This window comes from Lepisma saccharinum, chromosome 30, assembly GCF_977018435.1.
Source record: "Lepisma saccharinum chromosome 30, izLepSacc3.1, whole genome shotgun sequence".
NCBI lineage: Eukaryota > Metazoa > Arthropoda > Insecta > Zygentoma > Lepismatidae > Lepisma > Lepisma saccharinum.
In genome coordinates this window covers 37,033,229-37,091,147 of record NC_139258.1, presented here as the reverse complement: position 1 = coordinate 37,091,147, position 57,919 = coordinate 37,033,229, and the positions used below count along the sequence as shown (strand labels likewise).

Below are 57,919 nucleotides of genomic sequence, written 5' to 3'. Positions count from 1 at the left end.
AAGTTTATCAAATGCCATGGCATACGGTATTTCATGCCATTTTTCAAGGATAGGATCGGTCCTATTTTTAACCAATCAGAAGCAACCTCTAGGTCACGAGTGATGATGTAATGGCGGCCGAGTGAGGTGTAAACAATGTACCACTTCACATTTTTAAAAGCCAATAACTGTTCAACTTAGAGGAATAACGTTTCATATTAAATGGTTTTAGGTACAAAAGAATGGCGTTGCTTAAATACATACTTTATAGCGTTTACAGCACACGTATGGTTGCTTCAATTTTAAACATCGTGCACTCACCAGAGATGATGTAACTCGATGAACCTTTCGTGCTGTAATCGCAAAGCTAACCAAAATGTTCATGAAATGCTTTCGTGTAAAGTACTATCTACTATAAGATTTTGAGAAGCATTTACTACATAGCATTTATGCTAGTAAAAATGTTAAAGGAATTGCTTTCGTCTAAAACCGGCTTAAGACAGCGTGATCAATGGTCGCACTAAGCATTTTCCGGGATATTGTTCACTGTGCACCAGATTTCAGAGCCAGATTTTCACTTAGTGGTGTAAATTGGAACATTTTGCTCGTAAGCGTTCGCTTCCCATTGGTTTCCATAGCCACTACACTAAGTTTCACTGCAATCCGTTGTTTTGAAGGGGCTACAGAGAGCTCTGACCAGGGCAGGGCAGGGCAGGGCAGGGCCACCCAGTAGTTAGTGATGGAATTTGAGAATTATTATTATTTTTTGAAATTCGTGCTTCTCGTTTTGAAGAAAGTACTTATTCATTTCTACAATTTTATCTGAATAGCATATTATTTTTTCCAGAAATGCCGGCCCCTGTGGCGGAGTGGTTAGCACGATACCAGGGATCCCGGGTTGGAATCCCGGCCTGGGTATGTATGTTTGTGAGTGTCCATTCATCAATTTCATCATATCATCACTCACCCCCATCTTCCGCAAATTAGCCCAAAGTGGCACAAACGAGCGAAGTAAAATAAAGCAAATCAAATTATTTTTTTCTCCAGAAATATTTCAATTATTTTCTTTTTAATGAATGAGTTATTTGAAATTTATTGGGTGCTTCACTCCTTGGGCTATTTGCACAAATCATAACATACGTGGAAACACCCTTCATCTGAGAGTTAAAATGGGATTTAACCGACCCGTTAGTTCAATTAAAAGTGACAACTTCTAAAGAAATGAACACAACATATGAAAATTGTAGTGAAATGCTAAAACATATTTCGGTATCCAGTGTAATAACTTCAGCCTTTGCGAAAAACGAAAAAATAAGGTTAAATACTGCCATCATAATTTACTTTACAAGTTCCATGCAATCAAGCATATCTGGCCAACGCATCGTACATGTGTATGGACGCTCTCGTATGCACGTGTGAGCGTGCAGAGTGAGCATTATTATTGTTATTGTAGCGTTGGAATAGGGTCTTTGTATCGTCTAATCATCTATTCTCTAAAGGTTAAAGTGACAGTGGCTAATTTAGTAAAGGGATCTCTGGTAGGTCCAGTCCCGTTTAGCTTATTTGTGCATAAAGTGGACTTAACAATAAACTTCCCAATGACAATGTGTGATTACAATTTACATTGTTACAATTTTTTTTTTTAGAAATTCCGCTAACAACATTCTAGAGTTTGTGGTTACGGAGATAGTTAAGTCTGGGATATTTAAGTTTCCTTAACATACAAATCATGGGATATTGGCTTTACAGCAGTTCGTGCAAACCTTTAAGACTGATAGCTTCAATACATGTCACATCTAATAACTAAACTTAGGTTCGATGTGAGCTGAAAAATATTAGATTAATCAATTTGGAACCAGATATGTTATTCTTTTTATTATATTATTGTTTCACAAATTTGTATTTTATGGCAAAAAAAATTGTGTATGTTGCTGTTACTAATTTCTTGTTTACTAAAGAAAAGAAAGAGGCGTTGTTGGGTATGAAATAATGCTATTTCGTTTCCTTATTCCTTGAGACTGTTATAATTTCTTCCTTTGAATGTGCTCATGGCTAAGTCTGCTCCAAACACACTGTTTACTAATGTCACATTAGTTTTTATTGGAAGAAGACTGGAAAGAGAATTACATTATTATTAATTGCAATTGAAATGTGTACTAATTGTGTACTATTTTATAATTGTAATTATATACTACTTGTGACCTAGCCCATATGATGATGCAACTTGTACTTATATAATCAAGTGGATGTCAATCTATCAATCGAAGGAAAAGTACAGATATATTTAAACTCTCCTTTCTGTTTCCATATCAAAAACTTACATCCTCCACAATAAAAATGTATTAAACTGTCGAGGAAACGAGAAACTATTAGACTCAAACAGAATGGAGTACTGATTCAGAGCTCTGCTGGATATTTTAGTTGAATTTGGGGCTAATGTTTTTAGTGAGGATATTGATAAGTTTACAACATACAAAATTTACAGCAAGAACATAGTGACTAAGTTTATTACTCCAGGTTTCAAAGACTTCCCTCAAGTGAAATTGTTGACGTTATAAAAAAATATGATCATTACAAGACATTTCCGTCAAATAAAAGTTTGAAATCTGAAGGAAAAATAAATATGTACAATTGTACCACGAGTAGAGATCTTTCCAATAGCATAATAATCATAATGCTAATTTATTGTTATTGTTATTATTTATCAACCTACCGATTATATAACTTTCTAGAAACGAGCCTTCCACTCCTTCCACAAAAACCTGTTTATTTCCCTGACCCTTCATGCATTTATAGTCACCGGGTCTTCTGGGTTGTGAAAGTCAATGTGGTTGTTATAATCCAGAAGTGTCCGTGACTGTACAGTGGGATGCATGAGTACTACCAAACAAGCTGTCCATCACCATGTTTATTCTCATTATTTAACGCAACGAGAGCTTCAAGAATTGAAACAAAACAAACAAACTGCTCATAGCCTCTGAACTAAACTCCTGGCCATGGAAATAGGCGTCTGGGCATAATTGCGATGGTGCCATAGAAAAGCGAAGAGAGAGCGAGACTAAAGTCGCTGGTTGCCGCGGACTGTGTGGCAACGTCAACCGGGCTCCGTTGCCTAGTTCGAGCGTCAGACCGACCTCTCTCCGGCGCACTTTTGTGTCATCCCTGGCCATTCGAGCAAATACTGTCAGTTTGTATCACGTGGATTACAAAGACCAACTCAACAACGAGATCTTTCATTCTCTTTAACCTCCGAACACACAGGGTTGTGCTCCGACGCGAACTTCTACCGCCCACCTGGGTGTTTAGTATACATAAAAATCCAGTCAAGAGAAAAACCAATGAATATAGTCATGAACAATTTGCCAAGCAACATTTTGCAAGCCACTGTACCTATCTACATTCTATCCCATATGGTCTGCTGCTGATCCGTCATCTTGAAGAGAATGGTGTGTGTGTTTGTATTATTCTTATTGTACGTGTTAAATACCTTACATAACTAATATAGATCTTGTACAGGTGCTCAGTATACGTAGTATAAAATCTGATGTGAGATTTTGCATCGTCTACTGCTGTAGTAAGTCTGCTACTCCAAGGACTCTCCCATAGAGAAGTGACACTGCGAGAGGCAGAAAGCATGGAAATTCCGCAACGTATAATTTAAAACAAACTTTTAAATGCAAATACACAGTTCACACCGGAGTGGCGCGACACGCTTTGTCACCTGTTATTTGGTTCTCGCTAGGACCGGTCCATGACACTGTAGCACTTGAAGTGTCACTTCTGTTTGTCGAGCAGAAGTAAATGCTTAACCCAGATTACAGTCAAAAGAGTTTAATTGCTGTGAAGGGAAGTCATCTTGTAATCAAGAGCTCCTGAATTCGACTTTAAACTACTTTAAACTGTAGAGCCAGTCCCAAGCAAGCTGTGTGCGCAAAAAACATGAATTTAAAACGTTGTAACGAAGAGAAAAAGTCTCCCAAGCCAATTTGGTGGTAAACCTCCCAAATGTTACTTTAACACAGGATTGTTAAAGCTCCACGAACCCATAAATTCCAATGGGTTCTATTGGGTTCCGCTGCAGGACCGGAATCTTTTTTCTCGCACAATTTAAATTCGGTCTAAGTTGCGTATTGTTTAATTGAAAAACAGTTCTTGGATCTTATTTAAATTGATCCCGGAAAAAGGTTCCTGAACCGTATTTAAAATCAGACAGAAAAAAGGTTCCTGTACCGGAATTTAATTGATATGGCAAAAAAATCCTGGACCGAATTGAAATACTTTTCAGATTAAAAGGTTCTTTACGGTCCAGAACCCACTTACGCTTGCCGATTTTCTTTCCTGGACCGGAATTTAATTTATTTAAAATTCCTGGACCTTCAACAACCCTTGCCTCTAAACTTGCCTCTGTCAGCTGTCTCACTAGGAGCGCCAATTTTGGGGAAATTTATTCTGAACACTGAACCTCTTTGTTACAAGGAAAGTTATACACTTAGCTGTAGTAGCTTATGTTCTAAAGTTTTCTAAAACTTTCCCCCGTTTTTCTTATTTTTGCAAACACACTAGAGCCTTGCAGAAAAGAGAAGTAAAATAAACCAAATCAATCAATCAATCAATCACACCACAGCCAAAATGTATACTAATGTCCAAAAGTAAAGCAACAAACGGAAATTCTTTCCCGTGTGTCCATTTGACCACGTAATACGATCAGGTGATAGTAATATTTGTGATGACATAGACAACTGGTTTAAGATAGGAAATAAACTAACTTTAATGTGCTTGGATTCAGAGGTGCCCATCACCACCAAGTCCAATGGCGCATCCCTCCTAAAATCATGTCATGCGTTTCCCCCAAATCATATCATTCGCGCCCTTAAACCATATCGTAATCCCCACAAAATATTTAATTACGACAGCGTGTCTACCGAAAGTAGCTTTTTTCTTAGGTTTACTGAACATTATAATTGATCTGCCTAAACAGGGGTGCGATCACTCAAGACCACCCCTAAAATCGTTCATCATAACCGAGAATATCGTGTGGATTCCATTTTAAACTGTAGGTTCAGTCCCGATTAGCCTTAGAGTGCATAAAGTGGACTTAAAAAACCAAATCAATCAATCGAGAATATCGCTTGTCTTGTAATGCAGCTTTAGTATAAAAACTTCATATTCATCTCATTAAAGCGCCAAACACACATCGTAGCAACAAATTATTGCCAGCGAAGCGAGCAAGAAAATTTTTACATCCATTTCTTTGCAGGCTTTGAAGAATATTAATTTAATGGGGTGTCAATACTTTCTTAAGATCCAGAGATATTTACTCTTTTACTTTTCCACCTTTTCCTTTGCCATATTCGGGGTCGAAAATGTGTGGATGCCTTATTGCTAAATACAGTCTCCAAAATGTAATGTTCGAACTCTCTCTCCATTACAGAAATCCCTTGACAATCTAAGATTTAACAGTTAACTTTATCAAGAGCTTTCTATCTCCCCGTTTAAATTTCATACTCAATCCTACCACCAAAATTTCCATGCCAATTTTACTTACTATTAATATTGAAGAGTAGATATTGCCTTCTCCAAAAAATTAATTCTCAGTCACCACACTAGAATTTCCGCAACAGTCTAAGACAATAGCAATACACAAGAATTGGATATCCCCTTCAATTTAATGCTGAATCCCCCTCTAACTAAAGTACTCGCCATAATCTAAGACCTAGAGTTGGATACTGTCCCTCCCAAAGTTTAATTCAGAACCCACGTGTCAATTAAGGCCTATTATGTACGAGTTCGATATCCCCCCCCCCCCTTTCGATAATGCCCTAAACACTTTCATTTCTTCATCTAATGGATTAAATATGGTGCATTTAAGGTGTAAAATTTTTACATATATTTTGGAAAAGATATACAAGTAAATGTTGAATTTTATATTATTTGAAGGAAAAAATCTCCCCCAAAAATCTCTATGGCGCAACCTGCGCCATAAAATTCCCCTGTGGGTACCCCTGCCAGGATTTATCAACAAAAAAATCACGATAGCAACAGGTTAAACTTGGCCAATTTATCAACAAAGATTAATTTTGGACACTAGTGTAATAGAACACTATTTGTCTGTTGAGATTTGTTTGACATAATACTAAGTTATAACAAATATACATTTTAAGTACTGTATGTAATCCATACTTACAACTTGAAAGGCAGAAGGAACCTAAGATAACGTGGGATGAGTACGTATTTCTCGTTGCAGAGAACAGACGACACAATTGCTTCTGCCACATCATTGGGTTCCATCATTGACAACAGCCTGTGTAATAAAAGCGTCAAAAATTTTATTGCACTTAGCCTACATTTTAGTTAGCTAACTAAGCAGACTAAGCAGACTGGAAATGTTTCATTTAGTACGATATTGATTGTGCAATTACAGCTAAGCTACTACTAATAAATATTCGCCAAAACCAACCGCTGAACTTCAACTTCTTATCCTGCACTGCTTCCTCTCTTTCTATCTCACTCTTCGCTGCGTTCGCATGTTGACTAAACCTCCACCGGCCAAAGAACAAACTTCAGGAAATCCAGAGTTCTCGCCTCCAGTTGTGGGAGTTTCAAGGTAGGAAAAGCGGTGTTGCTACACGCCTGATTTCTGTCCAGTTGTATCATTTGCTGTCAACATGCGCCCTTCGCTATCATTTCAGGGAGAGGCAGGTAATCGGAGACCCATTCGCTTGCTACGCGGCGGCAACCATTAAGCTTCGCCGTGTTTGGCCTTGTTGAGGGTGCCACCTGTTTCGAAAACGAGTCGAAACGAAAAATTTGACAACGCAGAATACCACGAGAATATCCCCTCACCAGGGCAGCTGGACAAAGCCGATTTGTTCAGCGGTTCATGTGTCCCTGCCTGGCTTTCGAAGAAATAGGCAAAAATAGAACTTTGAAGTTTGTTCTTTCGCCGAACAGGCTAGATATTTTGCCGCCCCACTCCACCCAGGATTGTGGTTTGGTGCCCTCCCCTCCTTCCCCCTATCGTACTACCAAGCACCGAAATTTTATGTCCGTCCTTAGATATTTTCTTCTTTTGACATGATTTGTGATATTTACATCTTAGTAATTTCCTAATTTTGAAATTAGGAAACAAAGGAAAATTCACAAAGAAATACAGAAGGTTGTTCGCTTTATATCCGACCACGTTTGACGGGTACTCACCTTAAGAGATACCGCGCCGCCGCCACCGATCATGTTCTATTGGACCCCCAGCATTGTGGACTATCGCGCGGCATCGCAGTTTCCATTGCAGCAAATTCCGGCGCAGGACAGGCATGGGAATTCTGTCCCACTCCTCCCTGCAAGCTTTCCATAGACCATCCAGGGTGCGCGGGCGGCGATGTTGAAGACGTCGTTTCAATGGTCCGAATGCGCAAAAATCCATTGGACTGGCATCTGGGCTTTTCACAGGAATGTCTTCAAACGGAATGACACGAATTCCTAATTCCTCTGCCATTTCCTGATAAAAACGTAGTGATGTTCTGGCGGTATGACTCGAAGCCTTGTCCATATGGATCATCACCTGGTTCGCGTCCATACTATTGTGGGATGTCTCTCGGATAGATAGGTGTCAGAATGGAGTCTTGGAAGTATCTGGCATTCACCTTCACGTTTTTGTCCACCTTGCGTATCATCAACTTGCCCTCATATCCGAATCCCGTCACAACCATAAAGCCACGAGGGAAACTTTCCCTGCACTGACGAACAAAGTTGCTGCACCCCTTGCCGTCAACGTCACGGTATGTGATCGCCCGAATGTGACCACCAGCAGTGAGATGGACATATGATTCATCCATTGTGACAACTTTCTTCCATTTGGAACCCGTCAGGTACCTTTCATACAGGTTCACAATGCGTACGTATGAAAACGTAGCATGGAAAAGGGCAATTACGTAACCCTCCCAATACCGGTTGATTTTCGGCGCCATTTGATAACATTCACTACCAACACTCACGCACCTACAAGGTCAGACACAACACTGCTCCCGCCAGCAGACCCATAGTTCCATCATGATACGCCAGGTGGCAGCACCGAATCGACAATGGTCGGATATAAAGCGAACCTCCTCTGTAGTATGGGATATATTTAATGATTCCTAGTATGCATTTCTGAATTTAAAAAAGTTGAGTATATTTAAGAATATTGCCTCTAAAAGAAACTACACATCACAGTCCTCATGTGATTATATCAGATTGTCTCGTCATGAATGCGGAGTGTAGAAATATTTTTAAAAACGTTGTGGCTTTCTACCCAATATTTTAATGGGTTAATATTACATATTATATATCGTATTGTTATTTCATATATGTAATCAATTTATTGCTGGCTATTCGAATAAATATTGTATAACATTATTGAAACAGAAGATATAACTTTGTATCTACAGAAACGTGAGAGAAAGTTTATTGCAAGGAATTGTCTCATATACTACCGGTATATGCAAGTGTCGAGTGCCAATGTGATAAAATATAGATACCTTAAATCATTGAGTAATACCGATGAATCATATTGCAATTAATCGCAAATCCATTCAACATTCAATTTTATTTATTTTTCTGTTTTAGGAAGTTTATAAACCAGCACACGTATCACATATATGCTTGCAAAGACAATATTATGCAAATTAATTCCGAACTGAATTTATTCACGGTAGTTTACATGATACAAGTTTCAAGAGTCGAGAGAAACGCTACAAATTAAGCAAAGATAATGGTCAAGATCAAACGCGATTCCATTGCTTACTAGCACATGAGACATGAAAGATAAAAAATGAAAATAGCGAAGTAACACTTTACTGTCTCAAAAATAACTGTTTCACGCTATATGAGATATTTTACGAACATAAGTTTTCAAATACGAATCTAAGCAATTATAATAGAATAAAGCGAAAAGTTAACTGCACGTTTAGAAGTAAAAAAAAAGAGATTACTTGAAAAGCAAAATTAGTGAAATTGAAACAAACAGCAAAAACAAAAATATCAGAGGTTTATATAAAGGTGTAAATGAATTTAGAAAGGGGTGGCAACCTAAAGTAAACTTGATAAAAGATAAAAACGGTGATTTTTTTGACTGATCCAAGCGATATTTTAAATAGCTGGAAGAACTACTTTAATGACCTCTTCAATGTCCATGTAGGAGATAAATCAGAAGTAAATGAAGTACACACAGCAGAACCTTTAGTTCCAGAACCTGACTTGACTGAAGTTAAAGATGCTATTAAAAGTCTAAAGAATAACAAAGCACCTGCCATTGATTTAATACCAGCTGAGTTAATTAAATATGGTGGAAATTTGTTAATATGTCAAATTCATAAATTAATATCTTTAATATGGAATAAAGAAGAAATCCCTCAACAGTGGAAAGAATCCATAATGTTCCTGTGTTTAAAAAAGGTGATAAAATGAACTGCAATAATTACCGTGGAATTTCTCTAATCTCAACAACATATAAAATATTATCTAACAGTCTTTTAACAAGACTAACCCCATATGCTATGAAATTATAGTGATTATCAATGTGGATTTAAACGTAACAGATCAACTACAGATCAAATTTTACTCATCAGACAGACACTTGAGAAAAAGTGGGAATATAATAAAAGTGTCCATCAGCTATTCATTGATTTCAAAAAAGCATATGATTCAGTCAAAAGAAATAAATTATATAATATATTAGTAGAGTTTGGAATACCTAAGAATCTTGTTAACATGATAAAAGTATACACCAGGGAAATGTCTGACAAATATATAATTCATGATGGGTTAAAACAAGGGGATGCATTATCTCCATTGCTCTTTAATTTTTGTTAGGAAGGTAAAATAAACTAACGGAGGACAAAAATTAAACGGTCTTATTAACTGTTAGCATATGCAGATGATGTAGACTTATTACGGGATGATATAAATACAATTAAGAATAATGCTAAAATATTTCTCGAAGCAGCTAAAGAGATAGGTTTGGAAGTTAGCAAAGAGAAAACTAAATATATGCTTACAGGTCGAAATCAAGTGTTAGGTAATAATCAAAATCTAATTATTGATAACAACTGGTTTGAACCATTTTCCAAATTCAAGTACTAACAAATGAAAATGATATTAAAGAGGAAATAAAAAGCAGGCTTAATTCAGGAAATGCATGTTACTTTTCCCTTCACAAACTTTTTTCTCCTCGTTTAATATCTAAGAAACTAGTTAAAATATACACTATGTTGCCATTTGTCACCGGACACCCCATACCAGTACGTTAATCCGGTCGCAGCACCACATCAGTATTGTGTAGGGCCACCTTTCGCCGCAATGTCGTCCGCAACTCTTCGAGGAAGACTTTCCACCAATTTGCGATACGTGTCGACGGGAATCTTGCCCCATTCCTCCTGCAAAGCGGCAAACAGCTCATTAGTGTTTTTTGGGTGGCATTGCCTGGCTCTCAATCGGCGCTCCAACTCGTCCCAAAGGTGTTCAATGGGGTTGATATCTGGACTTTGGGCCGGCCAATCAAGTTTTTGCACACCCATGTCCTCGAACCACGTGTTGATAATGCCTACCGTATGACATAGAGCATTGTCGTGCTGAAACAGTTATGGGCCAATACCGAATTGTTCCCATAATGTCAGTAGCGCAGAATTGTCCAGACTTTTTTGGTACGCATCGGCCTTCATGTTTCCCCGAACTAAAACAAGAGGACCAAGACCATACCACGAAAACCAGGATCACACCACGATGCCACCTCCGCCGAATTTCACTGTGGGTACGATACAGTCCTGTAAACAGCGTTCACGGGGCATACGCCACACCCACACACTTCCATCGGACCGCCACATCTGGTAGCGAAATTCATCACTCCATAGCACGGATTTCCATTGTTCGAGAGTCCAATGGCGGCGTTCCTTGCACCACTATAACTGACGGGTCGCATTGCGGGCTGTGATATGCGGCTTGTGAACTGCTGCGCGACCATGAAAACCAAGTGCGACGATCTCCCGACGGACAGTACGATCACTTGCAGCACTATAGCTCGACCACAAGGAAAAAAACCTTCCGTCCAAAGCGTTCGCGCAACTTCCCTGCAGTTATCGGTGTTCGGGGCAGTGTTGCCAGGTCAGATTTGAAAAATTCGGGAGATTGTTCCTTGGAAACCAGAAGTTCTGCTACAAAATCCGATGATCTAATAGAAGAGGATGAACGACGTTCTTGGGGGGGGGGAGGGCGGCATAGTTGTGCGCACTGGGGGGGGCAAGGGGGAGTGGCGCGCATTGTTTACGGTGTAAACGTCACAGATACTTTTGTAACAATGGTGCTAAACCCAGCACGCTGTGTTTGGCGAAAATATACCGAAGATCTCCATTTCAGGAGTGGACATGTTTCAAACAAAAGAAAGTAAACCGCCCGAAGGAACCGACCAACATCTTTCATCTCTTCCGCATTTTCCGGTTAGACGGTGCGTGGAAAACACCCTCAAATTTGCCCTTTCTCAGCATCGACACAAGGGGTTGGGATGCCTCTATTATCGCGAGGAATTTTTATGACAGGAAATGGTAGAAAGTTGTGTTCACAGATGAAGCTAACGTGCCGCCTTTCGTTGTCAGCGATTTTCCACAATCTTTCAAGTCGAATGCTAACAATAACAAATCAATTTGCCTTCTGATGGTGTTCGTGTGCAGCTATCGATAGGGGTGGGCACGCGTCCTGCACCATAATGAAAAAATGCATTACGTATGTGAAATATATTTGGTGAATCAGACAGCATGTCTTCCTCAATAATTCAAGATAGCAACGCTTATGCTAGGGTGCCACCCATCCTCCCCATCTGCTAGAAATACACACACACACCCACAAACACATACATGTATAACATAATTTGCCCACGCTACGAAGTCAGTGTTTCTACCTCGTAAGGCAAGGACGTTTCACTGTGTTTGTGTCACTTCACCCATTTCATCAGTTTTTCATTCATCCATATTGTCGTACTTACCCGTAGAGGCACAAAAGCGACGTAAAATAACTAAAATAGAAATAGAGTTTAGGGTGGGATAAAATACAGCCATCTAAAAATAGTAATGTGGTAAAAGTAAAAAAATAATGTCCTAGCACAATTGAGTAGCGTTTGACATAATTTCACAGTTCAAACAGCACTTTTCACGGCTGAATGGAGTTCCACTCCACATCTCCCCTCCATGTTCAAGTAAACATGAGCAAGAAACGTGTTTTTGAGCTGGCCGTCGGAGGTGCCATAGCAATAGTTTATTATGGAATCCTACCGAAAAATCAATAGGTCTGGCAACACTGACGTTGGCGACTCTGAAGGCTTCTTCCTCCTGTCTTTTTCCCCCACCCGCCAGCGCGATGGGGTCTGCGCAGGTTTCTTTCCTTGTGGTTCCACTATACTGGAAGCCGATCGAAACTCCTGTGCCACCATTTGTAACGACGCCTTCCGGTTTGACTTCACCACACGTTTGAAGTATCGACAGTCACGATCTGTTAATATTTTCGGTTTACTGGGTCTGGGTCGGCATGTCATGACCCCCCTCTCGCTTCCACTTCACAATAACATCACTCACTGTCGACCGGGGTATCTGAAATTTGTTGGAAATCTCACGGGTCGAATGCCCAAATCTGTGGGCTCCAATGATCATCCCTCGTTCCGCCTCACTCAGTTCGCGTCGTCTGTCCATATTGACTGCTGTAGCTGGTATGAGTATATTCTCAACCGGCAACGCCTTTTATAGGTTGTATGACGTGTACAGACGATCCCAAGCACTTTTTGAGAGGTGTCCGGTGACGAATGGCAACATAGTGTACAAAACAGTAATTTTGCCTGTGTTATTGTATGAATGCGAAACTTGGTCCCTTACATTGAAAGAGGAACATAAATTGAGAGTATTTGAAAATAAGATCCTTAGGAAAATATTTGGACCTAAAAGGGATGAGGAGACAGGTGAGTGGAGAAGGTTACATAATTTAGAACTACATAATTTGTATCCATGTCCATATATTATTAGAATGATTAAATCAAGAAGACTTAGGTGGGCAGGAATGGGCACGAATGGGAGAAAATAGAAGAGTTTACAGGATTCTTGTTGGGAAACCTGATGGTAAGAGACCAGTAGGAAGACCACGACGAAGATGGAGGGATAATGTTGAGATGGACCTAAAGGAAATTGATAGGGATGGAAAAGTGTATATAGATCTTGCTCAGGATAAGGACAGATAGAAGGCCTGTGTTGCTGCAGCCATGAACCGTCGGGTTTAAGAAGGCTATAGAGTTAGTTAGTTAATGTTTCCAAATACGAGCAGAAGTATGTAAAGTGTAGTTTATCAATTACAATGTCCATGCTAAACAGAAGAAGTGTGTTCAAAAACCTTGACAAAAGAAATAAGGAATTCAGTATTTTCTTGTTATTTAACCTTGCTTTTCTACCTCTCTGTGATAATAGCAAGGATGAGGTTGAATATTGAATTGGTCAAATGGATGAGAATACAAATGCTTTATAACAAGGAATCGAACATGGAGGCCTGGTATGAGAAATTTAGTAGGCATATACGTATTTGATGTTTTGAAATGTATAATTAATTTATAATGAAAAATTTGCTATTCTTGGTCGTATAAAAACTCATTTCCATATTAGGGTAAGGACGGGGCAAACGGACACCGGGGCAAACGGACAGTCCCTAAGAAAAATACGAATAATTTGGCTTTGAAGTTTGCAACAGTGCATCGGTTGGCGTTGTGATTTGAAGCAGAACGTTGGCGAGAAGGTGTGTTGAACATCGGTTGAAATCTTGAAGAAGAACGCCAATCCAGCCGTAAAACCTGATCAGGTAAGGATATTTGTACTAGCAAAAACCTAAACAGTAAAAATCTGTGTGCGGAACATAAGGATTGCTTGGATTATGATGGTCCCGCCAAAGTTGCGCTTTGTAGTGTCGATATGTCATTGCCTCCTCGACATACACAGCCTTTGGCAACATGCTGCTGCCATCTGGTGGGCTTTTTCGAAAATGTAAAGCCCAAGGCTACAGGCGGGGCGAACGGACAGGCTTGTGGTGGGGCAAACGGACATGCATAACGTGCATATCATTTAAATACTATAAGGTATTATGTAATTCAGCAACTAATCTACATTTAACTCAAAGTCGAAAGGACATGTGTGAATTGTATGTAATACATGTTTTACCCTTCAGATGTATGCCTTTCTAAAATAATGTGTCCTTGTTACAGGATAGTGCGACATCGTGAACGATCCACAGACCGCTGTTCCTGGACAGATGACAATATGCAGAGGGCTGTTTATGCAGTACAAGATGGCATGCCTCTAGCTACAGCCAAAAGAACATTGTCTGTTCCGCGGATCACTTTACAGAGACGGGTGAGTAGCAACGTGCAAATTCCGAAATTTGGCCAGCACACTACGCTTTCAAATGCAGTGGAGGTATACCTTCTGTGTTTACCTTCACACAGCACACACAAACTTCAGCCGCTCGACGTTTCGTTCTTTGGGCCACTTAAAACATTTTACAACGACGGCTGTAGAGTTTACGTGCGAAGAAATCCGGGGAAAGGTATCAATAAAGTGGCCTTTGGTGGCATTTTTGCAGAGGCTTGGAATCGTGCGGCCACAGTGGGGAATGCAGTAAATGGGTTTCATGCGTGTGGGATTCATCCATTTAATCCACAACCCCTGCCTGAGCACGCATTTATTCCTGGAACTGTCCATGAAGTGAATGGTCAAGATCAGCGATCACCAGAACCTTTAGCGACAGACGATGCCTCATCCCAAGGAAGATTTCAGAACTCAACCTCTTGCTATCAACTTCTGGGACCTCGAGCAGGAAACGAAAAACGGGGGAATCGCACTTATTAACGGATCCATCCTTCTTTCATCGCTCGCCTCAAAGAGAAAAACTGACTGCAGCTAATCAAACAACAAGACTGGGAAAGCATGTTAAACGCACCGCAAAAGATGTGTGCCGTGTATGCAACGTTGTGTACAAGCAGGGTCAACACTGGGTGCAGTGCTTAGTGTGTTCTTTCTGGTTCCACGTAAAGTGCGTTGCAAATGGAAATGACCCATACTTTGTGTGTTGTTCTTCTGAGAGACATGACAGCCCATAAATGAGCTAGTGTCCATTTGCCCCTCTCACATGTCCGTTTGCCCCGCTATGGCGGGGCAAACGGACACTGCTACACACACTGATTCATTTAACAATTTGGAGGACAACGTTCATTATTTTGAATTATACATTGTACTATTTGTTAGCTCAATGTTCACACTTTCTATATCGACCATAAATGTAATTTTTCAATAAACAGTTTGATAGTTATTTTGCAATATATCCTTAGGGTGTCCGTTTGCCCCGTCCTTACCCTATTATACTTAATTTTTATTCTCTTTTGTTCATCATTGAATGGTCCTGCCCAAGATAGGGTTGTAAGGAGGCTACGATACCCCTCAATCCACATAAAAGAGAAAAAATATGGATTGTAAAAATGTTTCTCTTAATGGAAATATATTTTATGGAATATCGAATTACCTTATCTCATAGCAAGAATAAATTGTCTTAAACTATTCACGTGATATATTGTTATGAAGAGAAGTACTTTTGTTAACTATCATAAAGAAACTATGTTGTTTACTATCCAGAATAAAGAAATTACAGTATCACTGAAACATAACATGAGTCGCATCAGGAAGCTCCATATTACTGGGGCAAGGCGTACATTACATGTAAATGTACATTAAGCATAATAGGCCACAAATTAAACTGACCCCAAAGCCAACAAATGATTCTACAGGGTGGCCCGTAAGTCCCTACCCATTCATATGTCTTATGTATCTAGTGTATAGAGTTTTCTGTGTGCTGTTGCGCATAATATTATGCGATGCCATGTTCTGTGACACATTTTACGCAACATAGCAGGGTTCCCATTCATATGTTATTGTGTTGTTATTGTATGTTATGTTATTCAATTATGCATGTACGTAAAATTGTGTTTCTTTTATTATCTCAATGACACTTTTGCTAACAAATGGATAGGTCGTGGTTCTGAAATATCCCCGGCGCCTATGAAATGGCCCGCAAGAAGTTCGGACTTGAAAACGTGTGATAACTCTCTTTGGGCATACATAAAGAACATTGTGTCGAAACAACGTTATAATTCCAATGATGTGTTGAGGGCAGCTGTTACAGCGGATTTTGAAACAATAACCCCTGCTATGTTGCGAAAAATGTCTTGCAGAACATGACGTCGCATAATATTATGCAGCGAGAATGAAGGACAGCACACAGATACACTGGACACATAAAATATGTAAATGGGTAGGGACGTACGGGTTCCCCTGTATATATTTGAATGTATTAACCACATTAATGAAGTTTCTTGAATTTGTGTTAAATTACGATAGAAATAATATTCACAATAATTACATTTTTGTGACGATATTTGAAGCGTACAGAAATTGAACAGAAATATTATTTTTCTTAATATAATATTGAGTTTTACTAAAATTTTACCGTTATTGACCAAAATGATGAGAATATTAATGCCAATAGTAGTAGTGGCAGCAGGGTAATTTTAGTAGTAGTTTCCAGTATTCAATTTAAACTTATATAAGTTAAGCGCTTGAAAAATACTTCTGCGCCTGAATTAAGGAGAAGGACCAGTATATAGCACACTGCTAATACATGAGACGATTCTACTGTACTTGATTAATTAACATTGCAAAATGAAGAAAATAATTTTAACTTACAAAAGAGACTTTCAAATATGATAGTAACTATTAAGTATTTTTACAGAAGCAAAGTGACCATTCGTGAAATACAGTGGAAAGACTTTCAATATCAAGATCATGGCTGCTCAGGGTATTCCATTGTACTTACTTAGTTGTGACACCATCAAACATCCCAGTGTTGATTAAGTACGGACAAACTAATGTAGTGAAGATTTCAGTGTTGCCAGTGGCCTGAAAATGATAAGATTAGTTAGAAGATACAGAGATTGTGGTGTTTTAACAATTTGATTTTGAAGTAACACGCCTCTACAAACTAATGTTACGAGTAATTACGTATATGAATCTGAAACGTAAACAAAGAAAATACAGTTTATAGGCTTTGCACTTTCCAGTGTTCATAGTTACATACGGTTACTATTAAATGGCACCATAACGTCTGAATTTTTCATTTCGAAAAATGAAATAGCAGGTGTGTCTTTCTATCCTTGTATTAAACTTAAACTTATAAAACAGCATAAGTGGGAACATCTACTTTTCTCCATCTTTGGAGCTGTTGGATAGTCCTTTGGTTCTAGTATGCAACGGTTTCTCTTTTTAAGTATTCCTTATATTAATACTTTTTAAAAATATATTTTCCTTCGTGTAACAGCTTTTAAATAATTATATGCACTCTTCTATCTTGCATTACACTTACACATAAAAAGCATTGCATTTGAGAATATTTTAAAATTGAAAACAAACAACTTCACCATGGAAAGCAAGACGAAATAAATAACAAAGTCTTCCGCAATTACAGACCATGTTCCTCGGACTGTTGTATTAGGTATAACAAATGCTCTATATGGAATAAATATTGGGCCGAAACCAATTCGAATTTAGGAAGAGTAGTGGAACAATCCATTACATTTTATCTACTAGACTGATAATATATACGGGTAAATACGCATAGATTTTAATATTAATATCCACCGGCTCTTTATTGATTTAAAAAAATGTGGAAAATGATATTGAATTATTTGTACGAATCCTTTACGTTAAAGATAAAGCCCGAATTCCTTGAGGGTTTTCATATTACTTACAATCACAACATTTTCCCCCAAGTAAAGAGAAAACACAATTTTGTAGTGCCTTGGCGGAAACACTGTAAAATTTCATTGACACTTTTATAGCTATTGTGAATAAATATGAATTAACATTATGTTTTATATTTATTTCAAAAGGAATTGAAGACCTTCAAGTTTTGTACTTTACAATTGTATGTCCAATATATGAATAAGACTGCGAATTGTGGGACTAAGAAGCTCAATGTCACATGGAAAAAAATAGTCAAATCAGAAACTATTTGTCATATTACTGTGCATATAAACGAAAAGTTGTTATGTAACACGTGAATGTGAGGTGTGCATGGAATGTCTCAATTCACAAATCCTGTATTTGGGAAGGAGTAAAAAAAAGTTTATTGTACAGAAAATGCTCTGATCCAAGAGTGGTAGTTCTATTTCTTGAGAGCTATTGTTTCCAAGGTTCATAAATATAGGAATTGACAAAGTTCGCTACTCTCAGCAAATTGCAACAATGGAAGTGATTTGATAAAAACAGTATTACATGATTTGAATTATTATGTGTTGCAAACTAATTGTAGAAATAGTTGACGAGGTGCTATATTTGGCCATTTCTGTGCTCACACTAACAACCAATAAACTATGATCGTCTTTTACCTGTAATTCCAAATACAGGGCTTCATCAAATCCAGCAGCAGCAAATTTCGAGGCTGAATAATCCACAACAAAAGGACAGCCCAATAGTCCAGCCAAACTGCTTACCGTTACAATGTGACCACGCTTATCTTCTATCATGTCAGGTAGGAATGCCTTAGTAGTCTGAAAATAAGGAAGTGGTCTCAGGATTAAAATATGAAATCGAATTATTAGTTTTCCACCGCTATCTCTTTTATCTTAAAAGTTAATAAACGATTGAACTGAAGTAAGGAAGATCACTAAGTGAATTCATGCAGATGTTTTCGGTTTTTGAGGTTTTTACTACTTTAGTTTAATATTTTTTTCAGAGTTGTAAAATATTACAACATAATGTACACTTTAAATCATCCAGTCCAGAAGTGGGTTTTCACCTCTTTGACCACTTTACATAGAAAACTATCAAAATGAAAATACTCAAAAGGCTAGGTAAGATGCATTAAATATTCCACAGATTGTAATCAGTGAAATATTCTGAAGAGGAAGAAAGCCAAGCAGTAATAGAGCACGTTCTGTCACAGCACATTTATTATTTCCACATCGTTATGTTTCATGTTTAAATCTAACGGCAGATTACACACAATATGTGTATAATCATGTGCTTATTACCGAATTTTATCTATTTTACGTCGGTTTTGCAATCGTCACGACGAGGATGAATGAAGAACCTGTGAAATGGATGGCGGGAGAAAGCACAATGATTAGGGTTGCGATACTAGTGGTATCGGTATAGGTAGGCATAGGTTTAACATTTCCCACCGATACCATTGTTTTTGAGTTGTTAGAACCAAGGCCAAGAGTAACATTTGTATTTTTTCAAATTTCGCTCGCCCTTCCTTCTGGTATATTGGAAGAAGTTCCTCATGTAATTTTTCCAACAAATGCTGGACTAGCCCGAACTCTCCTTAGAAGAAATTGATTGACAAAATCAAAGGCATGTGCAAAGTGAACTTCTCGAAGGCATGTAACTACCTAGTAAAGGCTGTGTGGAAATAAAATAAACTATTCATTTCCAATTCTTGCTTGCAAACTCGTGAGGTAAGGAAGATGGACATTTTTAAAACCAGAATTACTAGCATGCTGGGCTGTTTCCGGGCCAGATGTACGCAGAGTTCTTGGGAAAGACTGGTAAAGGTTGCTGTGGAATTAGTTTTGTTTAATCTACAAGGTCCACCCATAAAGAAATCGAACTGTCCCGTCAGTGCATGTTTCAACCTGTTACAGGCAGTCGGTATCGGGGCAAGCGTGCGTCAGATGCAGGTCGTGTGCAGGCGGCGTACAAAATACGCGCACCAAGATGGAACAACGTTACAACATAAAGTTTTGTTACAAATTGGGTAAATCGTTTACCGAAACGTTACAGATGATACGGCAGTGTAAGTGAGATGAAACCGGGTGTTTACAATATGACCCCGAAACAGAAAGACAGAGTGCGCAGTAAAAAGGACAGTTCTCGCCCGTAAAGAAAAAAAGCACAGATGTCGAAATCGAAGACAAAGGTGCTGCTGATCGCATTTTTTGATTCCCAAGGACTGATCCACCATGAATTTGTCCCTGAAAACCAAACAATCAATCAGTGGTATTACAAGGAAGTGCTTCGTCAACTCAGAAATAGGATAAAGCGGATTAGCAAGGACCTCTGTGATTCTGGCCAATGGTTTCTGTTGCACGATAATGCTCGGCCTCATACAGCATTGTCTGTACAAGAATACCTTGCTAAGCATTCAATGACAGTGATCAATCACCCTCCATATTCTCCGGACTTATCACCTGCTTGATTTTTTTCCTTTTTCCCAAGCTAAAGATGGCTATGAAAGAGCGAAGGTTTGACGATGTCACGGACATTACATTAAATGTTACGTGTATTTTGCGAACACTTACTGTCAATGACTATCAACAGTGTTTCCAAGACCTGTACAATGCTGGTCAAAGTGTTTTGCCTCCTCTGGTGATTATTTTGAAGGTGATAAAGTGATTTGAAGGTAATTAATTGTTTCTTTTCCCTAAAAAAAAAAAGTTATGTTATTTATGGGCTAACCTTGTATGAGTCAAGCAGGCAGGAAGGGTTGTGGATTTGAGCAATTCTTCTTGTACAATAACCTCAATTAGTACTCCGGCAGTTTGTTTCTTTATACAGCATATTTCCAGAAGATACAATTCAGAATACAAGTGTATCAATATACGCAGTATAAAACACAACTTACTACTAACTTCGTTGACCCTGTACTCTTCCCTTCTGTGTAAGGCTCTTACTTCTAGTGGCCTACACAGCAGCGACTTGCTTTTATTGCAAATGACAGATAATGATAGAGAAAATATAAATAGGCGTTATTTTATAAGTAGACTTCGGATTTTAGTTTTTTAACTTATTATCCCTTTGCAGGTAAATAAGAAATAACAAGTTATATTAGCGCTGCATTAAAAAAACGAAACAACTGAATAAGTTTTATAGTGCCTAAAATAACCTATTTTGCTTGTTAGAACCTATTTTAGGTTTATGTGCCTAAATTAAACCTTTTTATAGGTTTTTATATATATTTTTTAGGTTTTACAGGATTTTTATATCTCAAAGAGGTATTTACTAGTTTGGTGGTGAAATAATTCAATGACTGGCGTGTTTGAAACATGTTTTCTGTCGATTTCCCTCCCTCCAAATATATGATCTTTATCAAAGCATTAAACAAAACAAAAAATGTCTGACGTCACTGTTATCTGCAGCTAACAGTGACGTCAGAGAGAGAACAGTTCCCCCATACTTTTTACCCCTGCACTATAGACTCTTAATTCTAAGCCTTGCCTACTAAGATAAGGTAAACTGTCCCCCCCCCCCCCGTCTTCCCATTCTCAGTTTTGGCACCCAATCGTCTCTACTGCCAGCACAGTCTCAAGTGCAAACTTCTGATCTGTGCGGCCTTGCTCACTCTCGTGTCAGTTTGGTCCTTCTTGGCATTCACGCCTTGCGAAGAAATGTTTCAGCATTCAAATTTGCACTACTGACTATGTTTCTGTTGAAAGATAATTTTCAGCACATCAAATGATCCTCACAGACAAAAGGCGGAGATTGAGTGTAGATGACGCAAAAATATTCATTGTGGTCACTAGTATATTTCCTGGTTTTCAATGCGAACTTTCGCGACGCCAAGGGTTCTGGGTTCGAATCCCGCTCGGGCTTGGTTGTTTGTGAATGTCCATTCATCAATTTCATCATTTCATCACTCATCCCCATCTTCGCAAATTAGCCAAGAGGCACAAAACGCGAAGTAAAATAAACTAAATCAATCAATCAATCAAGGCGAACTTTCCAAAACTTCAAGGTTACAAGCAGATGTTTTTTTCTATCCCAACCTTACATATCACCGACTCTCACCCTCCCTGTCACACACAAAAATATTGACAATGTAAAGGTTTTGTATGATTCCAATGTACCAAAAATTACCTAATCAACTTCAAGATATATTATTTTCTAATAATCTTCCGTCTATCAGATAGATTGTTCTGTAAAAGACACTAACAAAGTAAACAGATTGAGAAAATTTAATTTTATTTTCCATGTAGTTTTCTTTTTCTTCCTAAAAAAAAGCTGAACTGAGAGAAACTTGCCTCAGGGCATTTATAAACATGTATAAATTTAATGGTATTTGGATTAATAAAACTTGCAAGTTTTCACGTCTACGGAGAAAAAATTGGAAAGAGAAAACATCCGCTTGTACCTTATTTCATGTTTTGCCAAAATTCATGAATAATTTCCAGAGCCGATAATTCACGCATAATTTCCGGAGCCAATAATTCACGTGTAATTCCCGGAATTCGAGGAATTCCAAGTGAGTAGTAACCCTGATATTGTGCAGCAAATTATACATACGTAATTCATTTTTCATATCAACAATTAACATTTTCTAACAGCACAACTGCAGTATTATAATAATTTGTAGATAATTTTGAAAATGATATAAAGAAATGAAAATTTGTTTAGAAAATTAATATTTGGTTATTACAGTTCTTGTGAAATTTTGTTTTTAACCATTGTATCTAATCAGTATTTTTCAGAAATTTTGTACCAAATCAAGTCTTTTTGCAACCTATTTCAGGATTTTTGGATCCTACTTAAGGTTATTTATAAGTCATATAAGCACACTTTTTAGAACCTAAAAATCCGAGGTCTATTTATAAGTCATATTCGTATTAACTTTTACGTCGCTTTTCTTTCTCTCCAGGTTAACCCAAACGTCAAAAATGAATAGTGTTTACATGAAACTGAAGAAGAAATGCAATTCACCGATTTTTATTTTTTTGGTGTAACCGTAACACATTAAAAAGTCTTGCAATATTTCAAAAAAACCTTTCTTTGCATCCTCTGGGTCTACAGAAAAAATAACATAATAAAAATCCAAATGTCAGAAGACATTTTAAAGTGTTACAAGGCTACATGAGAATTTGGGAGTTATTTAATGTCATTAAAAGAATGTGACGTGATGAGTTAGTACTTGTTAACTAGCCTTTATTATTTTAGAATGAAAATTTTCAAGTATCGGTAACGGTATCGGTGGGTATTAGTGAGAGTATCGGCATCGGTATCGGTTCAAAGTGATACCGGCTCAGCCCTAACAATGATACAATAAATTGAATAATTTTCGTCATGTGAGTAGAAACCTGTTTACATCACAATTTCAGAGGATCCGCCCAGATAGAGTAGTAATGGCGAGTTTTAAGTTGATGTCATGCTCAGTTTAATCGGGGCTGAGGCTAGTGTTTGAAATGGGATGTGAATCACTCCGCAATGTTCCGTGCGACTACCAAAAATTCAACCTGGGATCCCTCGATTACAAGGTCAACAATATTTTTTATTGGTGAGTTTCAAATTTCTTTGCAACCAGCCCACATTTATCTAATATATTGGTAAAACCAATTGCACTATTGTTAATTGAAGTTTAAAAAGTTATGCACACAAATCTTCTTACCCAGAAGTGCGCAAGAGCGTTAACTTCAAACGTCTTTTGTATCAAGGCATCAGGAGTTTCCAGAAACGACTTTCCCGACACAATTCCAGCATTGTTGATGAGCATAGACACCTAGAAAACAACAAAATCTTGACAAAGCAATCTAAAATTACCATAATAATTAATTTCAATAAATTTGTAATGACGATATTGAGTTTTAACTCTCCTTTCAACACCACAAACGCTCTAAAAACAGCAATTTACCCTGAATGTATGCAATCACGCAGAATGGGTGATTGCACCATCCGACTTCCAGTTGTTCCAGACTTCACAGAACTGTTTGGATGGAAAATTATTCCATGACTCCAACATCACATCTATGACAGAACGTTGCCGTTGCCAGAACGGTGAGCAAGGGACATCGAGAAAAGTGTGCAATACTTTGAGGAATAAATATATTTTTGCAATATCATAATATTTTTTCTTCCTAAATGCTCAGAACTTTCCCAATACATTGGAATGTTTATATATGTTATTAGGGTTGGTGTATGAGCGTGCAAATTCATCGTGCAAATAAATGAATAAAATTAAATTTTGCGTACCTTTCCAATTTCAGTCTTCACAATTTCAGCTTTCTCATAAACTTCAGTTCTGTCAGAAATGTTACAGACATAGCTATATGCTATTCCGCCATTCTTCTTTATAATTCGAACTGTTTCCTGTGCTCCTGAAATTAGAAGTATGTAAATGTATGCATAAATATAAATTTCACAACAATACGAATGCAATGCAATAATAATACTATTCTAAACAGAAGGATTTTTAATGAAATATTCATTGTTCAATATAAGCCCCATCATGAAAATCACTTTGTTTAAAAAAAATTTAAATCCAAGCTAGAAGTGAGAAACTTAACATTGGAGTGTTTTGAATTATTTTGCCTACTTGAATGCCACACAAATTATTTATTGTGATAATTTTATTTATTTTATTTGCAATTAATCTCACACTAAATTATCTCCACGTAAGATAGAAAAGTCATACTAAGACAGTGTGGATTATTTCCTTCCAGAAATGTGGAATTTGTTACCAACACCATTTATTGTGACTCGGTAGCGTTCATAGTCCACTGACATTTTGACCGCCATCAGGTGTTCACTTTCAACGAAGTTCGGAAGAGCCTTTCGATAGTGTTCTTTCTGTATTATTGGGTCTGGGAAACGGACCAAATGCGCAGAACATGTAACTTGATATGGGGCCAAAGTGAAGTGTACATGATTCATGTGCACGAGTCGTCCTTTTCTAAATCTACGAAAAGCCTATCATACTTCATATTTTTCTTACTGAAGCGTGATCTCACTTCAAAACAGGAATACAGAAAAATAGAGAAGGTGATTTGTGATTCTTCGCAACTAGAAGAAAAATATATTCGAATCTTGAAGTAAGGAGTAATTTAGTGAGCCACTGCACTTGACATAAAATGTTCAATGCATGTATTTGTATACAGCATCAGAATGCCATTAAATTAGGTATTTGAATAAATCTGAACTTATTGAGGAGATTAATTTTTTAAATAAATTAACGAAAGGTTTTTAAACTTTAAAATACTGTCACTTCGTATCTAAAACTGTTTCTAGGATACATTTAGAAATCATTGATCACTTGTTTCATTTTGTGATTTGTACAGTGTAGAAATGGAACTTTCTACATGCATTTGCCCCACAATTCTTATTTTTATTTCCACTGTTCTTCCTTGTCGAAAATTAGAAGCCATTAGAACCCCATCCAACATACATGTCTACTTCATTTTGTGTATAGTTGTTGATGTAATGGTTACAGTTCTGTATATTTTTTTATTGGGGGGGGGGCAATGTAAATTTACATCAGTTGGCATGGTTATTTAGGTTCCTGAAATCTCCCCTGTTAGTTTGCACCAAACTTTACCCTCTTTGACATTGTATATGCGATTAACCGAGCATTGGAAACGCTTGAAAGAAGAAAGTATGAGTAATATTTCAAGCATAGGCGTGCGCAGACCCTCTGATTAGGTAGGGGGCAAAAGCTTTGCTGAAAGTTCAGCCGAGAAAGAAAAACCTAATTTTATCTCACTGTTTAGACAAGCAAAAAAATCCGTGGAAAAGAAATCTGCGGACGTGCGCACGCCTATAATTTCAAGCACAGCTTAAACTCAGTTTAAGCTCATGGTTAACAGAACGTTCGCTGAATGTAGAAGTTCTCTGATAGCTTAGTGATTGGGGAATCAACGACTTCCCGATTTTCGTTCCCAGAACATGCATATAATGCTTCTAGAATATGATAAAGACTTTACCTTCCTCGTTGACATCCCAAACTACAATTTTTGCTCCATGTTTGGCGAATTTGAACGCCAGCAGCCTGCCAATGCCACTTCCACCTCCCGTCACGAGAATAATGTCTCCCTCTACGCTCTTGTATCTGTAGCTCCTTGGCACGAAGAACAGCACAATTGCTTCTGCCATGTTATAAATGAGCTGAAACACACATGCCAAAAGATCTAGCAAGGTTTGCATGTTGAGACGCTTTGTCTTGAGTATGTAACGCTTAATGTTCCAAATTCTGTTACACAGGGCACGGAATGAAGTGCCAGGAGCTAGAGATAATTATTTGTGAGTGCCCAACCCATGAAAAACATAATTCGTTATCGACAGCTCATGGGTCAGAAGGGCAGTTTCTTAAGAGATAAATGACAAGTCGTTGTACTAATGCATGAAAACATGAAGAGACTCTGTTGGAAAGAAAGATGCTATTCGTGGAACTGAATTGCATACAACAATAATAGCTATATACTCTGTCTCCGTTGTCTCTGGAGCAAGGACGCGCAAAGCGGCAGAGAAGGGGGCAGAGGAAAATCGATTGGGCAGAGCGAAGCAGTACACGCTGCTGCCAATGCTGGTAACTACAGTCGCTTCCCCCTCCACGCAATCCCGTTCCCTGTAACGTGTTCATTGGCGGAGCCGCCTCGCGTCACTACTTGTGCAGAGACTTGTTTTCGTTCGCTTGCTCTAGAGATAGTTGGGACAGGGTATAGATGCAACGCTTTCTCAATCAGCATGTATCAATTTCCGTATAATCATATAAGATTACTAAAAGGAAGCGCCAACCTCATTTCCTTGCAAACGGGTAAAATCTGGATATGCACTTTGACCATGGCGTCCCGCCATCGTTAGGGCGGCTGAAAGATGCATACATTACACACCCTCACTATGAGAACAGCCCAGTTCAGACCACAACCTCTGACACATTTTTAAATGCTTCTTGCTCAGTGCGTGATATTTGGCATCATCACGCAGTGTACTTTAGGAAGAAATACGCATGAATTAAGAACGCGTGTGAGAATCCTTCTTACAGCGAGAAATTTGCGATATTTTATACGTACACATTACTCATATGATTGTGAGAATCATACCTTGAATCACATCTGCAAAGACCAAATTTAAAATGTATACCCGCTATTTTTTCAACGAAGGATCTGAGAAGATGCCCGGAAAATATGGCGGCGGTCATGATTTCGCCCAATGAATTGATTGATTGAGTTGGTGTTTTAAGTCCACTTTAATCACAGTAAGGCTAATCGGGACTGGACCTACATTTTAAAGTGGGATCCCAACCACTAAGTGCCTCCACCGGCGCAATGAATTGTGGGGTAAGTTGTTCACTGAATATCATCTAATAGCCAGCTTTTGTTTACCAATAAGGAGCGAATTGACAATATAGAAAAAGTCTCCAATTTTGTTAATTTTCGGTATACTAACTAATTTTGGTCTCCTAATCACGAATCTGTTGTAAAAAACCGGGGGTCACGTCTGGAAATTTGAAAAAAAAGCAGATTGAATTTTTTTTTATATATAGGTGTATATCCGTAGTTTTACGAACGAAAATGTAATCTCCTGTCATTGTTTCCACCCACGCCTTTGTTTTACAAGAAAATGATTTATGATGTTCAATTTTAGTACGAATTCTATTTTTTCGATCAATTTAGGGGTGAAATGAATGCTAATGGAACCTAACCTAACAGACCTAACCTAACCTCGTGTGAATGGTTCGTGGGGCTACCCGTGGATGGTTTGTGGGGCTAACGTCAATGATTTGTGGGGCTACCCGTGGATGGTCTTTGGGGCTAACGTCAATGATTTGTGGGGCTACCCGTGGATGGTTTTTGGGGCTAACGTCAATGATTTGTGGGGCTACCCGTGGATGGTTTTGGGGGCTAACGAACAATGTTTCATCAAAATGTACAATTTCCAGACGTGACTTTTTTACAACAGATTCGTGATTAGGACGCCAAAATTAGTTAGTATACCGAAAATGAACAAAATTACAGACTTTCTCTATATTGTCAATTCTTACCATCAATAATATTAAGCTGTTAAGAATCAATCTTGTCCTATAATAATCCCGTGCAACTTTTGTGACAAATTACTTTATTCATTTTCCCGTCATTCACTGGATGTCCATGTATCCATGCATTCATGCATTTCTAGGCAAGCCCCTCATTCGTGTTAACTACCTTTTCATAAAAGTAGATAACATTTTTACAGTTCTACCTAACATATTCAAATGTTTATTTGCTTATTTTTTTCCAATCCTTATGTTTAACAAAAAACAGAAAAGCTTTAATCAAGTCATTGTTGGAATAAGTGTTTATTTCCGTATTCAAACCTTGTAAGTAGCGGCAAGTATTTAGAAGATTCCTCACGTAAAGCATTTTTTCATGAATAATCACAAAAATTCAAAATAAACTGAATTTTCTATTTTCTCTTTAATAAACAAGAAAGTCCAGGAATAAAAACTTTCGACTTGATGGTGATATTTTCTTCTAGTGCAATCAATTAGTTTCTACGTATGGTCAGGCCCGTAGCCAGGCAGAGGCCAGGGGGGCTTAGCCTCCCTGGACCTGCCGTCAGCTCCCCACGGCACTGCCATCAGCCCCCGTTGACATTAGGTAAAACTATTTTGAATAATTTGTTTTCAGTGAAGAGCGAAAATGTAGACAGCTCACATCTTTAAGGATAAATTCACAGAACATGAACAGCAGCTACGTATTGCTATTACAATCACTCATCTTGTTTATGAGCTGAAGTCTAAGTAGCGGCAAGTATTTAGAAGATTCTCTTCTCTAGACTTTAGAAAGTTCCTTCATAGGGGAGCTTCTTTATCTGTACCTTCACTGTCCCTGTTGCGACCTCCCGTTTAGACAGAAATCTGTGACTTTGATGTCATCATACAAATTCCCTTTTCATCTGCATCAAAGGTCAACAGCTCCCAAGTTTTGTGAACGAAGGGGAGTTTCATTGCTTCGGCCGGTGGTGAAATATTGTGCGTTTTTTTGTGTGTGATATACATATCTGTATCAACTATAGTAGATGAAGTGTGTAAGGTATGATTTCAGTGACAGTCAATTAACACTTCAAGAGATGGTTTAAAAGATATAGAAAAATGTGTCTGTATGATATTTATAAATTTTATATAAGTTAATGACCCCCACCACACACACACATCTTCATTCAATACTGTTAATTTTTAGAAAAATGGACTAACCCATCAGCCTATCCTGGAGATCAATTCTAGCTACGGGCCTGCGTTTGGTAATAAAGTATTCAAGCCTCAAAACCATTACGTAATCTTATTGCAGCGTGCCTTTGAACTACGACGTACCAATACGTTCCAAGGGAAGAAAACGAACAATGACGTCAGATACTAAAGATTTTCTATGAACACTTGGACTGTAACTTCATTTAAGTGTCTATTCACTCATGCTTAACAATCGTAATACTCTTTTATTTCGTCTCCTTGCGATTATACACCTATGCTGAGGTATTTGCATCCTTCTGTGTTCCCAAGAGTGCTAGGTACGTTGCAATGAAGCCTCTTTTCTATACGATAGGATATGGTTGTAAGCTTCCTTGTACTCTATATTCACTATGTGAATTAAGCTTTTTGCTTTGGGGGCGATGCCCACTCAGTAGCGTACTTGTGATTTCATTTTGAAAGGTAGGTTTTTTGTGTATGCAAATTTGTATACACAGTTAGTGTATGTTACCAGTTAGTGAACTAAATTATTGCCTTGCCGTTGTAAGTGCCTTAGAACAGTGGTTGTAACCTAGATCATAAAATCTTATAACATTTATGTGTAATTTGGAAACACTTAGTATATTTACATTCTAAGGAAACCCAAATTCTACACAAAAAGAGCTATCGAACTAATAACGCTAAAACTCGACCATATTTCTATTGACAAGTTCAAACTTAACGTCCATCTAGGACTATGCCATGGAAAAGAGCATGCTGTTGTCTCAGCTCGATGAGTCGTTCAGTTGCATATTGCGTATCCTTCATGAAAATAAGGAAGGACTGCGAGAGGCAATTCACTCATTATCATTAGGGATGAAATAGGAGGATGTTCATCCTTGGCAAAAGGAGTGAACAAACGCCTACGAATTTAAGTAGTCGAATTATAAAATACGCATTTATTTTCACATATATAATTACTTGTACAACGACAGACAGATTAGGCAGGCGCGTCGCCTGATAATGTTCTCATGAGCACGTGAGCACTCATGTATATGTCTTAAATTACGTACATATTAAATGCGCACACACACACACACACCATCACCATCACCCCCCCCCCCCCACACACACACACTACACAGCCAGAGAGAGATGGGGAGAAATAAATTAAATAGGAAAATCAATGCAATCACGTACACAGTGATAGATGGAAGAATGCATATACAGAGATTGGCGAGAGGGAGAAAGAAAGAAATAGAGAAGTGAGACAGAGAGAGAGAGAGAGAATGAAAGAAGAGAAATATAGAATGAGAGAGAGAAAGAGGAAGGATACGAAAAATAGACAAACGAGAGAGAAGAGATAAAGAAAGGAAGAAATAGAGATGAGAGGTAGATACATAGATAGAGTAAGAAAGAAATGCAGAAACCAGAGAGAAAAGGTAAATAAATAGAGAAGAAGGAAAAGAAAATACAAAAGAAATAGAGAAAAAAGAGAAGAGATGCGACAGAGACAGAGAATAATAATGAAATAAAGAAGCAAAAGAAAGAGAGAGAAAGAAAAATAAAGAAGCTTAAGAAAGATATAGAGGTGCGAAAGATAGAGAGAAAGACAGAATACGAAATAAATAGAGAAGTGAGAGAATGAGAAGGAAATAGCCAAGTGAGAGACAAGAGAGAAAAAAAGAAAAATAGCAAGTTATACTAGAGAAGAAGGAAAGAAAGAAAGAAAGAGAGAGAGAGAGAGAGAGAGAGAGAGAGAGAAAGAAATAGAGAAGTGCGACAGAGATGGGGAAGAAATAGGGAAGCGAGAGAGAGATAGAGAGAGAAGCAAGGCAGGTGGAAAGAAGCAGAGAAGAAAGAAGAACATCAGATATGAGAGAGAAAGAAGAAAGGGACCGAAAATAAGAGGGAAAACATAAAAAAAGGAAGGCTCAAGAAGACAGTAAGTAAACAAGAACGAAGAAGTACTAAAATAGAAAAGGTAGAGATTAGAAAGATTGATTGATTTGGTGTATTTTACTTTTGCCACTTTTGGCTAATCGCGAAGATGAGGATGAGTGATGATACGATGAAATTGATGACAGGACACATTTCAAGTTTTCTAATGACAGCGTTGCTCAATGTCTTTCGTATACTGATTTCATTGTCTTTAATGTTATTTTTTCAATGTACAACATTGAATCCTGTTCTGAGGCTTTAGTCATACCTACCAAAGGAAAGAGATCTCTATAAATAAGTTGTGTTTGATGTAACGGAATGTTAAATTGGATTACAAAATAAGAGGGTAGGAATGAGATGCCCAGAGGCTGGAATCGAAACGATGACACGGATGCCTCTGAATCTTTACAAGACGAAGAACTGGACCATCCTTGATCAACATTTATTATATTTAAAGCATTCTTGATGATGCATCAGGCATCACTTCTAACAATGAGAGGTGCAAGTAACAATGTTTCCACTGTTGTAACGTTGCGTGAAAGCGCAGAAAGCTTTCGATTGAGATCCAGAACAGTTAGATTTTTAACGATCGCAGTTTTCTAAATGGAAAAACTCCATTCAACGATGCAGTGCCCAGTGACAGCACGCAGGCAGACCCCAGGTGTCTTGCGAGCTATGATGAGAGGACGACTGCTAAGCCCTGTTATGCAGGAAGCTATGAGAACAACCCCTCGATCCCTCGTACGAAGATCAGTGCGTAGGATGATATTCATCGAGGCGTATGAATCTTCGTGCAGCCTTCAGTTGTACAGGATTAAGATTTTGGATATAGAGGAATTAGCAGCAGAGTATTATCTCTCGCATGGTAGTGATATTTTCACCGAGAGCCAGGATCTTACTACGTGGACAGAGCAAGAAGCATGCGATAGACTTCTTCAAATTTCAAGTGATGAGTTTCACCAGCCAATACAAATTGTAGAGTAGCAGTTGGTAGTTACACAGAGAACATTTGGACGAAACAAACTAGTGGTGAAACGTCTAAATCTTAGGGAGTTGGATAAAAGATTTCACAGTCTTAGTTTCTGCAAGTTGACACACTGGTACATGAGAGAGATTTTCCCAGGATACGGTACTTATAAGTTAAAGTATGTTGGAGTACTGGTTATGTACTTTTTCAAGTGTCCCGAGCAAGGTATTAGTAAGAGTACATTGCGTGCAGGATGAAACAACAGGAAAGATTCGTTATTTTCCTGCTAGGCAGACAGCTCAAAAGAACAAACGTCGTTCGTATTCCCAGAAAGCCGACAAAATGCAATATGCGCGAGAGCAGAACTTGAGAGTTTCAACACAAAAACTCAGAGAAACGAGTTGCAATGTAGAACTGTATGCAATGTCGTTGAGCCCAATCGACCATTTCATTGGACAATTTACCTCTGGCTTGAAATATTTTGGAACGAATGCTATCTACTCCAGAGAACGACAGCAGAGGAAGTTGAGTATAAATTCGAGAAAATGCGAGGCAAGCATTAAGAACAAATATCGTAAAAGAAGAGAATTTGAAAGATTGGATACTTTCATGCTAAAAGGCCTTGATAGAGAATCCGAGTACAAATATCAGGCAGACGATGGACTAGAACGTACAGGAATGTGGGATGCAATGACGAAAGAAAGAAAAGCTGATTGCAGAAGTGAAGAAGACATCCCCATTCCAAACTACATAACTACCCAAACGGACTTCACAAAACGAGAGAAATTTTTCTTGGAATGTGACTACCTGAGCACAAACTTTAAAAGCATGAAAAAGACGGCACATAACTTAAATGTTACGGAGGAATTAGGATCGAAGGAAAGGTGGGATCTGGTGCAGAAGTTGGACAGTGAACACCAGAGTAAGGAGCCAAGACTGAAGAAGATAAGGGAAATGGCGGCGGAACTGATCGGGGAGTCTGAAAGCAGCAAAGACACGGTAACAATTTTTGGGAAGATAGTCGAAGATCAGTTTCACATGATTGGGGCAAAGATCGAACAAAGCACCGACGATGTCAGGTGGTCAGATCTTCCAGGCGATGAAGGGCTCAAGTGGAATTTCTCTAGACTCGAACACCACAGAGACATTTCTGAACGCTCGCGAAGCTTTGTAGAGATACGCAAAGATCTGCCATTATTTTACCACCCCAGATCCGAAGGAGAAAAACGAGATATGACAGTACAGGCTGAAGTTATATCGCAGATGACCTTTGGGACTTCTATACCTGGACCATAGGAACGCTCAGAAATATGGAGGACAGCGTAAATAAAGTTGAGGCCCATGAGATAACGCCCGGCGAAAAATTAAGAATAATGTACGACGCACGAGACCAGTACGGCAACGTTATGAAGACTGTTGTGTTGAAATTCAAGAAAGCCGTGTCGGACAAAGTGAAAGAAAAGGAACTTCTTTGTCGAAAAGTCTGTAAGCTTCTTGACGAGGCAGAAGAGGATTATAATGAAATAAGAAGGCAAATAAACATCAGATACGAACAAAAACGGCTAGCAAAGAAGGCTGAGGCTCGGAAACGTTCAAAGGTTAAGAGCGACTCATTTGAGAGGCAGCAAGAAGTAAAGGGTGGAAATTGTCCGAAAGATGACAAGCCTTGCAAGATAAGGGGAAACCCATTATACCGGATTCATGATGACGCTCAGGAAGAAGCGACATTTTCCAATGTGAAGAGAGACTCATTTGAGAGGCAACAAGAAGTTAAGGATGGAAATCGCCCGAAATATAACAAGTCTTGCAAGATAAGGGGAAACCCATTATACCGGAAGCATGATGACGCTCAGGTCGATGAGACATTTTTCATTGAATACAGTTATCTGAGCAAATACTTCCAAAGCATGAAGGAAAATGCGCCCAACTTATATAGTACGGAGGAATTACAATTGGATATGTTGCGGAAGTTCCACACTGACCACCGTAGTAATGAGCCAAGAATGAAGAAGATGAAGGAAGCGGCCGCGAAACTGATCAAGGAGTCTGCCACCATCAGAGACACGGTGTCGGACAAATTGAAAGAAAAGGAACTTCTTTGTCGAAAAGTCAAAAAGCTTCTTGACGAAGCAGAAGAGGATTATAATGAAATAAGAAGGCAAATAAACATCAAATACAAACAAAAATTGCTAGCAAAGAAAAAACTTGAGGCTCAGAAACGTTCAAAGGTTAAGAGAGACTCATTTGAGAGGCAGCAAGAAGTTAAGGATGGAAATTGCCCGAAATATGACAAGTCTTGCAAGATAAGGGGAAACCTATTAGACAGGAAGCATGATGAAGCTCAGGTGGATGAGGCCTTTTCCGATGCGAAGAGGTACTCTTTTGATAGGCAGCAGGAAGTAAAGGAAGGAAAATGCCCGAAAGATCACAAGACATGGAATATAAGGGGAAACCCATTAGACCGGATTCATGATGACGCTCAGGAAGAAGATACATTTTCCGATGCGAAGAGGTACTCTTTTGATAGGCAGCAGGAAGTAAAGGATGGAAAATGCCCAAAAGATCACAAGACATTGAATATAACGATAAATCCATTATACCGGATGCATGATGACGCTCAGGAAGAAGATACATTTTCCGATGCGAAGAGGTACTCTTTTGATAGGCAGCAGGAAATAAAGGATGGAAAATGCCCGAGAGATCACAAGACATGGAATATAAGGAGAAATCCATTAGACCGGAAGCATGACGACTCTCAGGTCGATGAGACATTTTTCATTGAATACAGTTATCTGAGCAAATACTTCCAAAGCATGAAGGAAAATGCGCCGAACTTATATAGTACGGAGGAATTACAATTGGATATTGTGACAGTCAGATTTACCGACGTCATTATTATTATTAGTATTATTGTCCATAGCGGTAAAAAATGTGTTGATTCAAAGCGTTGAGAGTTTTAATTTGTAAGAATACATATTTGATTTTTGCCAAGCCGACGGGAGGAACGAGACGTTCGCGTGTCTTAAGGGTGAGCACCTGAAGGGTCACGTTATACGTCTAAAGCTTAGGAAATTCGACCGTAGTGACAAACATTTAAATATCTCGGTTTCCAGCGGTCAGGTTCATGTGAAACTTATACCAGCGCAGCGGCATGTGTGCAAGGACGGATGTGTGGAGTTTCGTCGCGATCAAGCAACAATTACGGACGCCAGATCAAATCGGTTGTAATTGATCAGTTTGTGGACACCGGTTGCAATTGAGCTATGGGCGACAGCGAGGCTGAGGCTTAATCCGCAGAAACTCAACTTCGAGCACGGCTCGTCCCAGTTGGGAGACAATAGAGCAAAGTGGAATGACCTCTTCGGAAGCGTCACTTCAACGAACGCCTAGCGTCTTTTTTTCAAAATCTAAATAAAACGAAGGACATGGTTTTTCGATACACAGTCTTACCGCGATCCTTGTAGCGAGAGCAGCTCCGTGCTACCTCTCCGTGTACAGTTTTGCCGCGATTCTTGTAACGAGAGCACCTTCGTGCTACCTCTGCGTGTACAGTGGACTTTGTTGTGTTTTACGAACACCGGTGTGTGTGATAGACAGTAAGTCTACACGAGTGCGCCAACCTCAACCGCTGTGAGAAGTTGAAGCGAGACCGTGTTTTCGTGATTACCCTACGCCGTTTATAATTTTTGAGAAACAAGGAACACCGGAAACTATGGCGGGCTAGAGGAAGGAGAGATATGAGGGCGTTACCGTCGATTCGCCCGATGTCAGAAGAGACTACGCCGATGATGCCTATCCGCCGCCCCGGAGAGAGAGAGAAACGACGAGCCACGCCGATGATGCCTATCCGCCGCCCCGGAGAGAGAGAGAAACGACGAGCCACGCCGATGATGCCTATCCGCCGTCACGGAGAGAGAGAGAGACGACCAACGCCGCCCTGTTGATGCTCCGATGATGCCTACCAGCCGCCACGTTGACGTCCCGACGCCCAGACCACGGAGATGTTCACCGATCCCGAGGGGAAGAGAAACCGAGGAACCAGAAGTATGAACACTTTTCGCATCTTCATCGTCGCGACCAAGGAAACCTTTCGCGTGAATACTATGTGTTTTTCAATCGCCCATAACGACGCCACGATGCACCTCGGAAGCTGAGAGTTGGTAATGTATTCATCTGTGTGATTGTCAGCACGTGACGGCCCGATTGATTTAGAGAACGCCCTTGAAATTCGTCAACATTTTGAAAACGCCCGCTCAACTCGAAATTTTATATCAAACTCCCGTCGCGCTTGTCATTTGTAATCTATTCGTCTCAGGTCAATTTTTCTTATTCCTTGTGATATTTTTTAATGATCTTAAATTCATTGTTGTTTGTGCTCCTTTGTATTTGTTTAAAGTGCGTACTATTAGAGTAAAGCGCCGCCCACTTAATTGTTTAATCTACTTGAGGTTTGTTCATTTTTTATGTGTCAGTGCTAGCTATGTCAGGCCGCATGTGTGATTATTTGGTAAAAGTATTTGCCTGGTAATATGAATTGCTCGTCGCGGCGAAGTGTTTAAGTCCCGCCTGCTAGAGAGTATGTGTTTGCGTCACTCAACGGAGGTTATTTGTTATGTTTGGAACCACGTGAGGTCTTGTAAAAGGAAAAACGTCCGCCCACGTGAATGTAATTGCCGTTGAGACGCCTTTGTTTATGCTGATCAAATAATGTATTGTCACCGCGCCGACTAGTTTCTTTTTAAAAAAGGTGAACTTAAGTAAGGGCTGGCTAGGATTTGAGTAGCACTGGAGCAAAATCACAAATGACCCGATTAGCCAAAAGTAAGCTAAAAATTAATTGAGAATGCAATAATTAGGGCTTATCGTCATAAAACCTGTACATGTCATGTATCATTCTTTGTGTCGATGACCCCGTGAGAACTGAATGTGTGAATGAATGTGAGAGCGTGAAAGAGGGGGAGATGTAGTAAACTGATTTGTGTTGGTTATGAATAGAATATACTTTTTATTTTCATGTTAATTTTGGGCTATCATTTTCGTACGCATGTCGCTACCCGTGATTTTCAGGTATGCAGCTAGCCGCTTCCCGGCTACAGGTAAAGAGGTGGTAATTTGAAAGTACATATGTCTTTGTTTTTATTCGATATGGCTTATCACTATGCACTGTTGGTCACCGGTTCCTACACACGAACTTAACCTGGACCGTAACGCTATTTCGCTTGTCCGAGGGAGATTTTGCCGCCTCTATCTAGGTAGTGGTAGCATTTGTTTTCCCGGGCAAGGGAGGGCGTTTCACAATATGTTGCGGAAGTTCCACACTGACCACCGTAGTAATGAGCCAAGAATGAAGAAGATGAAGGAAGCGGCCGCGAAACTGATCAAGGAGTCTGCCACCATCAGAGACACGGTGTCGGACAAATTGAAAGAAAAGGAACTTCTTTGTCGAAAAGTCAAAAAGCTTCTTGGCGAGTCAGAAGAGGATTATAGTGAAATAAAAAGGCAAATAAACATCAGATACAAACAAAAACTGCTAGCAAAGAAAAGGCTTGAGGCTCGGAAGCGTACAAATGTGAAGACAGACTTATTGGAAACACATCAGGACACTTGCCTAAACGCAAAACCTTGCCAAGAAGAAGAATATTTCAAGGAAGACCAAGATCCAGTGAAAGACGACCAACCAAACATTATTAGCAGATTTCTAAGACTGTTTTACATAAGTTAATAAAAACTAGAAGCGTGTATCAATATAGTTAATGTAAAATAAATTACAGTACAAATGCAGTATTAGAATGTTAATTCTATCAGCAATGAGCAGAACTTTTAAATTCAGAAATACCTTTGTTAGCTGATGTGATGTAAGTAGTTAAAAGTGTGTGGGTGGGTTTTTGTTCTTCAGGCAATTTCAGTTACCTTATGGTGATTTTATGCCCCTTGAGTTAATCGCCATAATGATGATGATTGATGAACTGATGTAATAAAGAGTGCAAGTGAGTGGTGCTTTTGCATACTACGAGGGCACAACATTCGCCAGTCACTTGTCATTTATACAAAAGCGAAACGCATTTTCAGAATAGGTTATATTTCCTCACAACTTCGATTCATTTTCGCGACTAATGAGAACATTTAAAAAAGAAAAACAACTTAGTCTCCCAATTGTACCTCAATAAAAAGAAAAATACCTATGTCAGAAAGACATAAACATTACTTTTAAATTTGGTTGGGTTAAATATTCTACAACAATTATATTAAATTCCGTAGCAGTTTGCAAAACACTTCATTTTAAACAAAAGTCGTCTTAAATTCTCCTCTTTTGATTTTTACATAAGATGGACAATGTCATGTCGAAGAATTGAAGAATATATAATATTTTAATGTCTAATTAATTTTGTATAAAAATTAATGGAAAATGAGTTGGAATTTCTAACAAATACTACTCCTTCTGTTTCTGTAAGATCCATAATTGAGCCATTTCACATGTCTTACCATACTTCCCTATCTTACCAATTTCGACCGGTGGGGATACATGGTGCTTTTCATTCCACTTTAAACTGTGCATAAAAGTGTACTCAAAACTCAATTCAAACTCAAAGTCTGTTTTTAAAAGGGGAGACTTATAAAATTTACATAGCGGCAAAACCCAAAAATTCTAGTCATATCTCGTGACTTTCAAAATTGCTACTTTCAATAGTTGGTCCCCCTCTTTCTCCTAAGACGTTCATACTAGATTTGCATAGCACAGTTAAAGCAACAAATAAATACAAATTACAATTTTACACACATAATTAATAAATCCAACAGGTGTCTGCAATTAACAGCACTATTGTACTAATTTACGCAACATTAATATGCAATACACATGTGTTGACAAACACAAAAAAACGACGGTTGATAAAATCACATGAAATGGATACTGCGCCGGCGCGATAACCTTTCGTGGCTGGCGGGAAGGGGAACGGTAGAGAGGAGACCATTTCATACAGTCAGTCGCAATGGAGGATTGGAGATTTCAACAACGTGCTACTTGTGTTTGCAGTTATTACGAAACGAAGTCTGTGACAGGAGAGCAGCAGACGATCGTCCATTGGTCGACATGGACACGGGATTCGAACCCGAGACCTCTGGCGTAGTAGTGTAGTGTGATAACCACTCCGCAACAGAGGCCGGTGAAAACTAGAAAGAAGATACAAGGAAAAGAAGTAGAGAAAAGGGGTTACAGGAAAAATAGAGAGAGAAAGAAGAGTAAAGTAGGTAATCTCTTGTTATTCTAGGGCGGCAAGTGCCCCCCCCCCCCACTTGATTCTCCCTGTGTGCAGCATTTTCATCTTTGAATCTCAGAGATCCATGCAATCCCAGGGTAATTGGTAGATGATTTATTTAATTAATAGATGATTTACATGAAGTTCATTAGAAAATAAATAGAACAGAATAGACTATACCAGAACGTTCATTGCCTTCAGTAAACTACCACATTTAAGATTAAACACGCCGATATCTCTGATCTATTACTCGTTGATTAAATGTTTGAATTAGAGATTACTGCAGCTAAAATCCACGTATTAAGAGCTGCGAGAGTTTATGAAAATTGAACTCGAATATCCTCAAAATGCGTATTAAAGTTTGCATTCTAAAGTACAAAAGGAAGCCAGTCATATGAAAATTTCATGAATTATTAATGATGGAGGTATCGTAAAGTTTTAATTACCACCACGAACTAAATGAAACAGAAATTTTATTTAAAGTTGTAGTCCTACATGTGTGTCGTACATTTAGAATGTTCATAGTTGTAGTAACCGTACGTATGAAAAGATGTTCTTCAGAGCTTAGAAAAATTGTTAAATATGGTATATTTCTATTTTAAATCAGAAATGCAAACTATGAATCTTTAAATATACCTATATTATTTTCTAATGAGTTTTCCTTGGTTTAATCATTTCAAAATTTATAGGATGTAAATATCACCAACCATGGAATGAGAAGAAAATATTAAAGAAAGTACACAAAAGGGTGTTTGGTATTGAGGAGGGAGTAAGGGAATTATATTATCTAGCCACGGGACTTACACACACACACACACACACACACACACACACACACACACACACACACACACACACACACACACACACACACACACACACACACACACACACACACACACACGTATATTTATTCGAAGACATACTATGTTTGATGTACGAGTATATACACACAATTTACTCTGACACGACTTCTTTCACGTCTGATAACTTTTTTAGATAGTTGGTAACACTGACTACCACGGTGTTCCATTGAGGGCGTTGAACACAATTGCTGTGCGTGTTGCATAGAGCTGACAGCTAAAGGGCTGTTGGCCACTATACCCCGAAGATGTTCACTTCGCTGTGCGAACACTGATGCAAGCGACACTACTTCTTACATTCGGCACCAGAGTGCAGCATATACAAGGCATGTCTAGGGGGACTCGAAAAGATCTGTGCTACATAGTTGAAAACTTGAGCGAGAATTCGCTAAACCTGGCGGATTTTAAGGGGGCGAGGGACAATTTCCCCTAGATCCTTCTTGTATTACTTCAAATATAGTGTGATTTTGGGGGAAAATTGTTCAAAATAAATTGAACTGTTAATTCTCACTTTTTCAATTGAAGATGAAGTTACAAGGGAGAGGAGTAAATCTGCATTCAGTACAAAACCATTATTGTGAACACTCGTATGCGAACCGCACGCGACGCCAATGCATTTAGGTGCCAGGTTGGTATAATTTACCTGAGATGATTGAGTGCCGTTGCCGGCTCTATTTCAACTGTCTACTTTCGTCTCTCCTTTTTCCCTCCAAAACTCCCGATCATTCCCCTCTCTCCCTCAACACCCTTCCCACCTTACATTAGCACCACTCCGCATTCCAGCTCATGCTGACGCTTACAGTTCCCTGTTCCTGCTTCTTTTCCTAACATACCACATACCCCTTCTCCGGGAGAAAATTTCCGAATTGAAATTTTAAAAAGTAAAATTAAAATATACCAACATTATCATGTACCAACCTAGACACCAAAAGAAATATTCGCAATACACAACCAAGAAATAAAATATTCATACATAAAATTCGTGTTTGAACGTCTCAAAATTGAAAAAATTTAGACGGTCTGTTTCAGTCACAGAATGTAAGATACTTTATTAACACCCTGTAGTTCTGAGAATTTCAACTCGCTTGTTTAAACACAACTCAGCCACCAAGATGCACACAGCGGATGTAATACTACACCCGGCCAAAGTTTCTGCGAGCGTTGCATCTAACAGCGTGGGAGAGATGACTTTAATCCACAAGGCTGCATATTTTTCGATAGGGATGTCTTTGACCAATCTGGACCATTCATGCACACGAATGACTTTTCAATTGTGTTTGTTTCATGAAAGCATATACTCTATGCTTTGAATTCCAATTTCTTTGAGGGGGATAAGAAAATTCCTGGAAGGGATAACAATAATTTTCTTTAGTCGGGGATTTATTCTTCTGTGGGGGAAATCCCGCCACCCTCCTCCCCGTTAATTTCGTCCACACTTTATATCAAGAGAGTGAAGTCGCATGGAGAAGGATGAAATAAACCTGTGAGAATTTAAGCAGTGGTGCATTAGTATCGTGAAAATGGATATTACTATACTTTTATGACGAAGCGGACCAAAGGTGCTTATGTCTTCCAATACTGCCTCTCCATCCGTTTTATCTTTTGTTAATCACACGAAAAAATTCACTGTAGAGTCGAATTACTTTCGGAACATCTCCAGCGGACTACGCGAGTCTGTCTAGCGAGCCTAGTGGGCGTGTAGAGCCTGAGCAGGGGGCTTATCGATAGATTCTGGGTTGAGATGACGTCAGCGGCTCGCTTCGTTGATTGGCTGCTTAGAGAGTTGCGACTCGTTCCGAAGCTTCAAATGCATAACAGTCAAAGATGTTATGGAAATAATCTCCCTCTAACTAATTATTCATTTTACAATTCTATTTACGTTAAGTGGCACCTTCCACGTAGGAGCCCAAAAGTCAACCTCACTTCAACGTAGTACACCCTGGACTGAATTTTGCAGACAAACGAGGCTCTGGCGAGTGGCCCTATGGCCAGTATAATTCTGTGTGTTGTCCTGTTTGTTGTCCTTATGTGTGCTGAGTGCCCGTTTACAGCCTCAGCTTTTAACAGAAGTCAGAATATTTTAAGATTTTTAGTTATGCAACGTTAGAGTTGTTATTTGTAATGGTAAGGGGCTGGCCCCCGTATAATGTGACGGGTACAAAATAGCCTAAGTGTTGACGCACCCAACATTTTGAATTCAAATTGAAATTTAAGTTAAGCAATTTTCATGACAGAAGGGAATACACACACACACACAAACAAACAACCCTCCACCCACGCACACCTCGCAACACTAGAAAATGTTAACAGCGTGAACAGATCGTTGATAACCCCCCTCCCCCACCCCACACACACACACCACCTCGACATTGCAATATGCCAAGAAGACATGGGGGATGTGGAGGAAAGCCATTCACATTCCAAATCTAGCTCATTTGTGTAGGTGACGTGATTAGCACCAAGCTGCGGGCACCTTAACACCCCATGGTTGCTTCCAGGTGAAACATTCGGAACTTCCTGGTGCGCAAGTGGCTGCACATTGACCTTGGATACTTCAACAACCACGGGCAGTCTCTACAAACGGAATTCATGCATTTATCCAGGCCATATGACATATCGCCCGTTATTAAGTATGTTCTGCTAGGGGAGACTAATTTGTTGTCCCTGGAATTACAGTGAAAAATGCACGCATATAGAGTTCTTTATTTATGATCATTATGTTTCAATAAAGTTTTGAATAAGTATTTTCTTAAGTTGCTGCGATTTTTTTTATTACAGGAAACTGAAATAACCTAAAAGAACAGTAGAAAGTGCATTAAAACTCCGTTTATAGCAACAAAACACTTTGATTATGGTGTATTTGAAGGGCATAGGCCTAATTACACTATACAGTACAGTACAAAGTCTGCGGGAAACAGAATTTCATCAGTGGTTGACTGCCTTTTCTTTGGGAAGTTCTCTTGTTGACTTCTAGCCATATTTAAAACCTTGCATTCTGGTTTTTTTTTTTTTTTTTTTTTTGGCCTTTTGCCTGTCCGGATTAAGCGAAGTCCGGCTTATCGGGGTCTGGATTAACGAGGTTTTACTGTATACCAAGTGTTTCTGAATTATGTGTACTGTTATCATAAGATTAAATGACCTAGGTGAGAAGCAATGTTCTAAGGTACTTACCGCAAGGCAATAATTTAGTTTAGCGACGGACAACATATACAAATTTGCATACCCCCCAAAAGAAAATACCTCCCACAATGAAATCACAAATTCGCCAGTGAGTGGGTACCCCGCCCCCCAAAGCAAAACGCTTAATTCGTACAGTGGCTCCATATATGTTAGGTAGTTTCAAGTCTTCTGTGATGTGACGTTTCTTGTTTTCTCTTCAGGTCTGAGTGTTCACTTAATAACTTCATGCAGCAGTCTCTTTGCGTCATTCCAATGCTGACCTTCTTGCTTCTCTGTGCTGCACTTTCCATTGCAGTTGTGAGAGCTGGGAAACAGGACGATAAGTGGTCCTATGAATACTACAAGACCGAAGCTGAAATGAATGAGAGTAAGTATGATTTGAAGCATTTTTTAAAAGACGAAAACTTCATTTATATTATATTTTATATGATTGACTGAATGAGTTGGTGTTTTAAGTCCACTTTATGCACAGTAAGGGACTGGACCTTCAGCTTACAGTTAATAAAACATTAAAATGTCAAGAAAGTGAATTATTTTGTACATTGAGAAAGACTAATATAGGTATTGTTAAGGAATGTAATAAAAATTCACAAGAGAAAATGAAAACCTATAACAAGCAGTGGAACAGTAGATACTTGCGAGAGATATTTGTGAGGAAATAACTATGTAACACACATTTTTTTTGGTTATTATTACTAACAATTCTTGTGTACGAATATGAAAATAAGGAAATGGATAATAAATACCATCTGCAGTGTTCGAAATTAGCTTAAACAAACTTAAAAGAAAAACAAACTTTGATACATTTTTAACTTCTTTTGCAAATTGATACTTTTAAATACGTGAAAGCAAAATATCTATCTAAAATGTCTCTGGTGTACGACTTCCCAAAAGTGTAATATTTATTATATATTCACACTTAAGTTATATTCTTAATACAATACTTATCAAACACTGAGTGCATGAATTCAACGATTAAAATTCTCCATATTTACCGTATACGCACATTTCTAACCAAGAAAACAACTTTGTATTGCAATTTTTATGAACATTAAAATATAGGAATTTGACACAGTTTTTGTTACAAAGAAGTTGATTAACTACGAGAGATTTAAAATGAAATGAGAATGCTACTAACGTTATTTTTATAACTCTTATCACTATCAAAGTAAAAAATAAATACGACTCTCATGCACTGATATTTTCTTGTTAATTGAGAATTAATTTGGCGATTAAGTTTTCAGTATGACGGACTATATTTAATGCATGAAGCAACAAATAGCACCTATGTGTCAAGGTTCACTTTTGAACACCGATTCAATGGTATTCTCAAGAGCGAAGATCTAATTCAGGCACTGAAATTGTTGTTCCTGACATTGCTTGATTTTACTTCGCTTCGCTTCTTTGGCTAATTGCGAAGACAAGCTGTTGAAGGAACTTCACGAATAACACCCAGGTCCACGACGGTATTCGAACCTGGGACCTGTGCCGTCGCAGCGCGCTGTGCTATCCACTCCGCCACGAAGTTGTTTCTGAGGTTGTTTTCCTCAATGAGGTGGATAGTGTAGAGATTGATTTCTTTTGCTTTGGAGGGGAGGGGATGAGCTTGTTCTGTTTCCAACTGGAATAACATATATTAGTTAATTTTAGTTAGGATAATTCTTTGTCTTTTTCTTTGTTCAGATCTGCGGAAAATTTGCAGCAAAACTCAATGTCCTGCCGATAACTATTGCGTCCCACAGTTCAACCAGGAAGGAGAAAAATTTTATGCTGAAGCTCACTGTGTTCCTAACGGTAAGATACTTTTTAACAAAACAAAATTCCTCGAATATTATGTTTAAGAGAAGTTTATTTTTCATGTGATGTTATTACCTTACTTTGTGATTTAATTTTTGATTTTTGTTATTTAGTTTCTGCAACTTTCTGGTAGTCGGTTAAAATGCCCACTGTGTTAGAAAAGCATTTTATTTTTATTTTATTTCTGAAGACTGCTACCTACACACACATTGCTACAAAAACACAAGTCAAACATTTACATTTTATAATTCAATATGGTGTGGTATTCTTCCAAATACCGAGGTGAGCGCAGACGTGGTTTTCTTATTCTCATGATGCAGAAGAAAATATTTTTGCTTTGCAAACCACAAAATCCTATCTTTCTTTGTTATCTTTTGGGAGAAAGTGTGGAAAGCTGCTGAACCTTTCTTCCTGGTCATGATTCGATTATTATCCTTAAATCTTAACACTTCTTCCTGCTCTCATACATCCTACTAATTGAAGACTAAAATTGGTAAACGCTGTAAGTGCCACAAGAATTCAAACACCATTTTCCACGTTAAACTGTGAAATGTGCCATGCTTTATAATGTGGTAAACGTGAAATGTGACTGGTAGCCCTCTAAGTAGTTCAAAGGGCGTGTAAAGAGGTCACTAGTGTGCACGTTCTTACGGGCTGATGTGCGGAACGATGCGATTTCCCAACACCTTGGCTTTTAGCACTTACAACGTTTACCACTTTTAGTCCTCAATTACTCTATTAATTTATTGCTGTATACCTTCTCTACATGTGCCATACAATAGGGGGGAAACCCCCAAAATAAGCCCGCCTGCTTGTTGTCCTGGTGCCTTTAAATAAACCAGGACGTCACTTGCTATGTGTTACATGTAAGATTACAACATATAATACATGTAATAAATACATATAATCAAAAGAAATATTGCATGTTGAGACACAACGAAGTGTGCAATATATGTACGTACTTATTACATGAGATGAATATTCTGTTTTGGAGGCCAGAACACAGACGTAACTACGTGAGTGACGTTTTGATTTAGTGGCATTTGTAGCATTTGCAGTAATTACTCCAATGTTTACATTACATTTATGAAATTAACAATTACATAACAGTTTGTGAGCGATGACAATACGCGATTAATTATAGACCAATATATATATTTCCCACCAACCTCAAAGCGTCACATTGACATTAGTAATATTTTAGTAACATTAACTTAACAATTTCCCAATTTGACCAGTTACCAAAATATAAATAGATACAGATACTATATTATGAATTGATTGTTATTAGTTAATTGTGCATTCCTTCAATAGAATAGCAATTTCTGAAAAAAACTTAGCAAGCCATTATTTATAACTCTTTACAATGTTAACCATTTTATCTTAGTGCATCACCTCAGCATCAGTGACGGATTAAGCTGGGCGTCTTGAGGGTTGGGGGGGCGAACGGGTCGGTGGACCCATGGAAATTGACATAGTTCATTTAAAGATACAAGAAAGTAGACAGTAGAAATACAGTTCATTTAGTTACTATTCGAACAGAATAATGAAAGTAAAAATGCAATGGATCGAAAACATTGAGTGAAAAAATACAGGAACAAGGATCTCGTATTCTACTATTTCATTTAAAGAACAATGGTTCCGCAGTTTTGAAAATTCTATTAATTACAGTTGTAGGTGAGAGGCCACACAACAACTTTATGACAAGAAATTCCCCCTAACATTTAAAGCCTTTCCTTGAACGAGACGTGCAAAAGTTAATATCAAAATGCATTTCAGATACAATAATAATAATAATAATAATAATTATTATTAATATTTCGAATAAAATTTGTTTTTGTTAGTTTATAATATTTATTGCTACACACATACGTGGGTAAGGTGAGGCCCCAAGTTATAGGCGCCACGTGCTTCACCTCCTTGGTGTAAGGGTACTGAATTGTTATTTACCACGGCTATAGAAATATTCTTAATCTCAGGGGATAGGTTCTTTATTCGAGAATTCCAAATGAGAAAGCGTTTTATAGCCAAAGGGATATAGTTAATGCGGATCTATATTCTGAAAACTGTACACAATACAGAGAAAAATATATAGCAAAGTTTGTATGTACATAATATATATATATATATATATATATATATATATATATATATATATATATATTGATTCAAAATTACATAGGTTATATCCTTCTTGTATATATATGTATCATTGAAAGGAAATCGTCTTTTTCATCTTCTTCAATAGAGATTGATTATTCTTCCAATAAGAAAGGCTTATGCTTCTTTTCTTCTCCTAGTTTGGGAAAAGGCTTCATCTTTTTTTCTTCTACTAGTTTGGTAAAAGGTTTCTTCTTTTCTTTCTCCGATTAAGGAAAAGGCTTCTTCTCTTCTTTCACTGATTAAGTAAAAGGCATCTCCTTATTTATTATCTTTCCTTATAAAGCATAATCATATTTATCACATATGTCAAATGTGTATCTATATATATATATAGGGTAAAGACCCCGAATATGAGATCCTTTTGGTAGAATTCGATTTACTTGTTCATTAAAGCATAAACGATTAATGTTTTTTTTTAAATATATTTTGTAGGGTGTCTATTTTATGATACAAGGTATTGGGATATATAAAAAAGTAACAATCAAAAATTATAAACAAAAAAATGAACACAAGTGCTACTGAGCTATTTTTATAGGGGGTACCGAATAAGAGACCCCGACCTAGTTTGGGTTATATAAATCATTTGAATCTCTGAACTAAATTATTTTTGAACTAAATGAACTAAATTGTTTTCTTACCCAACTATAAGTGAAACGAAATTATTTTTACACCATGTTTAAAAAGATTAGGCTATTCTAAAAAAAGAAACTGACTATTTTTATCATGCTAAAAATACAAAACAAAATGTTCCTTCTATGCTATCCTACTAGCTGTCCTGGTATCACCAAAATTGGTTCACTTCAAATGAAACTGTGAAAAGACCTACATTGTATTACACATGAAGTAGCTACCTGGTAGAAACGAAGTTCATAAATGTGTCATCTCCACTACAATGTGCATGAGCCCACTTGTAACAACGTGTGCACTTTATCCACTCTTCACCACATTGATTTTTGGAATACGATGAACCACAAAATACACTTCTGTATCATATTGATCTTCATCTAATTCTAAAATGTCAGACGATTCTGCTAATGCGAAAGATTCTGCTAATGCAAAAGATTCTGCTAATGCGAAAGATTCTTCCGACTCATCTGTGGATTCTTCACATTTCTTTGATACAACCTTCCTCTTCTTACGTGAAGTAGAACGCGAATAATCTGATTGCTGCTTTATCTGGACCTCAGTAGGCTTCCTACTGTGAGTGCCCCTACCAAACAGGTTCTTCTTCACTTCCTTCTTACATTTCTTCGAATTGTCTGCAAGTCTTTTTTTGTATGGTGTTGTTGTTATAACTACTGGTTGATTCACTACGCGAGATTTCTCGGAGTTGGTAAGAGATGGGCTGTCTAGTGTGAGTAGTGGCTCAATGTCTTCTGGCATTACGATGGCATCGTCATCAGGGGTGGTACTGTTTGAAGACTGCGTAGCCTCAATAGGACTGTTTTCAGGCTCCTGTTCCTGTTCAAGTTGGCCTAACCTGCTGCAGTTTGGTTGGGATTCCACTTCACTTTTGGGTAGTTCAACTGACTGACCTGTCACATTCCACTTCAGAAAACCTCGCAGCCATTTCTTGCCTGCAGCTTTCTTTTCGCCTGAAAATGGATGAGGGAGAGAATTTCTCAGGGCAAGCTTAAAAGCAATTCTTTTTATATCACTTTTTCTGAGTCCATAAAACCGCGCGTCCATTTCTACACAATATTTAACCAACAATTCTTCGAGGTCGTTTGTCAGCACTGGTTTTCTCCCTAAGCGAACACTCACTAATGCCTCAGGTGTCTTCCCTTTGTCTTTCACGTAACGTTCTAGTGTTCCTTTGGGGACGCAGAAATAAAGTGCAGCTTTCTTATAACCCATTTCGCCACTTCGAACATAAGTTACAGCCCTTATCATGCTTTCTGGGCTCCACTTCTTCCTTTGGGATGAGATCGCTCCCTGAAACAAAGAAATGAACATTTTCATAATAAATCCTAGGCTATAGGACTATAGACCTACACATTTCTAAAATAATTGTTCACATTTTATTAATCTAATTATGAGTAAATTGGGTTAAATTTGAAAATGAGTGGTTCCAAAACATTCATCCAACAATTTAAGTACTTTATGGTTTTGTTTTTTCTTTCGTTAGAAAAATAATACGTCATTGAATATATAACTTTGCAATACTTTGCCTTCAAGTTTCCTTCCCAAAAATATCGTCCGATATAGTTCGTTATTTTGTGTAAAAACTACTAGAATATTCTATTCATTACATATAACAAAAGGTAAAGATTAATAACCATTTCATTTGTAACATAATTGCAACGTAACTCCCAAATTAGGAAAAGCAATGATGAAAATCAACGTGAAATATTAGATATATTTTGTGACTCCCAATATGATACCCTTCATTATTATGGTAGTCCTATTATGAGACCGGTCTCATATTTTGAACCTCTTCCAGGTCTCATAACAGGACCTTCGCAAGCTAAACAAATGAACAACGCTATCTCTCTTACAAGTGGACGAAAACTAGCAACTAATTACATGGTACAACACACACACTCACCACTACGAAATACAGTAAAAAGGGGATCAGTAACAACTTACCTTAACCATTTTCAGCAGCTAATTTCCAAACGGCAGCAAAATTTCCACGAGGACGCTTTCTTTTTCACATTCGCTGCGTCACCAACTCTACACACAAAGAGCTCACGTGACTTCCAGTGCTATGTCGCGATTCCTCCTTGTGTTTCAGCTTCTTTCCGCTAGGGTGCAGCTCTTTGTTTACGAGATACATGGGGGTCTCATTTTAGGTGCCTATCCTCATATTCGGAGTCTTTACCCTATGTGTGTGTATATATATATATAATTTTTCGTTACATGTACATTAATTCCAATAACGTCATCCGGTCTCTTTTACTTTATGCCTTATATATTTTTTCTTTCCTTTCCTCGTGGGTCTTTATCATTACTCCCTTGGCAATTGTCATAACTGCATTTACTAGATGATGGTACTTCTTTGACCTCTGGATTATAGTTATTTTCTTCTTTTGAAATATCATATCGTAAACCCAACGGATCATTACTTCTAACTGGGGGTTGAATAGTTTTCCACTCTCTTGTCTTCTTTGTTCCAATATATATTCCTTTACTCTCTTTCCTGCTCGCTTTCCCCGCTTCTTTGGCATTATACAGCACCACAAGCTATACTTATAGAAAGATTAGGGGCGCCTAAACTGACAGTAGCGCCACCTCCTATGGAACGACCGAAGGGAATAATAGCCCAGGATCGCTAACAGCAAGCGCTGCCTATGGCCCAGTGCGTCTAATAAAGGAGCGCAGCCGTAAGTGCTTCGGGGCGTCTAATTGAACACAGCGCCACCGAGGGACGGATAACCCAAAAAAGCTGACGACTTTCTCCTCGTCAGAGGTATTAAATCAAGATTTTGATCACAAGGATCAAAATGAATAATTTTCTGAATTCATTTGCTCATTTATTAACTTTCCTAATCGTTTCATATATGAGCATATTCCTAATTATCTTACTTGGCTATTTACAACATTTTATTCACTTCTTCTATAATTTTTATACTCTTCCTTTATGTATTTTGCATTTACTATAATATATATAATCACTCTTCTCCGCTCCTGGTTTCTACAATTAACTCTGCTTCTCTTTATATGGCGAGCTGCCATCTATCGTCGGTCTCGGGAAACATTTCTTCCTTGCATTTCTCATTGTGTTGTCGGAACTGGCACGTGACATTATTATTGTATAATAACATTTATAACCGTGGTAAAAATACTAATTATTTTTCTACTACTCAAAAATTTATGGCGACGCCCATTATCACCCGCCAACAAGAATGGGACGCCTAGATCCTGAAATATTCGCTTCAGTGCAAGGCGTTGTGTGTGTTGCCTAACTCTGCGGCGGTGGTTGAAGTTGCCGTTGAAAATTTGCTATTAAAATCCACTTATCGTCGTAGAGTTAGGCAACACACATAACGCCTTGCACTGAAGCGAGTATTTCAGGATCTAAGTGTCTCATTTTCATTGGCGGTGACTGTACATACTATGAGGTACAAGTTCACGAATTTAGGACAAGTCAATAAATAAAATCGTTTTCATTTCTATTTTTAAACTCAATTTCATTAAATATGTTTTCTGAAACGTTACATATTATGCGTTTCGATGTTGAACACCTTGTACAGTAAAACTTCTCAATAACGGACAGGCCTGGGGGAAAATAAATGTCGGTTATTAACCTTTAGACCGTCGAGCGGGTTTTCGAAAATCTCTGGCCGCTGCCCTTGCGCGCGATTTTTAAATGTGTATACTTATTTGACACAAAATGTTATAACTCGAAGACTATTTGACCAATCTACTTCGGGTAACTTTTCGTTTGCAGCTAGAACATAAGGGCATGCAACCGTGCAGGAATCAAAACGCCAAAGCCAATAAGAGGGTTTAAGTGGGCCGTGCCCCCCAACTTTCAATGAAAAAAATCATAAAAATGGGAAGTTTTTTCACATATTCGATAATGTAATGCACCCAGGCACATGAAAACTTCAAAAAGGACCATTCTTTGAAAATAAGGCTAAAGTTTATCTTTCCCAAAATAGCGGGGAAAGAAGGGCAACCTCCCCATTTGTATGATTTTTTCATTTAAAGTTGGGGGTCGCGGCCCACCCAACCCCTCTTATTAGATTTGGCGTTTTGATTTCTACACGGTTACATGCCCTGATGTTCTAGCTGCAAAACAAAAGTTACCCGAAGTAGATTGGTCAAATAGTCTACGAGTTATAACATTTTTTGTCAAATAGGCGTACAAATTTAAAATTCGAGCCAGCTTCCCTACGTAACTTTGGAGTCGGGGGGGGGGGGGGAGGGGAGCCCTGGGTGGGTGGGTTTTCTTCCACATGACATTTCAAAGTTTTATCTGAACATCTGTCAGCGTTTACAACCTCACGTACAAGTAAAAAGGTGCTAAAAGCACATGGAATTTTTAATCAGTGCGATGGGTCACCAGTGACCCATCGGCCGACTACGCCTATATATTATGTGGGTCACATGTGACCCATTGGCCGAGTAAAGGTTAAGAAGTGTCCGCTATTCAGAAAAAGGTGTAGGATGTTACACAATACGATAAGCATATTACAGGAACATTATGTTTTTTCCTACATTCAAGGAACAAAATACTGCACTACATAAGGTGAATTTAAATTTATTAAAGTGTTACTACATACATTACAAATTCCAAAAAAGAAAATACACACGTAGTGTAATCCTTTGTTAAATTACTGCATTCAAAATACTCTTTCATTTTAAATAGGCTCTTAACTATTTCTGGCCAAACCCAGATTGTCCAAAATAATCATCTATATTTTTCTGAATCTTAAAAGTTATTTACAATTGTCTTTTCAATATGTGTTTCAAGTTCAGATGCTAAACTGAGTCCCTCTTCATCTGCTTTTCTTAAAAACCTCACCTCACCTTTTCATCAGTTTCTTTACTTGACCAGTTCAGCATGGTCATCATCATCATGTCACTTTTAAAAAGAAATATGTTTGGTGTAACATGAAACAATGCACGCTAGTTCGAAATAATGGCCATTGATGTGTTGAATTCCAGGAATTGCGACCGTTTTCTTTCAGGCTGTCCATTATTAAGAAGTTTTATTTGCGTTGGAGAGGTAGTTTTCAGTGTCTGCGTCCTGTACGTTATTGAGAAGTAATATTGCCATTAAACCCTATGTATTTCTACCGGGTAATTTAAAAATGTCCCTAATTTATAGGTGTCTGATATTCAGAGGTGTCCGTTAAGAGAAGTTTTGCTGTATAACCAAAAAGTATTGTGGTGCTGCAAGAAATTGGCAAAACAATTATTCCAAAACTTATGCGTTAATGTACCCAGCTTTGTTAGTCTTCTTGTAAAAGGTTACATTAGGCTACTTTAGGGATATTTTGAAACACTTTTATTTTAGAAGTAACTTTTCATGTTATTTATATCATAATTTTAAATAAATGTTGATATTATAATTTCAGAGGATAAACAACAACAAAAGGACGAATTGTAGAGAATAAAGGAGAGAGACTGAATGGAAATATTTGTGGAAGATATTAACAGTTCTTAAGCAAAATGCAGTCTTCCCTAGTTTCTGGTTTGATCAAATGATTTGATAAAATAATTGTGTATGTTATATAAAATATAATAAACCAGAAATGAAGTGTTTTAATTATTACAGGTATATTACCATGATTACATAATTTATCATATTACGATTATTAGTAACATGAGCGTCGGGAGGGGGGGGTCGAACCGGTCGGTCGACCCTCCTGAAAATTTCCATCTACTTTTTTCAAATTATTGCAATTTATAAATGAAGCACTTTATTTTGCGTCATTGTTTAAAAATGGACTTGAGATATCGAATTTGGTATGAAACTTTCATAATTTGCTACACTGAAATTCTGTTAATTTGTAACTTTCACACGTTCCGGACCTTCTTATACTACTGCGTATGCTGCTACTGCTACTAATGTTAGAAGTAACTATTATGTAATCTTTGCTGTAACAAGTACTATATTATTCATATAATAAAATTATTGGATGCTAAAATAAACTAAACTAAAACTGCTACTACTGCTGCTACTAGTAATACTAATAATAATAACATAATTTAAAATACCGATAATGCAATAATTTTAAAAATGAACGTTCCCCTTGACAAACTTCTACATATGTCAGTGGTCTGTATCACAATATCGACATCTTCGATTCGACCCGCCCCCTAGGAAAATTTCTGGCGTCGCCCATGATTAGTAACATTTAGTTTATTTTGAAGACGTTTTAAGGTATCAGTCAGCAAAAGGTGTAAAACGTAGGGGAACTTGAGGCAAGTTGACGAATTCCATTTTTCTTGAAATAGTCTGTGATGGCTGCTTGCGACAACATTCCAAAGTTGGCTGACGTCATCGCGATCGTTTTGATAGATAGATCTCAAAATACTCAACTCCTTGTAAATATGGTAATAAAGATTGCGCATAATCGTTATCGATTTTCGGACTATGTATAAATATATCTTGAAACGTAAATATTGCACTAATAAATCAGATAAACATATTTTGCAATTAGAACCTATTTGGTGCATGGTATAGGATATTTGAAAGTTTTAATCTTCTCATAGATGAATAAGTGAAAACATGTGGGGTAAGATGAACAACGACAGACCCTTAATTTTTCTTAGGAATAAAGATTGTATAGAATCTTCACCTTGCAACGCACGATGACACGGTGCTCAAGATACGAAAGTGATTCATTCGTTTTTAACATGTTTTAAGTTCTATGTTACTGTGTGTGTACACAGTGATCATATGATCCAACATTCTATTGTTTATTATGATTTTTTTTAATTTTTCATTGTTTTAGGCAGTGGCGTAATAACACCCCCGCAATCCCCACGGTGCGAGGGGGCGCAGTAAGAAGATAAATTAAGAAAGACCTATAGTTCACAAAGTTTTATTTTCGGCGTTAAAATATATGTTCAACCAAACATAAAACTGCAAACATAAAATGTTAATCACTAGCAGAGTAGAAAGTGAATTACCAGATTCGACTAAAATCTTCATTAGCTGATGTTTCAACCTCCGATTATTATGGGCTAGCACTAAAACCGGACAGAAAATAAAGAGATTTTGGTTATGCTCTTCATCTATTTTAGACGATGTTTATTGTGAACCATGCTGGTTGTTTGACGATAGGTTCGGATTGAGTTGGTGTTTTAAGTCACTTTATGCACAGTAAGGCTATTCGGGACTGGACCTACAGTTTAAAGTTGGATCCGAACCACTATGTGCCTTCACCGGGTATCGAACCCGGGACCCCTTGATTAAGAGGCGAGGACGCTACCATTGCGTCATCGGGTAGGCCCTCGATAGGTTCGATAAATACTTTAATGATGCATGGTGTAAATGTAAAAAAAAATAATCAAAGAACACGAAATGTTCTGAATTCACTTGAATGAATGTATGGCATATAGTGCCTGGAAAAATCATAAAGATATTCAAACAGTGTTACAACAATGTCTGCATAAGTGGAGCGAAACCATTAAAATAAATTTTAGATATAATAATTCTATACACCTGTAATTTTTCTTTCAGGGGACATCGACATTATATATTTTCATATATAATTCTTACAGTTTGTCTCTGTTGTCTTAACCTTTCTTACCAGTTTTTACATTGATTCAAATTACATGAATCCATTCTCATATTTGTGTATACCAATATAAATGTAGGCGTGAATTAATTAGAAAGAGCAGAAAACAAAAGAACGAGTAGGAGCGCACAACTGAAAGTTGCAGGGGGGCGGGTGAGGCACAGGTTGTTAGTTACGCTACTGGTTTTCGGCCTACTGGTAGAACATTTCATGTATTACCTCCATTGATATTATATTCTTCATACATCTCAGAGTTGCTGTTCTTCATCTTACCTTACATAATTCGTCAACTTACACACTTCCTTGGGACAAGTTGGTGACTTTTGCACTGCTATGTAAATTGCTCTATGTGCTTTACACAACATTGTTGTCATGATTGCGTGTATTCTATTCTTATATCGCAAGGTTCTAGCTATGTATCTGGACAATTAGGTCCAGAAACATGCAATACTCTCGGAGTTATGAAGCACAATATATTCACATCGTCAACTTGCCACAAGTTCCCCTACCCTTATGTGATCATCATGTTCCTTTGAATGTCTGTCCGTCAGTCTGGGTCAACTATCGATATCTCGGAAATAACAATATCTATAAAAGTAAGATTTGGTGGACTGATAAACATACCTTCAAAGCAACAAAAAATAGTACCTAATTCAGCATCATACTCTCCGCCTGTGGCGGCTGGTGGTCTGGAGCAATGGGTGTACACCTCAGTTTCTTGGTCTTTCTTGTGACCTGTAGAAAATTCAGCATTCGACGACCTGACAAAATCACTCACACTCACAACGCCATACCGATAAACTGCTATGGTTTGTAAGGGATAATAATATCGCCAGTATTTTGTGTAATTGCCGTGATTTAATAATGCTTTCTTCAATGTAAATATGTCCCATCAGAAACCCAAGTTTAATGCCACATTAACATTTCATCCTACACCTAAGTTAATTACCATTTTAAATGTACTTATTCAATTTAATCTTGACGATCCTCGGAACCCTAATCAAATGCAACTAGTTTTGGCCAACACCTTTACAAAAATTCTCAAATCAGTGACATAATAGAACAAGTTACAGATGCTCATATGCACTGAAAAATGGATTGAGTGTTCTATGACAAAAATACAAGATTAAACTCATTATCTAAATTTTTTCGTTGAACTTCCAAATACAAGTCAGCGTCAAAATGACACAAATTCCTACGACATTATGAATGGGTTTAATTCAAACCGCTGACATTTTTTAAGTAACTTTTAGATACAGTGATTTTCTCTCATCTGTATCAATGTATTCTTTGAAAAGTTGCGAATACGAACCTCGAAACTCAGAAACGTCGAAGCACAGATAAACATATTATATAATACGCTTATCTGTGGCTAAAGTAAGGAAGTAAATGGAAGTTGGTGTGGCCCAGTAACATTTGATGTGAAGAAATGGCGTTGAATGAATTAATATAATACAAATTAATTACATTATACATTTATTTGTGGAAGTGCGCGAATAGGCAGCAGCCGCTACTGCTCTCCGGCAGCCTTTATTCTGCATGGTTACCTCCAGGTACCCATTTTATGAGAGGCTGGATGAAACCCTGAGCCGCCTTATGCAGGGAAATGGTCCCAAAATTCCCACCTGTGATCATCTACTCCTGAATCGAAAACGGTCTCCTGCATGACAGTCAGACGTCTTACACCTTTTCCCATTTTTGTATTCAACACACAAACAAATTTACAGGAATATTTAGTCTGTCTATTTTTTATGTAGGTATTACCTAGGTATATAAACACACACCTACAATAAGCGTGTTTTTAATAGTAACACTTAAGTATTTTAGAAAATCGTAAATATATAATATGGTTATACAGGGTGTCCAAAAATTATCTTTCCAACTTCAAATCTAAATAACTAAATAATGGAACGAAGTATCTCAGTTCTGTTACCTTGATTTAAAAGAGAAACTCTCACAGTTTTATTACCACCTCAATGCATCTCTGTGTGTTGTCCCCTTGTTGCCCGTAGGATATCAAGGCGATACTCGATTTCCTGCCATTTCCGCTCTAGTACCTCCTCAGTAAGTGTTGCGATGGCTGCAGTAGTCCTTTGTCGTAGGACTTGAATATTGGGAACTGGCGTTCGGTACACAATATCCTTAACATAACCCCATTAAAAGAGATCCAAAGGGGTTATGTCGAGTGATCTTGGTGGCCAAGTAACTGGGCCATTCCTCCCAATCCATCGACCAGGAAAATGTTCATCTAAGGTCGATTTCTCGAACCTCGTGAGGCTTTTCAGACCCCAAAATTCGACAGTTATGCCTATTCAGTAATTTATGAGAAAAGGAAACACACTGTGCCTTCTCCTGTGGAGTAGTCATTTTGTGGAAATGTGACCTCACATCTTCCCTACTTACTCAATGTACCTAAAAAAACAGTAAACAAAACTTTGAGAGTTTCTCTTTTACATCAAGGCAACAGTACTAGATACCTCGTTCCATTATTTAGTTATTTAGATTTGAAGTTGTAAAGATAATTTGTGGGCACCTGTATTTCTTATGGAGGAAGGTGGAATGTACGGG

The 57,919-nt window shown here is 38.1% G+C and overlaps 1 protein-coding gene and 1 long non-coding RNA gene across 2 annotated transcripts; one reads left to right on the top strand and one right to left on the bottom strand.

Annotated features, from left to right (window-relative positions):
• Positions 1–1,839: 1,839 nt before the first annotated feature.
• On the bottom strand, positions 1,840–26,072 carry LOC145981768 (short-chain dehydrogenase/reductase family 16C member 6-like). The gene is made up of 7 exons (XM_083115183.1): positions 25,766–26,072; positions 24,039–24,163; positions 23,458–23,568; positions 18,464–18,625; positions 16,894–16,976; positions 6,164–6,280; positions 1,840–2,090 (listed from the first exon to the last, which is right to left on the bottom strand). Exons 1-7 carry the CDS (start codon positions 25,983–25,985, stop codon positions 1,985–1,987), a joined length of 924 nt encoding a protein of 307 aa, XP_082971309.1. The 5' UTR covers positions 25,986–26,072; the 3' UTR covers positions 1,840–1,984.
• Positions 26,073–29,272: 3,200 nt separating this feature from the next.
• On the top strand, positions 29,273–53,346 carry LOC145981985 (uncharacterized). Its single transcript, XR_014441010.1, has 4 exons — positions 29,273–29,324; positions 43,391–43,557; positions 44,874–44,984; positions 53,180–53,346. It is a non-coding gene; the product is annotated as an uncharacterized LOC145981985 (long non-coding RNA).
• Positions 53,347–57,919: the final 4,573 nt, after the last annotated feature.

Excerpts from the sequence above, each read along its gene's own strand:
- LOC145981768 (XM_083115183.1), bottom strand. The coding sequence starts at position 25,985 with ATGCAAACCTTGCTAGATCTTTTGGCATGTGTGTTTCAGCTCATTTAT. Across the intron at positions 23,569-24,038 it reads TGAAGACTGAAATTGGAAAG|GTGTCTATGCTCATCAACAA; the intron begins GTACGCAAAATT and ends GTTGTTTTCTAG. Across the intron at positions 6,281-16,893 it reads TTTGATGGTGTCACAACTAA|GCTGTTGTCAATGATGGAAC; the intron begins GTAAGTACAATG and ends TTTATTACACAG.